Consider the following 72,089-nt stretch of genomic DNA (forward strand, 5'->3'; position numbering starts at 1 on the left):
GTGACAACTTTGGCAAAGACATGGCAAACAGTCAAACATGTTATATAGATAGGAACAGATTTACCACTGCTGATACAAGATAACGATGAACTTAACGAAATGTTTAAAAATCTGCTGATGCATCGTTTAACTGATATTGTTCTTACATTTAGTTTGTTATTAAATAATTTTGTGCTATGTCAAGAGGCAAGGACGAGTCGAAGGCTACAGAACAGTACATGTTGGTGTTTGGGGTAGTACATTTGTAATTTACAGTATCAGCGAGTGGAGGGTTGATTTAAACTGCTGTTACAAATAACATACTGGTCAATGATTTTTTTTTTTTTTTTTTTTTTTTTTTTTTAAATTTGTAAACTGCTTTGGGGTGACTTAGGTTGCGATAAAGTGGTATATAAGAACCTCAATCTGTTATTATCATTATAATTTTTGCTTGATTGAAATTGACTGGAGGTAAGATTACTACATGTACAGTTAGGAGGGAACAGAAATACTGAACGATCCTCTTTGTAACACCATATCACTTGGACATTTAAATATGGTCACTTCAAGGTTTTGACAGCTGAAAAGGTCAGAAAAACACATTTCTCAAAATGTCACGTTCCTGTTAATATCATGTTTTTCAGCTGACAAATGAGAAGTGATATAAAACAAACTCTATTGTATTACCCTAATTTAGTGGTGATAACAATTATACTGAAGAGTACCTATAGCTGTCACCCAATCAATGATGATAAGCTTACCATCTGCTATTAGAAAGTTAAATACCCTGGCCAAATTAGGACTTCAAAATTCACCTCTTCACCTCTGCATTTTAGACTATTTGCACAGACGTCATGTACATAAATGTACCACCCTTTATTTATTCATTGATGTGCACATTGAGATGATTATCCTCTTGCTTAATGTATAATGGTGGGTGTAAGCCATTTTTGTTTCACAATTATAACTAATACCTTTATCCATATGTTGTTAAGCCCTTTAGAGTAATTTTACAAATTATATAGGGCGCTATATAAATGTTGTATATCATCATCATCATCATCATCATCATCATCATCATCATCATCATCAACCAAATGACAAGTGATGTATGCATTATCCCAACACTGTATTAACATGTACGAAATTTTAGCCAATTAGCCAAAATATTGTGTTTAAGAGATATCTTTGTAACATAACGCATCAATTAATTTTGAAACGACGAATCGACGTCTCGAAAAATACCCCATAAGTTGCAATTGTTATGCAAAGTATAAATAAGTAGCTAACTAGAGAAAAGGGAAATCTCATAAAATTTATATCTTCATGCATCATACCAAGAATGAGGGGGTTTGAGAATTGATTTGGCAGAAACTCTTGTTATTGTAAGATATTTTTTTGTAATGTGAGTATTTCATAAATATTATTGTTTAAAAAAATATACAGATATATAGATTTTGAGGCGGACATAGTCTTTCTTCATTCAATTCTTAACTTTTTAAATAGAGGTAAATGTTGTCTGATAAAAGATGTTTTACGCGTGTCTTGACTTGTAACGTTACAATAAATTACGTAAATTAAATTTTACCTAATAATTAATTGATGTTCACACTTCACAGTACAAATAACTTGACGACTTAGCAGATGAAATCGTTGGTAGGCTAGCTAATGGCACGGACTTAGATAGACTGGTAATTATGGAACCGTAGCTCAATATTCATTTTGAAATTCGAGATTATCTAATCTAATCTTGAAATTTTAGTTGGATTAAGCTAAAATTTCTGAAACACAATCGGACATATACGGATCCTTCCGGAATATTCGTACAAACGTTTTGCTGCTTTTCAATCTTTTCAAGCGCTTTCTCAACACTGAGTAAAACAAGCATGGCGAGTTCCAGTAGTGGTGAAACTTCCAAATTACAGACTTTTAAATGCTTAGGTTTAAATTCATGGCTGTACAATCAGTGTAAAAATATGGGATTAAGTAAGCCCACTCCGATCCAAGTGAACTGTGTCCCACCAATTCTAAATGGTAAGTATATTGGATAGGGTTCTACGTACCAGATATCGCGTCGAAAACCTACTCCAACAGTGTTAGAGGTTTACACGGCGAAATACTTTTGACAGGCGTCGACAAAAATCATATCCGATAGAAAAAAAGGCCGACCAGCGGCCTCTAATGTTATAGGAGTAGTCGAAAACCCTATATACAGTACAGTCAATGTGACAGTTAATGTACAGCACGGGTTCGTTACAAATGGCTGAAATACACATAATATGCTTATACTGATATGGGTCACAACACACCTGTGATCCATATCATTACAGCATAAGCATTCTGACTTTATATATATATATATATATATATATATATATATGTATTTTAAAAATTTGTAACGAACCCCTGTGGTTACAATAGACCGAGTGAGAGTACTTTAGTAAATTAGTGTTCACACACATACATGATGGGCACAGCGGCGCATATGGTTATAATCCTGCATTTGGGTAACAGTTTGTGTAACATTTTTGTTACTGAAATGGGGAATAAACATGCAAGGTTATTTTAAAAACAAGTTACTTACAAAACCTGTACTTATTTGGCACATGTCTGGAAACATCCTATTCCGGTCACAACATCCCCGTCTCAAAAAGCAATGTTGTGAGGAGGTCTTTTTTCCAAACATCCGTGCAACTTTTGATGACGATGTTGTAATGTTGCACTAACTTTGACTAAGGTTACTATACTAACTTTACAGTTATTGTGGTAATCTGTTATGTGGCTCCCGTTTGAGATCAGACAGCGCTACGACACGAAAAGTGAAAAAGTCGGATTACTATCCTTAATGATCTGGAATGTCCTATCAACAGAGTCCTTCGGATCGGGGAAGGTCCAGAGAGGTCGGCCAATGCAAGCACTCCTGACAGTAAGGTGCGTCCCGTAATATTCTGGAAGCTCAGCCAAATTTGGTCTCGTCGGATTACAATCGTGACTATGTTGTGACAGATTCTGCTGTATTGATTCAAAATCACAACAATGTCCTTTGTTGTCAGGATCTTGCCGAATGCGTAGGGTCACTGTCTGATCTCTTTTGAATCGCATTCAGGAGAATCGGGACGCTGTCAGGACAGATTCGGTCGTGTTTTATTATGCGGAAGATACAAATCGGATCAGATTCGGATTCAGAACGGGAAAATCAGACAGGAATATTTGGCTGCAAACTTCTGAATCGGGACGCTTCCTGAACAATATCTGATTGTTGACGTGATTAAATATATGTTTTTACAAATTTGAATTTCTTGCCATGAATCACTGCAGGATCTTTTCAGATCAGACTTTTGACAAATTTTAATCGGGAATGGTCCTATCAAGGATGTCAGTAAAAATCCTGGTGATAAATTATACTCCATTTCTTGATTTTTAGGACAAGACTGTATTGGCTGTGCTAAGACTGGTAGTGGTAAAACAGCAGCCTTTGCTCTGCCTATACTCCAGAAACTGTCGGAGGATCCATATGGGATTTATGCTCTAGTTCTCACTCCAACCCGGTATGTATATTATAATCCTCCCATGTATGAAATCTGGAAATCGAACATCCTCACTACTCCAGGGGTTATGCTCACTTATACTCTCTGCACCCTTGGAATATGTCATAGCAAAATTAAAGTCTTGGAGCTTATATAATTTAGCTGTTTGATTGTTTGAACTTTCCTAGGTAAAAAATATATGACTAATTGTTAGGTTTAAATTTATACCTGTCATTTTTGAAGATTACAGAGGAGTGACACGCAATAGTAATTTTACAATAATGCAACTGCAAGATTCTAAGCATGATATACCTGGGTACATAAAAAGATCAAACTAGTCTTATTGTCTCATCCACAACGTGGTACACAAAGCCTTCCATATATTGTCATGTTCAACGGGTGCAGATAACGTAAGTGTGAGTAACCCCTGAAGTATAGAGGATGTATCTGGAACACTGATGACTTTAGTTTTCTGCCCTCAACCAGGAACACATACATGTATATATATATATATACCATGCATCTCCTCATTGATGTGAATAGCAGAGCATCATCATTTTTGACATCTTCAGTTTCTAAACTTAATACCAAAGGTATATTTTTTTTTTATTATGCAGTGATTTTCTGCCTTCTTTCTACAGGGGCCTGTGCCTTGTGACTTAAGGAAAATATCACCCACAAAAAGCATATTGTTTGGAAAATACAGATCTTAGCAGAAATAACCTAGGGGAATTTGAAGGGCCTTAATAAGGCCCCAAATTCACCCCAAAAAAACCCTGTATGAAATCAAACCTGGGACAAAAGGTTTATGTACTTTGTCAAGAATGGCTGTGACACTAAAAATACTCGGCAGGAATTCGTTCCTGGAGGGATGTATATGTCATCCTGGTAAAATACAGACCACTTGCTACAATCCACCAGGCAGAGTTTAGCTGATTTGGTTGAGTGACAAAGTATATAAACCTCTTGTCCCAGGTTTGATTCAAAACGTTTTTTTTAGGATGACTTTCGGGCCTTATAAAGACATCATCAACAAGAGATGTATATGTTGGCAAGGGTTTTTCCTCTCCTATTAATACCTGTTGATTGATTGACTGACTACCAAGTAGTTCAGTTATCCAGCAGACGATATTACACCTGTTGATTGATTAACTGACTACCGAGTAGTTCAGTTATCCAGCAGACGATATTACACCTGTTGATTGATTAACTGACTACCGAGTAGTTCAGTTATCCAGCAGACGATATTACACCTGTTGATTGATTGACTGACTACCGAGTAGTTCAGTTATCCAGCAGACGATATTACACCTGTTGATTGATTGACTGACTACCGAGTAGTTCAGTTATCCAGCAGACGATATTACACCTGTTGATTGATTGACTGACTACCGAGTAGTTCAGTTATCCAGCAGACGATATTACACCTGTTGATTGATTGACTGACTACCGAGTAGTTCAGTTATCCAGCAGACGATATTACACCTGTTGATTGATTGACTGACTACCGAGTAGTTCAGTTATCCAGCAGACGATATTACACCTGTTGATTGATTGACTGACTACCGAGTAGTTCAGTTATCCAGCAGACGATATTACACCTGTTGATTGATTGACTGACTACCGAGTAGTTCAGTTATCCAGCAGACGATATTACACCTGTTGATTGATTGACTGACTACCGAGTAGTTCAGTTATCCAGCAGACGATATTACACCTGTTGATTGATTGACTGACTACCGAGTAGTTCAGTTATCCAGCAGACGATATTACACCTGTTGATTGATTGACTGACTACCGAGTAGTTCAGTTATCCAGCAGACGATATTACACCTGTTGATTGATTGACTGACTACCGAGTAGTTCAGTTATCCAGCAGACGATATTACACCTGTTGATTGATTGACTGACTACCGAGTAGTTCAGTTATCCAGCAGACGATATTACACCTGTTGATTGATTGACTGACTACCGAGTAGTTCAGTTATCCAGCAGACGATATTACACCTGTTGATTGATTGACTGACTACCGAGTAGTTCAGTTATCCAGCAGACGATATTACACCTGTTGATTGATTGACTGACTACCGAGTAGTTCAGTTATCCAGCAGACGATATTACACCTGTTGATTGATTGACTGACTACCGAGTAGTTCAGTTATCCAGCAGACGATATTACACCTGTTGATTGATTGACTGACTACCGAGTAGTTCAGTTATCCAGCAGACGATATTACACCTGTTGATTGATTGACTGACTACCGAGTAGTTCAGTTATCCAGCAGACGATATTACACCTGTTGATTGATTAACTGACTACCGAGTAGTTCAGTTATCCAGCAGACGATATTACACCTGTTGATTGATTAACTGACTACCGAGTAGTTCAGTTATCCAGCAGACGATATTACACCTGTTGATTGATTGACTGACTACCAAGTAGTTCAGTTATCCAGCAGACGATATTACACCTGTTTACTGGTGCTGTTTTTATAGGGAGCTGGCGTTCCAGATTGCAGAGCAGTTCAAAGTCTTGGGGAAACCAATTGGAATCCGGGTATCAGTCATAACAGGAGGATTAGGTAAAGAAATTCAGAAATCAAATAATTAACATTGTTAATAACTTGATAAGCCTTTAGTACTATATATGTTTTACGTAATGAACTGTTGCATTGCTTATAGGAAACATAGATTAAATTCATGCGGTTGAGCAGTCGTCTGATTTTATGATAACTTTTGCTCATGCAAGATAATGTTTGTGAATTTCAGATAAAGATGTGATATTTTAATACATACATGTACTTTAATTGTACAATATATTTGTCTGAGCTCAAGAATAGAAAAAGATATATATGTTAACTCCGACGGTAATCTACCGATTGTTTTCAACTTCTCAAATGCAGTTTACAATCATGTGAACATTTTGTAAATCTAGTTAACTTATATATGTACAGTACATATGTATATATATATGTAAACAAAATATTTCAGCATGCAGTGTTACTACACTGGTGTAGATTTTTCAATGGATAATAATTAAAATTTTCGTAATCGGTCTTGGTTATCAAGCACTACATACATATTTGCTCAACCATTGTTGCTGAAATATTTCATAGTTCTATTCTGGATTCTGTTAGAAAACTGTATCAAATTTGAGAAAAAGGCTATGTTTTCATCTGACCCAGTCACAGTATATCGGGTAGATTAAGTATGTACCTGGACAGAGTTGACTTGACCATGTGATGTCCTTTGACAGATATGATGCAGCAAGGTCTGGACTTGGCGGTCAAACCTCACATAGTCATCTCCACGCCTGGTCGTCTGTCGGACCACATCCAGAGCTGTGACACTTTCAGTCTCAAGAAAATCAAATTTCTGGTAAGTGGCACTTCTATAATGCATTCTTTATTTCTTATCGAGTCAGTAGTTGTTTACTTAAAAAAACCCACCTTAAGTTGTTTATAAAGTCATTTTATTTTGAAACATTTTGGATTTTGTAACCATTCTGGTGGGTAAAACATTTTATATCTTCAAAAAGGATCAAATTTCAAAGTTATCAGTTAATAGAAAACCGGAAGCATTACAAATATTTTATCACAATTTGATAAGGTGACATCCCTTCTCAGGCTTCTGTTACTATTCAGGATATCGGAAAATGATTTAATTTTTCACTTGAAAAGAAATATGATTTATTTTTTAATTTTTAAACTGTTTAATATGTTACTTAATTTAAGCATGTCTTAATGTTCAATATGCTACATTTAAGGTTCTAGACGAAGCCGACAGACTGATAGAAGATGATTTCGGAGAACAACTTGAAGCCATATTTAAAGCGATACCTAAGAAACGACAGACTCTTTTGTTCAGTGCTACCATGACCAAAACCTTGGAAAGTCTGCAGGAAATAGGCATGAACAAGCCGTTCTTCTGGCAGCAGAAGTCAGAGTAAGTCAGAGTTATCTTTCCTCAGTTTCTGTCAACCTTGACATCAGGATTTTCCTATATTTATGCCCCCTGCCACATTTAGAAGACATGTTTATAGGGTCCGGTATAGGGACCCATTCCAAATTGAAAAATGGCAGATCCTACATTTTCCAAATTTCAGTCTTTGCTTTCCCAATTGGATTAAAAAGCATGTTTATACAAGTTTCCAGGTGTATGTGTAATGTTCAAAGTATTACAATCCATCGAAGGAGCATTCCAAATAATCTGACAAAAACCCTGGTAGATGGGGCAGTAAAAGTTTGCCTTTTCCATTGTTGGTTGGTCTGTTAGTACGTACCTAAGACACCTTGGTTAGACTTTAACACTAGGAGTCCAACTGTCATCAAGCTTCATTTATGTCTATATGGATACAGTGTGAGGCGTATTATACATAAACACATCAAATGTAGGTCACGTTGACCTGTATTTCGGGCTTCATTGAGTATGGTTAGACTTTGTGTTCAGGTCCATTTGCACCAAAACAGCAGCAGGAACATTTCCTGTATACACACATTTTATAAACATTTTTTAAACAAGCAGCGTAACCCCCAGCTCCCCAGTTCATCAAAGCACAAAGTACTATATATTAAAGAATAAACCTGAGATTTGGGCCGCATTTCAGCCTCTATATGGACACCTGGCTAAATGTCAGTCGTTTTGATTACCGGTACCTGGTATTAGATATTACTTAAAATGTTCCTTCTACCCTTTTAGCCTTTTTCAGTGGGTACTTAGTGTTGAGCACCACCTTTGACTTATTTTAGAGTTAATTTATTAAAAATGATCAATAAATAAATTATCTTTATTTTAGGTTGTATACATTTGTCAACAACAAACACAAGCTCTTCACTGTAGAACAAATGTTGATCTATGTGGTGGTGGAAAATCTGGGGTGGGAGTGGAGTTGGGGGTGGGGGAAGGACCACCATGTCATAGGACACCACCCCAGGGGATCGAACCAAAACTCGTGGGAGAGTGAAATGTCTGTAGCTCATGCTAGATTGCACACAGTAGAAATGACTGCGTGAGTGATCACGACTATGAGGCACCCTAAAAAATGTTTATAAATATGCATTATGATCTCTCGTATTTGAAGAATAGGGGGCCTATTGCTTGTGTGTTGCCCTGGTGTCAGTGTCTGCATAAGTATCTGTATTTGTTAGATTATGTTCTGATGTCACAATAGCAACAGTAGATATTTTTGTTTGAAATTTGAATGTTTGAAAATAGAAATACATAAAGACTTATATAAAAGAGAAAACCTGCAGGAGTCGATGCCCTGGATATTTACATTGCAAAGCCTACACTTAAATACCAATTTTGCAATTGCCATCCAGCATTATAAATGAGCATATTTGCAAAATTCATCGAGTCACTGCTATGTTCTTACCCATACAGTTTCGATGACTTTCTGCCAGCTTGGTCACTGGTGACATTAGTGATGTGGGAGTTACTTCCCCTTGTTGACCGCTGTGGTGAACAAGGTGTCTTAAACCTGGCTGAGCCGGTAAGCCCCCTGGTCGCTGTTCATAAAAGGCCCCTGTTTTCTAATCTGGATGGCTTGTCACACTTGTTGGTTACTCTCGCTGTCCACCATCTAAGCCTGCTCTCAGTCAACTTGAAAGAAACATAACTTGACAGGGGAATTTACTCTAATCCAGAAAAACAACCTTTTTGTTGGGCACTTCATCTTTTACCTAGAAGGGAGAAAAGTCCAAGGGAAAAAGTCTGAGTGGAACTTTATTCACGATTATAACTAATGCACTGCTGCCCTAGCTTTACCTTAAATTACTTTTTGTTTTTCATATATGATAACTATATAAAACTATTTTGCTAAAACGAAAAGTTCTAAAACTTGTTTGCTGAAACACATATTGCATAAGAGACTGAAGTACCTGTAATAAGACTAACACCATTGTAACATCACCGATTTGAATGTGACAACACTAGTTTTACTGTTACTAGAACCTTGTGCAAAGCTTATTCATTTTTGCTCTTTTCTTGACTTAATTCAGATGACAATTAATGCAACAGCAAGAATATTTTAGTCTTTTAGATGATATTTCACAAATGAAACAATAATAAAAGAAATAAGTATTTGTTAAAATTCAGAAAATTCCCAATTTGGTTGACCGAGACATTTTTCTCGATTCTAAAGCCATGAACCCAATTCCAGAAAGAGTGAAAAAAAGCCCTGTCATGAAATAATGCTAAGAGCATAAAATAACTAAAACTTTAAGTAATTAACAACACCATTTGCTAAAACCTTCATTGCTTAATTAATTTTACCATAATGGTATAATTTTGAAAGGATTATTTAACAAGAAGCCAATATTGTTGTCCTGTTTTCAAAGCAAAACTTCATTATTTTTTTAATACATGTATTTGGATTGTTCTTCAATAGCTATGATATTATTAAATATGTTAAATTGGTAATGTTATATTGTAACTACTTGCGTATTTCAACATAGTAATATTATTAGCCCATAATGATGCCTGATGCACTGAAAAAAGAGTTCCAACAGGGGAGGTAAATAGCTCCCTATTTCTGAAACCCTGCGGTCCGGGGGAGGTGCACAAAACTCTTCTTCTGATACCCAGGGGTCTTGGGAAGGTGCACATAACTCTATTCCAGGTACTTTTGGGTCCATGGAAGCGCAAAGAAACTCTTGTTTTTGATAACCTGGGGTCTGGAGGAGCTGCACATTGTTTTCGATATCCTGGGGTCTGGCGGAGCTGCACATTGTTTGATATCCTGGGGTCTGGCGGAGCTGCACATTGTTTGATATCCTGGGGTCTGGGGGAGCTGCACATTGTTTTTGATAACCTGGGGTCTGGAGGAGCTGCACATTGTTTTTGATAACCTGGGGTCTGGAGGAGCTGCACATTGTTTTCGATATCCTGGGGTCTGGCGGAGCTGCACATAACTTATATTTCTGATACATATACCATTTGGTCCATTTGGCAGATTAACTCTGTGTCATAACCTTATATAATATACTGTAATTATACCACACCCTGAGGTCCATTCCCATTTTATTTTATTTTATCAATTAATATAACACTTGTTACACTCAAGACTTTTGACACATAGCTCATTTTTCTTTTCTTTTATCAATTGATACAACACTTGTTACACTCAAGACTTTTGACACATAGCTCATTTTTCTTTTCTTTTATCAATTGATACAACACTTGTTACACTCAAGAGTTTTGACACATAGCTCATTAAATTAACAGTCTATCTGTTGCAAGAGAATTATTTGATTCATTAAAATTACAGTCTATCTGTTGCAAGAGAATTATTTGATTTGATTATCATGTCATTACATGCATTTTTATTGAATTTTCAATGATCCCTGTCCCACTGCACTGCCGTTTTTCCAATATACACAGTAACCTCCCCTAAAATTCCATTTGGATATTACTGTAGCACATTTTGGGCTGGTACACTTACATTTTCCATTTAGCTCATAGTCATGGTATAAAAATCTGAAGTCCAGGGCTCGAATCCTGATCTGGCCTGGTAGAATATATATATATGTATACTCATGAACAGAACAGGTTTGTTGATTCTTTTTTGTTTATTTCATCTCCATTTTGCTTTCATAAAAGTCCTGCAAGGCAGAATTTTCTTTTCAAAAAATGATAACCTAAATTCTGAAATGACTATAAATGCCAAAGGTCAAGAAAGAGCCCAGACTCTTTGTTGCATCTCCAATGCAAAAGAGTTCCAATTTCTGGCAAAAAAGTTGCTTAATTGTTATCTTTTTGACAAAAATGTGTCTGTCATACATGTAGTTTCACAAAGTTATTCACAAAAACATCTCTGCTACGGGGGATTTAATCCACTTACTTCTGGATTATAAAACAAGGAGCTTGTCTTGTTCATTGTGTTATCGGTGATGGTATTTATAGTGTTGCTGCTCCTGTCACTCACAATTATTTCGAAAAAAAAAACAGGCCCACAACCTATTTTTGTCTTTCCTTGTACGAATAAAGAAGAAACAACATAAATTTTACAGGAAATAATTATATAACATGACAGTGTCTCAGTGTCTGTCAACAATAGATAAGTGGGGGCACTCTCTTCTGTTACTGTAGTTAGGTATCTATCTGTAAACAAGCAAAGAATTGATAGTTTTGATTTTGGACGAGAGTTTCAGCATTCTTAGGTCCATACACTACAAAAAGTATTTTCTTAAGTATGAATTTCCAGTGTTAAATTTTTAGTGCATATTTGTCACAATGGGAGAATTTAAGTTTTATGGTGACTGATTTTATGTTACGTCTATATATCTTTATATAAAAGCCATAAAAAGTTGATATCTGTGTTTTCAGTAGCTCTTAGTCTACCAACCTTGATTTTAGTGCCTATCCTGCAAGATTCTTTTATCTGTTTTAAACATGCATGGTTGAAGCCAGAAAATCTCCATATAATCTTATGTTGAATAAATATTTTCTAACATAAAAAAAACACAAAAAAACTACGTATGCCTGCCTTTACATGTCTGCTTCATGTATACATACTTACTTACAATACTTTTTCCGCAGGCGTACCATAAACATAACATATATATTTGTTATGTGCCGATAATAATACTCATTACAAATAAATATCAGAATGGATGCTGTCCAGGGTATTTAACTAAATATATGATATATATATGTATGTTTTTAAAAAAAAAGTGTGACTGGCCACTTTAATGCTTCAATGAACTCACAGCGAGAAGTTTAACTTTTTATACGACCGTCAAATTTGATGGTAGTAATATGGTATGTCGTTGTCCGGCCGCCCGGCGTAAACTTTGTTTGTCCGTCAATCTCCTCCTACATTTTTCGACAGATCTATTTGAAACTTGGTATACATTATAATCATGATATGAAGTTGTGTCTCCCTTAAAAGAATTTGATCCGACAATTTTTCCACAAGTTATTGGCCTTTGTTCATTTCAGTATTTGAATTTTGTACGGAGATCTCCTCCTACATTTTTTGACCGATCTCTTTGAAACTTGGTAAACATGATAATCATGATATGAAGTTGTGTCTCCTGTAAAAAAAAAATGTTCATTTCAGTATTTGATTTTTGTCTGGAAATCTCCTCCTACATTTTTCAACCGATCTGTTTGAAACTTTGTATACATGATAATCATGATATGAAGTTGTGTCTCTCGTAAAAGAATTTTGATTCGACAATTTTTCCAAAAGTTATTGCCCTTTGTTCATTTCAGTATTTGAATTTTGTCCAGAGATCTTCTCCTACATTTTTCGACCGATCTCTTTGAAACTTGCATTGGTATACATGATAATCATGATATGAAGTTGTGTCTCCCGTAAAAGAATTTTGATTCAACTATTTTTCCAAAACTTATTGTTGAAAATATCAATCACGGGGTTGCAGTGTGTGAACCTGCAATGTTGAAATTTTGTAACTTTGAAGCCGTTCATGTGCAATGAGTCAGTAAAATATAACTCACTACAAGCAAACCTTGTGCTAATGGTTTATGGAAATATTCACAAGGCATCATTGAAAAAAAAAGAATTGCTTTTTAAACATTTTTTGGCACTATATCATATGTATAACTTGATAAGTGTTTTATCACACTAATGTTAAATTTTCCATTTGCATAATTGTAACATGCACATCAATGATAATTGACCAAAGAAAATTAACCAAAATTCTGCAAAGGTATGAATGAGGGTAATAGCTTCAAAAACTATCCACCAGGAGTATTATAAGCACTCTTTCAGACATTTTGTTTTAGCAGTCACGGTAGCAGTTTTATCATGTGTTCATTGTATACTGTAAAAGCAGTAATTCTCACATGTGGAATTATATCAAGGAATGGACATTTTTCACATCAGCAATCATCTTGAATCTATATATATATACAAAACACTATTATCTGTATAATTGATATACATGTATATATATATTCTGATGTGGAAGATTCATGCTAATTTATTTAACACGAAAAAATGGAGCATTTCCACTTCACATTTAGATCCCCTTTACAGTGGTAGGCATTCTTACAGTGGTAGACATTCTTACAGTGGTAGATGCTCTTACAGTGGTAGACATTCTGGTAGACATTCTTACAGTGGTAGACATTCTTACAGTGGTAGACATTCTTACAGTGGTGTGGTAGACATTCTTACAGTGGCAGATATTCTTACAGTGGTAGACATTCCTACAGTGGTAGACATTCCTATAGTGGTAGACATTTTTACAGTGGTAGACATTCTTACAGTGGTGTGGTAGACATTCTTACAGTGGCAGATATTCTTACAGTGGTAGACATTCCTACAGTGGTAGACATTCTTACAGTGGTAGACATTCTTACAGTGGTGTGGCAGACATTCTTACAGTGGTAGATATTCTTACAGTTGTAGACATTCATACAGTGGTAGACATTCTTACAGTGGTAGACATTCTTACAGTGGTGTGGCAGACATTCTTACAGTGGTAGATATTCTTACAGTGGTAAGGTAGACATTCTTACAGTGTTAGATATTCTTACAGTGGTAGACATTCCTACAGTGGTAGACATTCTTATAGTGGTAGACATTCCTAAAGTGGTAGACATTCTTACAGTGGTAGACATTCCTATAGTGGTAGACATTTTTACAGTGGTAGACATTCTTACAGTGGTGTGGTAGACATTCTTACAGTGGTAGACATTCTTACAGTGGTGTGGTAGACATTCTTACAGTGGCAGATATTCTTACAGTGGTAGACATTCCTACAGTGGTAGACATTCCTATAGTGGTAGACATTCTTACAGTGGCAGACATGCTTACAGTGGTAGACATTCCTACACTGGTAGACATTCCTATAGTGGTAGACATTCCTACAGTGGTAGACATTCCTATAGTGGTAGACATTTTTACAGTGGTAGACATTCTTACAGTGGTGTGGTAGACATTCTTACAGTGGTACATATTCTTACAGTGGTAGACATTCATACAGTGGTAGACATTCTTCCAGTGGTAGACATTCCGATAGTGGTAGACATTCTTACAGTGGTGTGGTAGACATTCTTACAGTGGTAGATATTCTTACAGTTGTAGACATTCATACAGTGGTAGACATTCTTACAGTGGTAGACATTCCTACAGTGGTAGACATTCCTATAGTGGTAGACATTCTTACAGTGGTAGACATGCTTACAGTGGTAGACATTCCTACACTGGTAGACATTCCTATAGTGGTAGACATTCCTACAGTGGTAGACATTCCTATAGTGGTAGACATTCTTACAGTGGTAGACCTGCTTACAGTGGTAGACATTCCTACACTGGTAGACATTCCTATAGTGGTAGACATTCCTATAGTGGTAGACATTCTTACAGTGGTAGACATGCTTACAGTGGTAGACATTCCTACACTGGTAGACATTCCTATAGTGGTAGACATTCCTATAGTGGTAGACATTCCGACAGTGGTAGACATTCCTATAGTGGTAGACATTTTTACAGTGGTAGACATTCTTACAGTGGTGTGGTAGACATTCTTACAGTGGTAGACATTCTTACAGTGGTAGACATTCCTATAGTGGTAGACATTCTTACAGTGGTAGACATGCTTACAGTGGTAGACATTCCTACACTGGTAGACATTCCTATAGTGGTAGACATTCCTACAGTGGTAGACATTCTTACAGTGGTAGACATTCCTATAGTGGTAGACATTCTTACAGTGGTAGACATTCCTACAGTGGTAGACATTCTTACAGTGGTAGACATTCCTACAGTGGTAGACATTCTTACAGTGGTAGACATTCCTACAGTGGTAGACATTCTTACAGTGGTAGACATTCCTACAGTGGTAGACATTCTTACAGTGGTAGACATTCCTACAGTGGTAGACATTCTTACAGTGGTAGACATTCCTATAGTGGTAGACATTCTTACAGTGGTAGACATTCCTACAGTGGTAGACATTCTTACAGTGGTAGACATTCTTACAGTGGTAGACATTCTTATAGTGGTAGACATTCCTACAGTGGTAGACATTCTTATAGTGGTAGACATACTTACAGTGGTAGACATTCCTATAGTGGTAGACATTCTTACAGTGGTAGACATTCTTACAGTGGTAGACATTCTTATAGTGGTAGACATTCCTACAGTGGTAGACATTCTTATAGTGGTAGACATACTTACAGTGGTAGACATTCCTATAGTGGTAGACATTCTTACAGTGGTAGACATTCTTACAGTGGTAGACATTCTTATAGTGGTAGACATTCCTACAGTGGTAGACATTCTTATAGTGGTAGACATTCCTACAGTGGTAGACATTCTTACAGTTGTAGACATTCTTACAGTAATATAAATTATACATAAAATGGCACATAAATCAAAATAATTACAGGATATTAACGCTTTGACATCCATAAATGCATCTTCGCTAGCCTAGAGTTCGTTTCGTATACACTCCACTAACCCTTGGCAGATATAGCCGTGTTTACTGAGCCTTCTAATTTTCGTGCGGTGCCAATCGCGAGCATCCAATGAAATCGCATATTACATATAGCGCTGTTGACGAAGGAAAACAGTAATGGCCACGCCCTGTACGGAAGCACGTTGTTGTTTATGTCAAGAGTGTTTTGTCCCCAAAAAATAGGCGCACGATCTTTGGGGAAACTTTTGGAGTTTTAAATCAATTGGTGGAAATCCTTGACTACGTGCCACATGTAAATGATGACCTGGGAAAATATGTGTGCTGCCTTTGGATTGTTTCCATATTGCTCTGTCATTTATACTCTGCCTCAACATACACATGCTTTTGTCAACACGCCAATGGAGTGTGTATGTAAAGTTTATTCTGATTAGTTAAAAGTTTTTTGGGAGAAGAACGATAACTCGGTATATCCACTAGGTGGCAGTGGAGGGAATTATGAAAACACGGCTATGTCCGCCAAGGGTAAGTGGAGTGTATACGAAGTGAACTCTTGGCTAGCGAAGATGCCATAAATGTTATTTTTATAAGCATTTAGAATGTTTTCTTTCGTTAAGAGCCCACAGAAGGAGTAAAGTTGAGAGACTCCTGCAATAACACATACAGTGATACCTGTCTAAACTGAAACCTTGTGAGGCTCAGTACCTAGTGTGAGGCATACCCATAATGGTCAGATATGTCAGAGTAATCATTCTTCCGGGTGTTGGTTGAGATACATCTAATTTATACGATTTGATGGTAAAAACTAGATACACTGGCAAAAGACGTCCTTGCGACTTGAGACGCTTCAATCTGTTCTCGGGTGCTGTTGGAAGGAGGGTGGCATTTATTTCGAGATATATTAATTACTCTTTACACGGCAGGATAGGTCATAACAAACCAAATGTAGCCGGGTCCCTGTGACTGAACTTTACCTTCAAAATAACAATAGCCGCAGGTAACAGGGTTATCCCACGTTTAATTAATTATAAACTATATGTATATATCTGTATCTGTTTAACCAACTTTTTAGATAAATATCAATGTTCTGTATACCATGCTATCAGTTCTGAGTTTCTGCCGCCTCTGACATCAGACTAAGACAGTTTGACAGATAGACGTCTGGTTTGGGACCAGAGCACACTAATTACTATTTTTATGAAAACTTAAAATTGTCCGAAACCGTTTGGTATCGGAGAGATTTAATTGAGATGCTGACAACAAAAATCTACTATGGCACAAAACATACCTCACATACATCGATACATGGATTATTTATTGATCCAAATCTGCTCTTATTATTACCAACAGCTGCTGAATTCTGCCAGCAGAGTCCTCGAATTGGAATCGTTCAAAAAAATTCCCACCTGAGCGATCGCCATTTTCTAGATCATGGAAGTGACTTATTAACAAAAAAGAGGTGATCCGTAATCTTCTAAACAAAGAATACAATTTTTTATGTTCGGTCCGGATCAGTACGGTTTGTTGATTAGTCAATTCCATGACCTACAAAATGGCGTTCACTCAGGTGGGACATTTTTTGAACGATTGAAATTCGTAACACGCCGTCCTGACATGTATTGGACATACACATCAGAACGATTATCACTTACAAAATCTGGCCTTAATTCATTGCTAATATAATATGGTATTTCATGTAACAAACAGGCATATTTACGATATTAAAAAAAANTATCATTGACTAACATTTTAATCATAAGAATAAGAGAAATGTTATTCTTAGACTGATCCGACATTATTCAAATAACACGGCTTTATTAGTTTAGTTAAGGACTTAAATATATCTTGTGGGTGGTAAGTACAGGTGTAATTGAGTGGTTCGGTTATCCAAACGACTACTACTAGTTCCGTCCCGTGAAAGCGGCTGCGTAGTTTGTTCGTTTGATCCGCCGCTATCGGCCAGGTATCAGTTTATCGGTCGATAGCGGGGAGGTATAATTAAGCAGTTTATCGGCCGATAGCGGCCGATAACCTCGTTCCGTTCGGGAAGCGGCTGTACTAGCAGCGTTAGGCCCAATCGGTAACACCGGTCCTATCGGTAGGCTTGCGTTTGCACCGGTTCGTCCTGCGGTCGTATAGCGGCTCGTCTCCGTTCGGGAAGCGTGCGTCCTGCATTCATGCCACAAAAAGTGGATACTTGGGCGTAATTCTAACTGTATCACATTAATATTAAATTTTCCATTTGCATAATTGTAACATGCACAGCAATGATTATTGACCAAAGAAAATTAACCAAAATTCTGCAAAAGTCTGAGTGAGGGTAATAGCTTCAAAAACCAGGGTTATGGCACGCTTTCAGACATTTTGTTATAGCAGTCACGGTAGCAGTTTTATCATCTGTTCATTGTATACTGTAAATCATCTTGCATCTATATATATACAAAACACTATTATCTGTATAATTGATACATATATATGATGTGGAAGATTCATGCTAATTTATTTAACACGAAAAAATGTGAGCATTTCCACTTCACATTTAGATCCCCTTTACAGTCGTAGACATTCTTACAGTAATATAAATTATACATAAAATGGCACATAAATCAAAATAATTACAGGATATTAACGCTTTGACATTCATAAATGCATCTTCACTAGCCAAGTGTTCGTTTCGTATACACTCCACTTACCCTTGGCAGATATAGCCGTGTTTACTGAGCCTTCTAATTTTCGTGCGGTGCCAATCGCGAGCATCCAATGAAATCGCGTATTACATATAGCGCTGTTGACGATGGAAAACAGTAATGGCCACGCCCTGTACGGACGCACGTTGTAGTTTATGTCAAGAGTGTTTTGTCCCTAAAAAATAGGCGCACGATCTTTGGGGAAACTTTTGGAGTTTTAAATCAATTGGTGGAAGTCCTTGACTACGTGCCACATGTAAATGATGACCTGGGAAAATATGTGTGCTGCCTTTGGATTGTTTCCATATTGCTCTGTCATTTATACTATGCGGGGCCTCAACATACACATGCTTTTGTCAACACGCCGATTGAGTGTGTATGTAAAGTTTATTCTGATTAGTTAAAAGTTTTTTGGGAAAAGAGCGATAACTCGGTATATCCGCTAGGTGGCAGTGGAGGGAATTATGAAAACACGGCTATGTCCGCCAAGGGTAAGTGGAGTGTATACGAAGCGAACACTTGGCTAGCGAAGATGCCATAAATGTTATTTCTATAAGCATTTAGAATGTTTTCTTTCGTTAGAGCCCACAGAAGGAGTAAAGTTGAGAGACTCCTGCAATAACACATACAGTGATACCTGTCTAAACTGAAACCTTGTGAGGCTCAGTACCTAGTGTGAGGCATACCCATAATGGTCAGATTAGACAGGATTTGGAATACACAGTTGCCAGGAATGTGATTCTTCCTCTTTTCAGAAGATTTCCTCGTTTTTCCTATTTTCCGATGATTTTAAAAGTTCCTGATTTACTATGACTTTAAAAAAAATAATCAAAGTTTTAGTTGGTGAGGCGTGTTCCTTCCTTTTCACTTGGGTTTCCTACTTTTTATCCAATCCCCATTCACATCCGGGAGTTGCTATTTGATAATTATTTTGAGAATTGAAAACACAGCATTGTGTTTGATAAAGCACTGTAGGAAAACTCAGAGGGGTCACACATTAGACAAACCTCATCGTATTACATGATTTGATAAAAAATCACACTGTGTGACGTTTTTTCACAAATAGTAGCGGAGGTCCTTTTAATAATATCAGATGATTCTGTAGCCCTGTGAAGCTAGTTTAATTGAAACTTGGGAACACCACAATAGATGAAGGTGTGTACTTTGGTTGTGTAGTTCAATGTTGATTTACGTTCAATATCAAACTGTATTATAATGTGAACATTGTACATACATAGGTATATAGAGGCGACATACCTGTGGTAGAGCATTCAATATCAGTGTACCTGTATTTTACATATAAATAAATGTAGTACCTCAACAGACCATACGTTTACACATTAATCAATTGTGTAAAAGTTTTATAAGTTGATAGAATAAACAGTGGTGATTCAGCTGCTACTGAGAATAGAACCATGTAGCCACCTAGCCCTGTACCTGTACTAGCCTGTTCAGAGGAGTATAGAATTTAGTGATGTGTCAATAAGGATATTATAAAACTGCCATATATATATACATCCGGCCTATTGAGGGACCTATAGTAGGACTAAGTGCACGTGTTAAAAGGAAAAAAAGATAGCTATAAATATACCATACTGATTGATCATACGGGTACTGGAAACGACTGTACATGTAGTTGCTTGTGTCGGCGAGGCTAATATGACTATACTTTACCTAGCTACAGAGGGTTCAGAACTATGGCTGACAAATGTATCTACCTTCTGAGAGTGTTGGACTTCATGTGGCCTTAAGGATAACATAACTATCCTATAATCCTACCTTGTGCCTGCTAAGTGAAGATACAGGACTGTGTGGTCAAGGATCATATACCTATCGACTGAGGGTGTATGTAGGACTATATATCTGTGAGGATTACATATATAGCTACCATATATTACATCTACCGACTGCGAGTGTAGGACTCTTTTTGTGTCCATAAGGAAACATACAATATAACTGGAGGTTACAGGACTTTATGTGGTCGAAAGAATAACACAACTTGAGGATACCTATATATATAGGACTTGAGTTTCTGTAAGAATAGAGTAGCTGTATATCGTCCCTATCTTTTGACGGTGTAGGACTTGTTGGCCAGAAGGATATTAGCTAACATATGTTGTACAATAACATATATACCTATTGAAGGTGTAGGACTATATGCAATCGTAAGGATAACATAGCTAACGTATATATCTTAGCTACCTGTGGAGAGTGTAAGACTTTATATTGCCCTGATGATAACAAAGTAAACGTATATCGTACCAACCAGTTGAGGGTGTAAGACTTTATGTTTCCCCGAAGATAACATACCTTTCCTACAGTGTACCTACCTATTAATGGTATAAGACGACTGGTATGTGTCTGCTGTTCCTGATTGTGAGGCGGTGGACGGACTGGGATGACACCCCTGTTTTACCATTACAGGACACTACTGGTAGATGGCCTGGACCAGAACTACTGCCTGATGGCTGCCGACGTCAAGGACGCCTACCTGATGCACATCCTCGACAAATTCACCGAGGAGAACCCGAGGAGTTCCGTTATAATTTTCACCAACACATGCAAGTATGTATTAATAGCTTATAAAAAGGGTTTTTTCCACAAAGTTTGCAAGTATAGAGCCAGTATTTTGATTTGAGTTTTGCTGTCGTAATTTTTATGAGATGATTACCTTTTGAATTCTTTTCTTGTACATATTGTTGATATCTAAGGATTGAAATACATATCCTATGATATTTATAATGACATAAAAACCTGTTGCCTATATATTCCATGATGTATGGTAGAAATGTGTATATTAACACTAAAAAAAATTCTAAGGATTGAAATACATATCCTATGATATTTATAATGACATAAAAACCTGTTGCAGATATATTCCATGATGTATGTTAGATATGTGTATATATTAACACTAAAAAAAACCAAGTTGACAACGTTTTCTTAATGAAATTTATTAATTAACCCTTATGCCGCCATTCACTCATGTGTATATATACACACCACTGCTGTGTATACAATTTGTGGTATACCTCCCACTGCCAAATAAACAACAGCTATATTAATCAAAATTAATTATCTGATTAAACCAACAATAACTTTTTATCTTTATAGAATCCAAGAAAATATATATAAAGTGTTTTGTTCAGGAAGACTTCTTCTTTTCATATCAAAAGTAATTTTGGATATACCGCTTACTTTTCCCGAACTACAGGTTAGAAAAGCTGAATTTTATGTGTATTTTGTATGTAAAAAAGATGATTTACATCTAATAAACAGTTCATTTATTACCATCACCTGAAAAACAATTCCAAGTTTCATGATCAAAAGTACTTAGTATTCTGTCGTAAGAGTCGTCCGTATATTGACGTCAAAACGAAGAGAGAGAAAAATGAATAGGGTCGCCGTCACCTGGAATATCTTTGTTCAAATCGGGCCGTCCCGTGAATTGGGCATTTATGGAGGTATGCTGTGTTGTAGTCGTCTTCAGGAATGTCCACGTCTTTATATAATTGATCAAAGACAATATCTTGTACGATTTCTGCGTCACATAGTAAATCTTCAGTCCCGATTCCCTAAAAGTCATTGTCAAATATATCGCTGATAATCTACAGTCGTTCGATTTGTCTTATGTCAGTTTGTCGTCCGCCATTTTTCCGCGCTGTCAACAAAACCTTGAATCTATGCTCTCGCGGTCATGGTGGCTTAGTTTATAAATAAACTGTGGGTATCACATAGTCAGCCAATGAAATTAAGGTATAAACGAATACGTCATCATTTCTAAGTAAAGCTAGCAGTGATTTTCTCACCGCAGTTCCGTACTTAAAAAGGCAACCCCGGAATCGACATATGCCGCGATCGGCAGTGGAAGGCATGTTTTGCGGAACGACATAATTGCCGCGCTTGGCAGTCGGAAATGGGTTTATAAAAATGACATATGCTGCACTTGGCGGGATAAGGGTTAAGAAAGCCACTTGCAATAATTTTACCCATGTCCTATGCTTTTAGCATTTTGAGTTGTTAGTATAGGTTTATTTAGAGGCTGTAAAATAGAAATTAGAATTCATTGTGACCGTGGTCTTTCTCACCAATGCCATTTTAGATACATGTTTATTTAATATGAAAACTTGCAGCCATTTCATGATAACTTTTCATTCACACAGCTTTAGTGATAAGTCTAGACGTTGTCAAAATGGCATTATTTTGAACTCTACACAGCATTGAATTATAAACCTAGAGGTGGTCAAATTGAGATTACTTCAGTTACACAGTGTTGTATGGTAAATCTAGAGGCTGTCTTATTAAAACATCAAAGTGATGTTTTGTATTGCTTCATGGTTTCAAATTGCGTTCCTGGAACACAACTTTTAGAGATGTAAAATTAAACCTTTGATAGAAAAAACACTGACATAATGTTAATGTTGGGTCAATAAAGCTGGAGGAGTTATTTATATAGCCTTGTATTGTAGATTTTGATTTACACAATGCTAGTTGATAAAACTGAAGTAGGTCAGAATGAAATAACCCCAGTAAACACAGCATTGTATAAGTTCTGAGGTTGTCTGAATAAGGTAACTTTTGATCTCATGGTGCTTATAATTTGATAATTTTAAAGGAGATCTGAATGAGGTTACTTTGGCTTATAGCATTTGTATGATAAACTCAGAGGTTGTCTAAATGAGGTTACGTTTTGGTTTAGAGAGTTATAAATAGTTGGTAAACCTAGAGGGGGTCTGAATGAGGTAATCTTGAATTTGCACAGAGGTAAAGAGAACAAAACATCACCGACACACCTCTCGGCTTGTGAGGAGGCACGTTTTCTTGATTTGTGTAACAATAAAGTCAAACACTAGAATAGAAGGACATGTTAGTTAGGAAGATACATAAATGGGTTCACGTTGAATATCTATTTCACGAGCAGGTTCATAATACATTTTGATTTTAAAATACAATCCATTGTAGCCATTTTTGCAGGAACAATTAAGGTAATGTATCTTTGGTTAGTATTTCTGTCGGGAGACAAAGGTCAATTGAAAGATGTATTTGAGAATGTTTGATGGTTTCCCGTTGAATTCCGTATATATTTTACAGTTGTGAAAGGTATGCATTGATTAGGTTGCCTTTAGCTCAGCGGTACAGCATCGGGCTGGAGAGCCAAGGGTCGCGGGTTTGAGCCCCACTAACAGCACTTTAATCTTTATCACTATTCCTTGTCCTACTACACAAGTATGACAGAATATTTTTCATGAGTGTAAAGCAGAGTTGGTATAGGTATATTCTGCTATACAAGTGAAATATACTTGCATGCTAGTTATTCTTTACATTGCTATCTATCCTGTTTTAGATATTACTTAATTGTGTTTGTAGGTACACACAGATTCTAGGAATGATCTGCACCAGTCTAGGCCTCAACTGTGTAATTCTACATGCCATGTGCAAACAGAAGGAGCGGCTGGCCGCCCTGGCAAAGTTCAAGTCTAACCAGGTCAAAATCCTCATTGCAACTGATGTGGCCAGCAGGTAGGTCAAAGTTCAAGTCTAGCTAGGTCAAAGTTCAAGTCTAACCAGGTCAACATCCTCATTGCAACTGATTTGGCCAGGAGGTTCGTCAAAGTTCAAGTCTATAGCTAGGTCAAAGGTCAAATTTTCCCTGGTCAACATGCTCATTGCTACCAATGTAGCCTGCAGGTAGGTGCAAGTTCAAGTCTAGCTAGGTCAAAGGTCAAATTTAACCTGGTCAACATCCTTAACTATATTATTGCCGATATGGTGAGGAATTAGGTCAAAGTTCAATTTTGACCAAAACATCATCTTCAATGTTACTCGATGTGGCTAGCAAGTAGGTCAGAGTTCAAGTTAGCCAGGTCAAAGTTCAAGTCAAACTAGATCTAAATCCTTATGCTTACATATGTGCTACAAGAGTAAGTAGGTCAGAGTTTTAGTCTAACTGGCTGCTGATGTGGCAAGTAGGTAGGTCAGAGTTCAAGTCTAAGTTGGTTAATGGCCTCATTGCTGCTGACATGGCAAGCATGCAGGTCAAAGTTTAAGCCTAAGCTTTGTCAACACTTGCAAAGCTGCTGATGTAACTTGTAGGCAGGTATGAGTTACTTTGCCATCATTATGGTGATATGCATTTTGTTACTAAGCACATCACATTTTTACGTCACCTGAGGCAAAGCCTTTTGTCCGGCCTCGTGCGTTGTCTGGTGTCCGTCCGTAAACAATTTACATTTTCGACTTCTTCTCCAAAACCCCTGAACCAATTTCAATGAAATTTTGCAGAAATCTTCTATGGCGGATGTCAACCAAAATTGAGGGGTGGGGCCCAAAAGGGCCAAATTGACTGAAATTTCAAAAATCTTCTTCTCAAGACCCAGATATGGTAGAATCAAATACCCTTCATAGATGGAAGGGTCTTAAGGTGTTTTATTAAACTTGTGAATTTCATGACCCTTGGGTCTCATGTTTCCCCATGGGGAGGGGGTTAACTTTCCTATTGTTTATATAGGGAAATCACATTTTGTGGCTAAAAGACTGATTGATGCCTTATTAAAAAGCCAATAAACTGCTCTCCATTTCATTTGAAGTTTTTTTAATGAGTTTCTGAGCAAGTGAAACATGTTTTTCACATGGTACAGCCAAATGTAAAGATATTCTGATCATATTAAAACTTTTATTTGCATCATTGTCTCTATTTTGGTTTACAGAGGTTTGGACATTCCAACAGTAGACCTAATCATCAACCATAACGTGCCGTCCCGACCGAAAGACTATGTACACCGAGTCGGTCGAACAGCCAGGGCAGGTAAGTGATCATCAACCATAACGTTCTGTCCTGACCCAAAGACTATGTACAATGGGTTGGTCCAACAGTCTGGGCTGGTATGTGTGTAGCTGTGATATCTCACAGTGTTTCATAACGTGCCGTCCCGACCCAAAGACTATGTACACCGAGTCGGTCGAACAGCCAGGGCAGGTAAGTGATCATCAACCATAACGTGCCGTCCTGACCCAAAGACTATGTACACTGGGTCGGTCGAACAGCCAGGGCAGGTAAGTGATCATCAACCATAACGTGCAGTCCAGACCGAAAGACTATGTACAATGGGTTGGTCGAACAGTCTGGGCTGGTATGTGTGTAGCTGTGATATCTCACAGTGTTAAATAACGTGCCGTCCCGACCCAAAGACTACCTACACCTGGTCGGTCGAACAGCCAGGGCAGGTATAACTGTTACGATGTGTGCAGCTGTGATATCTCGATGTTTATTTCCTATAAACAGAATAAAATTTACTCATGCAAGTCAAATGTTTGAAATTGTTTAGTTTGTAGAATTCAAAAACTGTAGATGTTCTTTGTCCTGTTGAGTTCACAGAACTAGGTTTTGGGATAAATAATGCACACTGCTGCAAAAATTTGATATTGAAGTCAATTCCATTTGTCTTTTACGTTGAAGAGTGCTGTCAAAGTTAAAACCATATTTCTCTATACTTGCTATATTGTTAAATTTAACCTTTTAATAGCTTTTTTTGTGTTCTGTGTAATATTTCTACTACTACTACTGACCAAAGTAATGATTGACTCTCTTACTTCTGTGAAGTTCATTGCGTGTAGAATTGATTATCAGTAAACAATATGGTAACCTTTAACCTTTTACCTTTCTATGTATTATGTACAGTACACAATATAGTAACCTTTAACTTTTCACCTTTCAATGTAATATGTACAGTAAACAATTTGGTAACCTTTCCCCTTTCTATGTAATATGTACAGTAACCTATATAGTAACCTTTAACCTTTTACCTTTCTATGTAATATGTACAGTAAACAATATGGTAACCTTTAACCTTTCACCTTTCTATGTAATATGTACAGTAAACAATTTGGTAACCTTTCACCTTTCTATGTAATATGTACAGTACACAATATAGTAACCTTTAACTTTTCACCTTTCTATGTAATATGTACAGTAAACAATATAGTAACCTTTAACCTTTCACCTTTCTATGTAATATGTACAGTAAACTATATAGTAACCTTTAACCTTTTACCTTTCTATGTAATATGTACAGTACACAATATGGTAACCTTTAACCTTTTACCTTTCTATGTAATATGTACAGTAAACAATATGGCAACCTTTAACCTTTCACCTTTCTATGTAATATGTACAGTAAACAATATGGTAACCTTTAACCTTTCACCTTTCTATGTATTATGTACAGTACACAATATGTATTATGTTTAGTAAACAGTATTCTCATTTGTCTGTTTTCTCCAGGTAGGGGAGGCATGTCTATAACCTTGGTGACACAGTTTGACATTAAGTTGATCCACGCCATTGAGGAGTTTACAAGTATGTGCAAATTGTTTAATATGGAAGATTTATTTTTGAAATTACTTGCTCAGTTCTTATATTTTATTCTACACTAGCATACAGTAAAACCCTGCTAACTCAAACTTTTTATGTGATTTACAGTTGGTATTGCCATGCCAAAATATGGTTTACACACCAAGTGAATTAACTCTAACGCTGAAACATTGATGTCAAACATCAGATCTGTGTTATCACAAGGAGGCAAATACATCAACATACCCTGCCTCCAGCACACAACACACAACACATGCACACATTCATAATACACATTGAGGCACCTCCATAAAAGACCTTAGCTGTTGATAGGAGGTTAACCTTTCCACCCCTAGGTAACTTTAGTAGGCTCTACCATACATTGATTTGGATGAGTTCATTATGGTCTACAGTGGTAAAAGGGTGGAACCCTGTAAAACTAAACCAAACCCATGAGAAGCTGCAATAATCTGGTCTATGTAAATCCAAATCTATAGTATAAAACAGTTTATTTTCATCTGTCCAATGACCAGTCGGTACGCATACGTAACATGTACTGAGTAGCTACATTGTACTAGTATTTTTACCTGTACACATTTTGTAAAGTAAAGGAGATAACTGCCGGGTAAACGTCAGTCTACCGCGACCGCAAAATTACCCCCGCACGATATTACATGAGGACATCACACACACATACAATGTACCAATATCAGCTACCAAAGTTGTCGTTCCTTACACTAACAACGAAACCACACGCGAGGGGGAAATTTACACTGACGATTCCAACTCGTAATAAGAGTAAATTAACCCCGCACGTAATATTCCACGTTTACAGTAGCCAGTATAGATACTTGAAAAAAACACCAACACCTGTATACAATATATATGTTTTAGATTCCAAAACTAGTCTATAACAGTTACTTGTACAGTAGCTATATGTCTATTAGTGTAGACTACTATGAGTGTAGACTACTATTGGTGTAGACTACTATTAGCACTATTAGTGTAGACTACTATTAGTGTTGACTACTATTAGAACTATTAGTGTAGACTACTATTAGTACTATTAGTGTTGACTACTATTAGAACTATTAGTGTAGACTACTATTAGTGTTGACTACTATTAGAACTATTAGTGTAGACTGCTATTAGTACTATTAGTGTAGACTACCATTAGTATTATTAGTGTAGACTACTATTAGTGTAGACTATTAGTGTAGACTACTATTAGTGTTGACTACTATTAGAACTATTAGTGTAGACTACTATTAGAACTATAAGTGTAGACTACTATTAGTACTATTAGTGTAGACTACTATTAGTATAGACTATTAGCGTAGACTACTATTAGTGTTGACTACTATTAGAACTAATAGTGTAGACTACTATTAGTACTATTAGTGTTGACTACTAATAGTACTATTAGTGTTGACTACTATTAGAACCATTAGTGTAGACTACTATTAGTGTTGACTACTATTAGAGCTATTAGTGTAGACTACTATTAGTACTATTAGTGTTGACTACTAATAGTACTATTAGTGTTGACTACTATTAGAACTATTAGTGTAGACTGCTATTAGTACTATTAGTGTTGACTACTATTAGAACAATTAGTGTAGACTACAATTAGAACTATTAGTGTAGACTACTATTAGTACTATTAGTGTAGACTACTTATAGTGTAGACTATTAGTGTAGACTACTATTAGTGTTGACTACTATTAGAGCTATTAGTGTAGACTACTATTAGTACTATTAGTGTTGACTACTATAAGAACTATTAGTGTAGACTACTATTAGTACTATTAGTGTTGACTACTAATAGTACTATTAGTGTTGACTACTATTAGAACTATTAGGGTAGACTACTATTAATGTAGACTACTATTAGTACTATTAGTGTAGACTACTATTAGTACTATTAGTGTAGACTACTATTAGCGTTGACTACTATTAGAACTATTAGTGTAGACTACTATTAGTGTTGACTACTATTAGTACTATTAGTGTTGACTACTATTAGAACAATTAGTGTAGACTACAATTAGAACTATTAGTGTAGACTACTATTAGTACTAGTAGTGTTGACTACTATTAGTACTATTAGTGTTGACTACTATTAGTTCTATTAGTGTTGACTACTATTAGAACTATTAGTGTTGACTACTATTAGTACTATTAGTGTTGACTACTATTAGTACTATTAGTGTAGACTACTATTATTACTATTAGTGTAGACTACTATTAGTACTATTAGTGTAGACTACTTATAGTGTAGACTATTAGTGTAGACTACTATTAGTGTTGACTACTATTAGAACTATTAATGTAGACTACTATTAGTGTTGACTACTATTAGAACTAATAGTGTAGACTACTATTAGTACTATTAGTGTTGACTACTATTAGAACTATTAGTGTAGACTACTATTAGTACTATTAGTGTAGACTACTATTAGTAGAAGAATTCTGTTTTGTTACATCGTTTGATAAGAATTAAAATGCGAGGCTATGTCTAGAGATATATGTTTGATTAAATCTATAGAGAAAATAAGGTTTTACCATGGAGAAGTATGTTGTTTGGTTATAGCTGTGGAGAGATAAATCGTTACTGTATAACGGGAAATTTTTGGCCAGTCAAACTTTCACACTTAATCAGAATAATCCACATTTCATTACAATGCATATTATGTTGTCTGCTATATTCGCTGTAATGATAAATTGGCCCTCATTACAGCAGGCAAAAAAAAGCAAAAATTAAACTGCAGCGAAAATTCCCCAGTATACAGTAATATTTAGATATGTCCTTAGTAAAAACAACGATGTTTGATTATGTCTGCAGAGCAGAAGATGACAGAGTACAAGGCTGAAGAGAAGAAGGCCTTACAAATACTTGTGGAGGTGGCCACAGCCCGCAGGGAGGCTGAGATTGTAAGTACAGCCGAATCCTTAATGAATCCATCGCTGTGACTCTTCATAGATTTACTATTTACAGCGGTAAATTCTCAGATTTAATGCTAGTTTGTGACAGTATACCAAATGTTCCAAACATGCTCTATTCAAAATTACTTTGCCAATTACCAATACTTTACCAAATATAATGTACTGCTATAAATTGCTAATCATTATTCATGTGTACATAGATATAATGTGTAATTTTGACAATCAAATAACTTATTGTATTTAACTTAGCCAAGACAAGTTGAGAGTTGGACAAAGTGAAATTCCACACAGTGTGTGTCAAAGAAGTTAAACCTGACACATAATACATTAATAACTGCCAATCGGGACACTATTGTCCTGTCAAATATCCGCTCATGCGTCGGTAAAATCCATAATCGCAAAATGGTGTGCTATGTACTTAATATTCACTGCCGTCATATATTTACCATCATAACATAGGGCAAACAAACAAAAATACCAGAAAAAACATGAGTCAAACTGCGATACAAATTTCACTGCATCCATGCAGTCATTATTTACTAAATAATTATGTTCATCAAGTTTGTTTCACTTGCCTTTAAAACAGAAATTAGATGAAAAAGACTTTGGAGAAAGGCACGCAATTAACAAGAGGAAAAGATTGATATTGGAAGGGAAAGTGAGTATATGTTATTTTACTGACATAACCATTATAGCAAGTTGTCTAGTGGACAGCACATCCTCTCTGTCCATGTGGATTCTATTGACAAAACTATTATACAGAGTTGTTTAGTTGACATCTACTCTGTCCATATTGATTAAATTGACACAACTATTATAGCCAGTTTTTTTGACATAACCATTCCATCAATTTACCAAGTGAACAACACATCCTCTGTCCATGTGGATTCTATTGACAAAACTATTATAGCGAGTTGTCTACTCTGTCCGTATGGATTAAATTGTCATAACCATTACACAGAGTTGTCGGGTGGACAACACATACATCTCTCTTTCCATGTGGTGAGAACTTCCATATTTCTATGTTGCAGCACAATAAATGATACACAGTTCTTTCAGTGTGGACAAAAAATCCACACCATTTTTGTGGATATAACAATAAATAAGGCAAAACAGTAATATTTGGTGTTTCGAGTAACCCTACCTACCCTAATTTTTTGTGCCTACCCTAATTTCTTTACGGCAGTTTTCAAAGGGGCACTGTTAAAGTCAAGAGCACTCCTATATAAACCACATAATCTTTTTTTAATAAAACTTGTTACCTATATATAGCTACCTACCTACCTTAATTGTTTCCAACTTATTACAGGAAACACATATTTTTTGTTTGGACTAAGTGTTAATTCATTGTGACCTAATTTTTGTTTCGTCCTTGGCACATGAAAGTAAAAAAAATCTGCCAATCTCTACCATTTCGTGATTTACTGAACTCTTCATTATGTGTATGGTTTAATTTTATTGAAACAATTTTATATTTTATGTTACAGGATCCAGAGAAAGAAGAAAAGGAGAAACAGAAATATTTGAAACAGAAACACAAAGCGTGGAAGAAACAACGAACGAAAAAGACGAAGACATGATCTTTTTGTTAATGTTATATAATTGTTTTATTTTGTTGTTGTCCAGGAACAGCTAGATTTGATTAAAGTTGCCATCACAAGTTAAAAACCACCAATGAAATCATCCAAATAATGCCTTCCGACACCATGACATTTTCAGGTCAATATGAGTTTGAGTTAAACTCAGCAGCCCTCTGTCAGTGGCTATAAGAAGCAATTGTGTGTTTGTCAGTACACACCAGACTATTGTGAACATAGCTGACACAAAACTATTCATAATGAAATATTTACATTATAGCTGATTTAATTGCTTTAGGAAGGTTGCTGGTGGTTCTTTACTTGCTGTGTACCAGGATGTGTGTCGGCATAATTGTTTTAGTGAAACTTGATGTTGGTTCTTTAGTTGTGATGTCAGCATTAAGCCAAATGTTTTCAACATTATCATTTGATGTTGCACATTCTATCTCTAAAATCTTTCAACACTGTAGACCATAATGGACTCATCCATATCAGTACATGGTAGAGTCTACTAAAGTTACATAGGGGTGAAAGGGTTAATGTCTGTCAGAATTGAAACCTTCATTATTACAATCAGTTATTTGAAGGGTTTGACTCTTAATTAATTTTCATTAAATACGTTTTATAATCAAAATCGTTATGGCGTCAACAAGTCGTGTTCAAAAAGAACACGCCCACAAAAGGAACGGTTGTTTCTGCGTGTCACTCACTGTATTTGGCTCGTCTATTGGTCGATAGAACGTTTGAGGTCGGTGTCGTCCTTGATGTCAAAAGCAGTGTACAACATTGTATCTTTTTCGGAGACTTGCAGACAAGATGGTCAGAGAAAGAACTGTGTAACCATTACTTTAGCTTACAAAAGATGGAAATCTTTTCAATTTGCCTACATCATCTGTTATTGCATAACAACTGGTTGTAGATGTAAAAGCGTTAAGGAGCCTCCCTATCATTTCCAAGTTAATGACTGTCCATGCATAAGTGTTTGCTAAATAGCATTAATATTAGCATGTCTATTGTTATGGTAATTTGTCTTTATCTATCAGGACTAACTATTCCAAGGTGAAATGATTGAGACAGGTGGAAGGCTATCATTGAGAGAGCTCATCACCCACGAAACAAACAAAAATATGTGATATATGGCAAACTGTTCACTGTAATGAAATTAACTTACGGGATTACCTCCCCTTACCCACTGACTTGATTTCTATCACCATATAGCACATTAGCACATACGACCAAACTTTTCAGTGGGAATTGATGAGGATACCAAGAAATCTTTCCATATTATGTTATTTTGTTTTGTTTTGTTGGGGTTTTTATTGTGGGGGGAGGGGTGGGGGGTGGNTCTTTCTAAGGTAAAATAAGAAACATTTGACCCCATTTTGTATCTGCTTTTTCATGTTTTTTGTCGTTCATTGTAACATGTGCAATAAACAGGACTAGGATGATTATAGTGCTTACTTGTCATGTTTTACGATTTGTGGACACATTGTCTTACAATTAAGAGGACAGTTCTTGCATGTGGGAAATTATTACATTTCTCATTAAAATAACAGCAGAATCAAATGAATAAAAACGGAAAAAAAAATTGCAAGAAAATGTTAAAAGATTTTGTTTTCAGGCTCCTTCCTTTCGTTATTTACAGTTACCTTTATATGCCACTCATGTATATGTTGTATAGTCGAGTGATTCAAAATGGACACTTGATTGATATTGACGGTCTCCTTGATATGTTGAATCTTGTCATTGAAATTAAGCTTGACCGACAATATTTTCTCAAAGAAACTAAGAAAGGACAAGAGTAAAAACAAACTTTCAAGAGTAATTATATTAAATTTGATCAAAGTCAATCTGATTAAAATCATCTGTTACATGGCTCATTTCCTGCAGGATACTACTTCCTTAATAATTGAAGAAAAAAAAGATGATCATTTGGGAAGTTGTTACATTTTTTGGTTAAAGTTACACTCTTTGAAATTTTAACAAAGACACTAAAAGTTACATAGTATGAAAAAATATGGGACATCTACACGGAACCTTATAGGGTTTTCCAATCGCTTATCTCAACAGGCTCCACCTGGAACGTTGGAGGTGCAAGTAAAGGAACCATGTCTATAACACTGGAATCCTTTCTTTGAAGAACACTCATGGCATATAATGAGATTGTAACCTCCCTGACATTTCCCCGTCACCTAATTAGTCTTTGGTCCAACACGTTAAATCTAGTAGGGAATTACGGGAGTTGGAGGAAACCTCGCGTGCCACGAGAAAAACGCGGTGACACCGAAAAGGGAAAGCAAGGACTACTGACTTCCCAACGTTTGGCCACTTTATACATATTATTGCAATGTTGCAAGGAGTTCATCCACTGATGATATGACCTTGACATTAATTGCCCCTTGAGAAAATGGCGTTAAACTGCAGTCTAGCAATACCTTTATTGCCCTTGTTGATTATTTACTGTTTAAAATTCATATCACGGATAGAAAAAAAAAGGATAGAAAAGTCACCCAGATTTATTTCGTATTAATTCTTGACTCGTTGGCGCTTACAACTACGTTTCAAACTGTTAAAGTATCAGATTTCTTTACGACCGTTGACCCCACGTCATCGAGGGATAGATCAGAGTGACGTCATTACAAGTTTTTGTAGTGATCAAATAATATATGACGAACGTAAAATACTTCCTAATAAATGTCATTTAATTAAATGCCTTCAACTGTCTGGACTGATGTATTAAACTGTTAGTTTAATGCAAATGTGAAATGTTACAATAACTCCAATCTAACGCGCAAGGACATTGTTGATAAATATTACAGGACTTTACTCCACGCTCACAAACCTAGTCAATCTTCCCACGCCTACAGGAATGTGCCCTATTTTGTTTGTCTTGGGCTTGACCTCATCAGGTCAGATAGGGGAGGGAGGAGGGGGAGGCATAACATGTCATGACCATTATATCAATAACACTGGAAAAACATATATATATATCCCCCACCCGTTCTGCACAATGATAAATATAGGGGATACTAGTAAATGATTGACGACACCGTAACTATAGTCCCCCTTCTCCCCCGTGGGTATAGTTGCTGACATGCCACACCACACCAGCGTTGATTTATCGCTTACGACGAGAACATGCATATATACAATTTGTATGTATCTGCACAAAGACGATCTCATTTTGCAGGCTCAGAGTACAAGTAAGGTTGTTATCAGACTTAAAATCAGTCGGTATATACCCGGCCACCGTAGAGTGATATTACATCAAACACTGCTTCAAAATGACAAATAACCACGGCACATTTTGACAAATTCTACTATCATGATAAACAAGGGTTTGGATAATAAAATAGATCCGTATAGCCCTGTTAGTAATCAGGTATTTGATTCTTATTTCCAAATTTTGCCACATCTCTTCCCCTCAAAATCAAAAGGTTGTTCCCATATTGACCAGGACACCACTATAGCATAGTCTACTCTTTGTATGTAGGGTATGTGGGTAGTGATCCGATCTGACATACAAATCATACGCCAATACTATTACCTGTGTACTTAAGGACATGAAAACTTTGCGACTTCTTTAAATGTCACAAATACACCACTAAACACGCATGCACCGGTTTTGTGTAAGAAAACCCGATTGTGATCAGCGTCATATGCGGGAATACTAATTCTGCAGAGTGTATTCCGTCTTTTCGTATTGCAGAGTTATCTGCACTTGTGAGCCGGTATTGATTGTTAAGTCATTTGTTTGTGAGATTAACGTCATCATTTTTTGAGAAAACGACGTAATTTGCTCACACAAACCAATGACGTAACAATCAATACCTGCTCACAAGAGAGGATAACTCTGCAATACGCAAAGACGGATCAAACGGTTTGTGAGCCTTACTCTCTTAAGCATAAATGATATTACAAGAAAGAAAGAAAAAAAATTCTAACATTACATGAAAATATTACGTCGACATCGTTTTTAATTAATAAAAAGCCTGCAGTCATTAATCTACCATAACTTTGCCTCGTTGGTTTTATTAATACCCGTATATCCTATCGGTAATTACGGTCCCCGATGTTGATCCAGTATGATCATACAGAGTTCACTGAACGTTGGCCAACGTTTTATCTGGGATAACAAATACATTGTACGTCTATGGACATGCAAGTCTAGTATTTTGATTTTAACAAAGTGACCTTCTGGTTATAGCTAGAAACATATTCTTAATCATCATTGAGAAGTAGCGATAATAAACAATTAATCATTAATGTTCTACAGCGTTCAGTCTGTTTCTCGGACAGAAATATAAACCAATCTGGCAGAGTGCAAAGTTTTGTTATAATACATCGTGTACCATTTAAAGAGATATGGCGGGTTGCTAAAGCTATGTTACGCTATAGTGTGCGCATCCAACCGTGCACTGTTATGACGCGTCCTCAGGTATGTTTTTATACAGGTACATGTAGCAATATCGGAATCCCGTGTCTAAGAATAGATTATTGTAAACAGACCACATAATTGGTAATTCGGCAATATTTGTTGGTGTTTAAGCACTTGATTTAATTACTATGGCCAGTTGGAGGGTAAAACAATTCAATTCATTTGTTGAAATGCTTCGATAGAAGTATGTCGCACTAAATAGTAAAGAAATTATTACTAACAAAACTGATAAATCAATAGGTATGTTATTAAAATGTAAACAAAATCTTCCATCGATTTAAAAAAAACCACCACACCATTGCCTTATTAAGGAAAATGATAACATGCCTAAATATTTAAAACAAAAAATAACTGAAGGAGGATTCGAACCTGCACCGTTTATTTTCTAGTCACAAGTAAACTGCGTTACACATTCGGCTACAAAGAACATATAGATATTAGCAATTACAAACTAATTAAACCCGAGAAACACCGGTCGCAGTTTAGAGAAACTTGATCACCCCTGTTTTTCATTATTTTTAGCACTTTCCCAAAGGAGGACCACTTTTCCGTAATACGATTTGTTTTTGCATATTACATCACGGTCACAAAAAGTTTATTCAAAAGTTGGTCCTCGGATGGGAAAGTTTTGAAAGTATTTTTTAATTTCGGGAAACCCCATTACTTTCATAGATATAGTGTATATGGCTATATTTGCTGTATCATATTAGCAATACCTAATTTCTCAGCAGTTTAAAAATTCATATTCAATTGGTTGTGTATCTTTTGTATGCATTTTGGCTACACGAAATGTTTTACTGCTTAATTTTTTTCTCCGTTTTCATAAATGCCGAATTAAGGAATTACGGGCAGTTTTCCGCCATACCTCTTTCGAGATCGAAAAAAAGAAATCCCTTACTTGTATACCGTCCCTGTGGATCATGTTGTAAGTAAAGGTCGATGTCAATAAGAGCAAGTTCCCCGGGAAAGTAAGCTTTTTCTGCTCCATAGATGACACCCGGCAGTCAAATCATAGCAATGCCACGTCCTCAAATTGAGAACCGGATAGGTGATAACGAAACTACAGTAAGGCTCACTAAGGATTTTGGTCATAAACGTAGATAAATAGAAACTCCCCTTAACTTGAGGGTGCGACAGAGAAATCTCCAACCTGAGGGATAATATTTTTTTATTGTCTAACAAAAATATTACCCCGATGGTAAGAGATTTCTCCAATATGGCTGCCACGCCAAACTGTAAATCAAATTCAAAAATGTATTCCGTTAGCATTTAACAATCCCTGTCACAAAAAATCCTCCTCCAATAGTTCTCAAACCTATTTGAGGTACATGCACACTAAGTTTCAGAAAAAATATTCAATAACTGATGAAAAAACTCACTTTTTATATGTTCATTTCCCAAGCTGAATACATTTGTCGAGAAAAATGTAAGAACATGCTTCAAATAGCCTTCCCTGCCTTCGGAGTTTACATGTCGTCGTTGACTTGCTTTTAAAGAACATGTTTTAGTATCAATATATTCTGTAAAGATGCATCATGCTGACCCATCTACAACTTATCGATGACAATCTTCTGAGATTCCTTCGTTAAAGATAATATTTTCGGTCGCCCTACGGTATACCAGGAAATTTCACTGCAGTTTACATTCCCACTGTTTCGTCCTTCGTTTCGAGGGCGAATTTATCATTACAAGGAGCGTAAGTACACAACACAATATGCATAGTAATTTAATGTTAAGGGCGAAATTAACACTGGGCAAATATGGATCATTCTAGCTAAGGGCGAGCGTTTCACAGGGCGAACATTTCCTGATATACAATACCTAGTTTTTACCCGTCAAGTTCATTGTGAATCATGATTTAAGATCGTTGGTGATCCATAACATACATAATTTCTTTACTTTAAATTCAGACATCATGTCAAATGCCAGATTCGGTGCAGGATCTGCAGAAATATTTTGAGCTGGACAAAAAACCGTTTCGGAGAATCATTGCGAACTGAGGGAGTCGAAATATGCAAGAATGTTCAGGAAAGTATCGATTGTTACAAATTAGCGAAGTAATGTTGCGATGTCTGTTTCACACCATTAAGAAATGAGAATGAGTTGATTGGGTGATGAAAACTAACGTCTTATCCTGTGTACAAGTGAACAAAATAAGCTCAAAACGAAAATATAGAAGACGATACACAGTATTTATACAAATAAGTAATGCTTAAAAAAACACATAGAAATACACATGGATACAATGCACTCAATCACATGCAATTTCTTTATTACAATTGTACCTTGGAATTTCCGAACAATCGGTTACATATTCACATCACATGTAAGCATTTATGGATTAAAACACAGATACAGGCACTCGTACAGGTACATGTAAGCTCATTACATGTAGCAAACGGAACGGATAGTCATATCACTTATAGTTATGATGCAATGTACATATTGTTTTAGAAGATCTGTTGATCAAAACCTTATTCAGATATAATTCCTAACCGAAGACAGAAGCTAATGATTTTCGGACAGGTTGCAATTCGAACGATTCTGTTTGGGTCGCTAGTAATGTTCTGAGTACAGTTATTCGAATAATCTTCAAATCAAGTATGACACGGTATATAATTATCTTGGTGCAAATGACGCAGATCTTTGCCTATCAACACATAAATAACGACCTTTGTCCTGACGTATTGACCCCTTTTCGACATGCCTGAACTATTTGATCACCCTGGTAAAATACTAGCAGCTTCCTACAGACTCGGATAGTGAGAATTTCTCATTAGCTCACCAGAGGTTCTGGGTTCGACTCCAAAAAATAGCGGAGGCATTGAAAATATAAAGACCTCTGTTACATTATGATAAAAGAAATACTCGTTAAAGATGTCAAATTCATTAAAAGACTAGGAGAGATCCATATGAATTCCGCCGTGTCTATACCATGGTCTATTGCTTATATGTGAAATATTCATGAACTCTAATCGTCACTTAATATTGTAGCATACCTACATAATAACATCACTTAATATTCGGACAAAATAATAATCACGTCATATTTGAATACTTTTATCAGCACCTGATGTTCGAAAACACATATCACAAAATATTCAAGCACAATTACCAATGATATTCAAGTGACGTTAAAATCACGTGATACTGGCGTAAATGTTGTTACCACTACATATTCGAACGCACTTTCTCTAAAAATATCGAACACTCCAATTCTCACATAACTTTAAAAACAATTATTATCATATAATATTTCGAGAACACTTATCAATAAACTAGCAAATGTATCATCACTTGAAATTCAATATTAGTGGGCTCATTTCCACACTAAATATTATACCAAACAAATTACCACATAATATTCGAACATATCACCACTTAATATTTGAGAACATGACATCGATATCACTTGATATTCGAGCATTTTTTCACCACTTAATATTCAAGCACATTTATCACATACTATTTGATAACATTTTGTAATCTCTTAATATTTGAGAATACTTTTGCCATTACTAAATGTCGGGAATACTTTTGTCATCACTTAATATTCGGGAATACTTTTGTCATTACTCAATATTCGAGAATAATTTAGCAATCACTTAATATTCTGGAATACTTTTTTCATCACTTAATATTCAAGCACATTTATCACATACTATTTGATAACATTTTGTAATCTCTTAATATTTAAGGATACTTTTGCCATTACTTAATATTCGGGAATACTTTTGTCATCACTAAATATTCGGGAATACTTTTTGTCATCACTAAATATCCGGGAATACTTTTGTCATCACTTAATATTCGGGAATACTTTTGTCATCACTTAATATTCGGGAATACTTTTGTCATCACTTAATATTCGGGAATACTGTTGTCATCACTTAAAATTCGAGAATGCTGCATTTGCTGCAAATGATATATTTGAAAAGGTTTTGCAACAAGAGGAACAACATGAAATTATTTGCCTGTCCCCAGCATCCTTACATTCTCTAAAACATAGACGAGATATTTGAAATGTAAATGTAAAGGTGATACAGTATTCCCCATTATTGTTGCAGCAATACATATGATTTTAATGCCAGTGGAATATTAAGGGTGTTTAATTTTTCCTGCACGTTCCTGCCACCCATCTGTTTCCGAATCACCTTTCTGCAACATGTGCTAAGCCGTAACGGATTCTGTTGACTTTGAACTAGCATCTGGATAACGTTGTCTCCTTGATTGTTTGTGTTCGTGTGATTTTTCAGCCAATTTTCATTTGAGAGGTCATACCCGGCGTCTAGCAATAACACTATTGACCCGATGTCTTTATGATGAACAAGACTAGCTAACGGAGTGCCTTTCCCGATGACGGCTTTGTTGTTAAGAACACAACCTCCCTTAATAATCAGGTCAACAAGTTTCGGATCACCATGAACGCATGCATAATGTAGCGCGGAACATTGTAGATAATCTTTCCTGTTGACATCTGCTCCATTTTTCAGGAGTAATTTCACCAAGTTATAATTTCTTCCAATTGCTGCGCGAAGCAGTGGCGTCACACACTCTTTATCGACACTGTTGGTATCCGCACCCTTTTTTATCAACAACTTTACCACCTGGTACTGGTCGCCCATGATGGCCCAATGAAGGGCACTCCGGCCCATACACGGGTCGGTAAAGTTAACTGGCGTTCCTTCCTCTAGAAGATACTGGACTATTTCGGCGTGACCTGTAAAGACAGCACGAAGATAACAAGATGTGTAATCAGACATTGGCGTACGAGGAGATAAGTAGTAGTGTGCATATTTGAGGATCGAGGTTTTGATTTCTGACGGAATTTGTTCAACGAAGTCATTAAATTGAGCGATATTATCAGCAAAAAGTGTTAATTTCACCGATCTTTTAGAAATGCTATATTGCGTTTTTGGGGCATCGAACACCCTATTTTCCCCTTTACTTACACATATCGGTTATGGAAACTTTTAAATAGTAAAGTAGTGGATTGTTCTTGAGCTCACTAGATCTAATACCAGAGTCTAAGTTTCTTAAAAAGTATTCAATTTGTTTTCGTTTGAAAAATATAACATGGAATGCCTATCATGAACTTGCTTTATTTTGGACCAAACAAGCGACACTTTAGTTGTGTACGTAATGCGACTAACAATATTTTTGCAATATAAACTTATTTTCTTACATACAGACTCAAAAGGTGCGCAACATTTGCATAAAGACGGTTCCATTTATTTCATATCAACCTTAATAAATATTTTTTTGAATAATTATTATTTATTTATTTGTTTTGATACGTCTAAGAAAACATGCAAGTATGTAACCTAAGCAGGCAGCTGTCCCCAGAACGGTAGCTCCTTCCCAGCGAGCCGGACAATGCAGCACGGAGTTCTTGTCCAGACCATATTCCACCAATTCCCTGACCTTGACCTTGTCACCAGAGAAAATTGCGTCGAACAACAGTGTATCATTTCCTTTCAAGCTCATGCTGATTATTTTTCCTGTTTGAAAATAGATTAAGGAAAAATATAAATCATAGAGAATGTCACCTAATTCCTTCATCCCTATTCCCACAGTTCTTGAATAAAACTACGTTTTACAACTGTTAGAAAATCATTACGTTACTAACGTTACATTTCCTGTGGTTATTCATTAAGTTGATCACCCGTAAATCTCTGTACGGCCATTTTACTGACGACCCGAACTAGTTTCCTATGGAGTGATAAGATTTGTATGATGAAGAGCATTCCTTAAGAGATGCCAATATTTAATTATTCATGATGTACCTTTAATAGTCTCGATTTTCGTGTCATTTTGTGAGATTGTTCATGCTATAAAACATTTGAATAATAACAAAGCTTGTNCCAAGCGAGAATAACAATTTTAACCGCGTCGGCTCACAAGTAAGTGTACGCAACAATATTAAACGCCAAATTAACATATGTTCAGTTAATTGTACCTATCTTCAAATAGTTGAAGATAGGTTCAATTAATTGAATATAGGTTCAATTAATTGAATATAGGTACAAGTAATTGCAGATAGGTTAAATTCAATTGTACCTATCTTTAAATGATTAAGGAAAGGTACATTGTACCTAACTCTCATTAAATTGAACATATCTTCAATTAATTGTACCTATCAATTATTTGAAGATAGGTGCAATCATTTGAATATATGTTAATTGGGCGTTCCCTATACAAGTAAGGACTAAAAATACACGAATATGTAAGTTAGTCTGTACATGTACATTACACGAGTAGTTAGTATGTCTTGTCTGAAGCACGAAATGCGTGGATATAAATATAATCTATATCTGTGTCTTGAGATTTGTTTGTTGACCTTCGATCGTGCGATAGGTGGTAGGAAAGACTTTATATCAACCCGCTGGAAAAACGACACAAAATAGTCCTCCTCCCTCCAACACACACACACACACACACACACACCCTCACACACCAACACCTACAGTACACGTGCAGACATGCCCAACGAATTCACAGTTGATCGATCGTTTCCGTCGAGAGCGTTGCCTTTACACAATGTAGGCAAAAATGCACATGTATCTGCATAGCGACTGCACACACAGCGATCGTATGCAGCGAGCAGGTGTATACATTCCTGCTATGTTAATAGGAGATACTATACAGGACTCCGAGCACCGTGTAACAAATATGTAGGGGATGTGGGTAGTGGTCGTTAAAACTCCTGCTATCAAATATGTATGCGTGAAACACTGTACTCTGAGTAAAGCCTTGACAAATTGACTGTACATACATATGTGCATGGATGCTAATTCGACAATGTGTCTACCGCAGGAATCTGCAGGGTCTAAATTTCATTTTAAGGAATATATTTTATTAAGCCAAAATAAATGCGTCGCCTTTTTAGATATAAGACCGTTCAATATTTGATCTAAACTTAAGTAACTAGTATATCTTAATACTTTTTTGCAAGTTTTATCCACCACTGGTGATCATTTAAGATTTACACATTGTTTCGACAAATCACTCACAATTCAGAAATCCAATTTGCTTCTTGTCAAAGATCATGCAATAATTGAACAAAACTTAAATAACTATGCTATCTTAATCTTTTTTGCAAGATATATCGTTCACTGTTGAATAATTGCGATTTACTTCATTATTTCAACATATCACAATTCAGAAATCCAATTTTCTTCTTTTCTAGATTAAGTAGACCACCTATATTTAGCTAGAGAATTGATTAAACATGCTGGATTTGATAGTCTGATCACAAATGTCATTAAGGTCGTATGTATATTATCCTTTCACAGCACAGCCACAAATCTTTGTTGCATTGACGAAGCGTTCATTCTGCTATCACATGTTAGACAGACTGATGACTGCACAGGCCGAGTAAGAACACCTAGGTACTATATACAAGTATGTGTATATGATGCTGTGCGGCCATTGACCCACAAGCATGTGAAAGTGATGCTGGCCAAAAAGATGGGCTGGATGATATTGATTATACAAACATTCCAATCCAGCATTTTTTAATTTCACTTAAGTCACCTAACGTCGCTGTAGATAAACAAAAATATGGTATTTGTCATTGGCATTGAGATGTTGAAATTTGAAACTAAATCTTGCAGGAATGTTTGACATGCAGCATTTAAAAATCTTTAGAACTCTATACTAACCTTCACTGATCACTGAATCTCAAGCACTTGATACTTTTTTTTACTCATGAGAGCTCAAATCTCAAAGAAAATACAGTAACAAATAAAGCATTAACTTGGCCGCGAGATTTGTTTTTGTTTAAGCTGCCTTAGTTCAAGTTTAGCAGCTGAGTCATATGCAACATCAAGTGCATGTATCTCAATTTGCATCCGCAAAAAATAACAATAGTAAATGGTAATGTAAGTAGATGTTTCCGTGATATTAAATATTATACAAACCTTTAAAAGTAATAGTCAACTCTCAATCCTCAGAAAGACACCTATTCTCGCTGACAGCTGATAACATAATCTGCTAGCCCGGTATTTTACCGTACAGATATAGCCATGACCCAATTTATCGCCGAAGATTTCATTTTAAAATTAGCATAGTCCTGTTAGGTCAGCGCTGGTACTCCGAATCTCCCTGTGTTTGGTCATACGTACAATCGTAAACGTAAACATCGCACGAAAACAAAACCGGGATGTGTAAAGCCAGGATCCACACATATCCTGTTTAGCATAGCAGAGTCGGATGCGCTCATCAGCTGACAGCAGCCTGTGTTTATATTCGTGACCGAATTATTTTGAACGACTTATCTCCCTTCCCTCTAAAAGCTTATTTGAATTGGCTATGCACTTATAATTACAAGCCACCTCGAATAGACTTACTTAAAAGTTTAGTTTGATACCCGAGATATCTGAAGCTTTGAAGATATTTACATAGTTTATCATTTAATTGTTTACGTGATATTGACTACATATGTAATTAAAGATTCAGAAATAACCTGTCGTTAAGTTTTCCATATATAAAACACCTGTTTGTGTATCTGTGATTGGACCTACATACTGCTTCGCATTATAGCACTGACACTTTTACATCATGTTAGATCTGATGAAGCATTCATTTTTATAGTATTTTTTAGGTTTTACCAAAGATTAAATAGTTTTCAGTATTTTTTGTTTTTCTTCACAGCGATCTATTTGTTTCATACAATATTTGATATTGGAAAAATACAGCGTTTTTTGTTATTTTCCAATATCAAATAATAAGTTCATTAAAAAATGAAATTTCTTCAAATGTTGTTTTTCTTTATAAAATTATAATTAATACCTTTCCGGAAGAAAATTTCGACCGATTGTAAATTGGGCTTACATGTTGTAGTTAGTCAAATAATAATTACCTGCGTTGCTTTTTTTTATGTGGGAAATTTAAAAAGTAAAAATATATATATATATATAAAGCATATGAATTATTTTCAAATTATCAAGATTGTGATCATTAATCTGTAGTTTACCGAGATCATAAAATATATAAATAAAAAACCTATTTCCGATGTAGCGCATCTGGTTACTCGCAAATACGTGTCTGCTTTTTGAAGTAGAATATTTAAGAGGCTTGAAATTAAACAGCTTTTGTGAGATATCCATAAGACACACCAATGTACTTGCACTATTTCGACGACGGCATGCTATCTTTAAACGATTATTACTAATATGTGGGTCAAAACGTTATCAACACTGGGTGCGGCAACGGCTCCATGATTAAATACGCTTGCATATATGCCAAAATAATATTGCATAACTATATATCATTCTAAACTCCGAATTAATATTTTTCACTGAAAAAAAAAAGATTTTTACATACCCAAACGAAAAGTTGATTGTTTATGTAATAAATAATTTTGGATTGCTATTCTTTTGCATGTGCAGAAACCAGTTGTATGATATACAAAATACAATTTTTAAAATGCTATAATAGTTTTGCATATATATTGTGGTCCACGCCATACTATATTTACTAACGAAACAGGAAATTTTATTTAATGTTATAAACTAGAAGTGAGACAGATGTCGTTAACTGTATTACACTTGTATAAAAGGAGTAGCTTTTTTTATAAAAGAATGTGTTTGCAAAAAATGTAATGTTATTATATGATACTAAAATTTACAATAGCCCTATCTTGGAACGTAATCATGTACAGTATTCGCCTGATTTTCAATATCCAATTCCGTCTTTGCGTATTGCAGAGTTATCTTCTCTTGGGAGCAGGTATTGATTGTTACGTCACTTGTTTGTGAGAGTAACGTCATCAATTTTTGAGAAAACGACGTAATTTTCTCACACAAACCAATGTCGTAACAATCAATACCTGCTCTCAAGAGTAGATAACTCTGCAATACGCAAAGACGGAAGGACTGGATATCTCTTACTTGTAATGCAACTCTTGAATTGTGTATGTATGTACATTGTAATTTGGCATAAGATATTGATTGACATTAAAAAAATAAATCTACATGAACTTCTCGTTTTTCGTTAATATGTTTTACGGCACGGCCGTTAGTGAGGGCGGAGCCAGGTTGTACTGTAAATGTTTCGGAATATCGGTACTGTAAACTTTCAAGCATTGAGTGATGTGTTGAATGACTAAATCAGACCTACATGTATAGCTATACAGTGTATATTACAGTTAAGTTTCCTTTCTTGATTTCTTTTTGGCTGACAAGATGTTTGATATCTTGAAGTTTTCCGCCTAGGCGTATGATGACATGACATTAATGTGAGAATGCGAAAGGTTCATTAGACTCTATATAAGTATTTAAATTTGCACCTCTTGAATCCATTGCAAAAATCAAGTGCAGCATATTCTACAAAGACATTGAAATAAAACATATTAGGATGGATATTGTTAATCATGTATAATAGCATAGGTATCTGATATCCATGAAAAGATATACATATATATATATATATATATATCTTCACGAATAAGCCCTTTGGATTACTTCAAACTTAACTTCAATGATTTATAAATATTGCATCCAGAGAGAATTTATGCAAAGTATTTTACAATTTTTGTGCTTTTTATGTGTAAAAATTAATTTGTTCAATGCTATAAAAACTGGATTTATATGAAGTTTCTATTAAAATAAGAAGCATATGCGAAATCACAATTTTTGTCATTTTTCAATACCCATCATTGCAGCCAAGAGAGTCAATAGATCTATATATCATATATATATTGTGGATGAATACATTTGTTTCAGTAACTAACTGACTATATGCTTTATATGTCTCTGCTTTATGTATAGTTTTAGCAATAGAGAAAATGTATTGTTTCCTCAATTAGAATTTGAATCATAAAATTGTATAGTTTGTTTTTTTAAATCGTGCAGATTTGTAAAACAGCAGATTTTCTTTTATTAATAAAAAATAGCTGTGAGATAGTAATCAAAAATGAAAATGTTACAGTATGGATTCAATTTTTTTCTTCAGTCTATTTTTTTGATGCAAAATATCAATAAAAAAAATCTTATGAAAATACTTGTATGTTTTTTATCCTATCATTTTGCGTCACTGAGATAAACTCCCTTTTTGTTGACAACCAGCACGTTGTTTTGTTGATATTCCGTTTTCTAAATATATATATATACCACTGCAATCTCTACCCAGAGTTGTCGTCGGGAGTGCAAGGACCGTAACTCTGCGTGATAGTCTCGTTCAACCAGACTCTTGTTGTCTGCGCAAGCGTCTGATTGAACGAGACTACACTGCCGATACAATAATATTTCGACCATTCAGAACTAGAGCAATGTAGCCGGTAACGTTATGTCAAGAGAATTTACATCTTTAACCAAATCAAATATTTAAGTATCCTATAGTTAGATATAAGTTTTAAATCTTACAAAAATGTAACGTTTGTTCGAGATTCGGCAAACGAGAACTTGTTTCGAGATCAAGATGGCGGAGACTACAGCGCGTGCGACTGGCGGCCATGTTAAGACAAGTTTTTCAGTTCCATAGGTATTGTGAATAATCTTTATTTTTCTTACATACGTGTTACCTATAGGGAGAGCTTCGCTCTCACGGGCCCTTCGGGCCCGTGAGAGAGCTCCGCCCTCTATTATATATGGAGGTTATAAAAATATCAGTAACATATCGTTTTCGTATTATTTACGGAAAACAATACTTTATGTATGATACCAAAATCAGTTTCAAAAAGAAATCTCCTCAAATTATGCAACTAAATTTAAAGCAGTGTGAGTAGTTTTCATAAAGATAAATAAATGAGTAAATAAATGATAATGATTCAAGCCTTTTTACGTCAGGTGTGGCACAAATGAAATATGTTCATAAATATTGTTTACATGGGTTGAGAGAGCTAAAATCACTTGCTATAGAAACTTTGAGGCAAGAATATACATTTCAAGACAAGATTTGTGCGGTCATTGCACTGAAAGGATAATATGCATACACCGAAGGAGGTATTGGCCTTTCACGATCTGAATGACATTTGTGATCAGACTATAAAATCCAGCATGTTTAATTAATTCTACATATAGGTGGTCTACTGTATCTGGAAAAGAAGTACATGGCGATGAGCGATTCATGCTATGTATGTATTTACAATCTGAATACTTTTAATCATATAATTAATAATATGTTCTAAATATACGCCATTGACGGAATACCCTTCCAACAATCTGAGACATCCGAGAAATTGATTTAAAGCTAGCTATTCAAGTGCTATTTGACATGTGCAAAAAGGGCAAAGTTAACAAATTAAAGAAAAGAAAATGTTATTTAAATCGGGAAAATGCTTGTAAGATCGCCACAACGCCGCCACCCCACAGCACTATTGTCATCACTGGGGATTGAAATTCAATGGCAGACTGGAAGATCCAACTAATGCCTACCGAATAAGAAGAGAATCAGCGGAGAGGGAATACAGTTTAGACCCAGACAAATGTTTTGTAATAGTTTATGAATTTCCTAATCTATTATAAGGCTTTAGTACATGTTTTTGTTATAAAAATGACGTTTACATCATCAGCTTTGCATACAATTCAATGAGGATATAAGCATATGTGAAAAAGTGTTAACTTTGAGAGTAGGAGGAGAGTCGAGTGGGCCAGTAGGGTCAGAGTGGTGGTACGAACGTTGGAGTGACAACATGTGAGCAGTGAAAGTGTTGCGGTGAACGTATGGACATGTACCTGTATATATGTTTATAGATGTAAATAAACTGTAAGTAGAAATCAGTGCATTGTCTCATAATTATGACATCAAAGACAAACCAGTGGCTCCGTCACACATATATATGGGAACTCCACATTATGCTACCACTCGCCAGCACTCCTGACAACATGGATGAAAACATGACCTCTAAAAGATGGTCCTGCAAGTTAAAATATGTAATCTTCAAGTCAAGACTCTCTGACCGCCTAAGATTCCATCATGGCCTGAAATATGGAAACATAAGCCATGAGAATCGCAATGACTACTGAAAGGAAAGATGTGAGCAACAGGTACTGATGTCTTTTCAAGCAAACCAGGAACACGTCACTTTTTCTTGACAAGGAGATACATTGTTAGTAAGTTAGCAGACACGATACCGCTGTCGATCAAAACAATTAAAGGAATCAAAATAGTTCACCTTATTTGAAGGTGATCGGGTAATTAAGACATTAGATTATTCCTTAAATTAAAAAAAATAAAAATGCCTGATTTTTTAATAAATTGTTATTTTATGCATCACTGATCACTGAGGCGCCGATCCCAGTGGCAAAAGATACACATGCTAACAAAACAAGTTTATTATTTGAACATAACCTCTGTCTTGAATGCGAGAACATATCATGTTGATTCAGACGAAAGGAAATGTGAGCACAAAAGTTTGGAGGTTGTCTCCCTTAGAGCAGTTTATCCATAGATCACACAGAGTTCTCTATTTGAAGCAAAGCCTTTTTTCAAATAAATTTAACGATAATTATAACATGTCAAATTACAACCACTACATTCGCAAATGTGCAGATAATATCACATGCAAAAAGTGAGGATGACACAGATACACTGATTGACAAAATCATGTGGCAAAATCACAATAGTTCTAGCAGCAATCTTTATTGTGTCTGTCATATAGTTTGTCCACCTCCAGATGGCCGCCACTGGTGTAAAACATAGTGATTTAATAAAATTGGTAAAATCAATTCACAATTGTTGTATCCAATTACACAGATGAGGCACTTAGCAACATATATGAGTTTGTGTTCAATAACCTTTAATGGGAACTAATGCGTTTTTTTCTGAAAACATGTCACAAGTAATTTTTTGTTAGGATGCTATAAAAATGTGATAAAACACACTGTAAAACATGAGGGATATTAATTTAAGGTTTGGTATGGGAATGTTTGTTATTCTGTATCATACTGTTGCTTTTCATTGTTTATAGTGCTATTTCAGTAACAATCTTTTGTAAAGACATATTGGCCGTACTAGAAGCTTCTGTATGTTATACAGTGTATTTTATTACTATATTACATGTACTTTTCCATAACATGTCTTAGAATGATAGCACCCTTTGTGTAATGATTTTGTTTTGTTTTTTATAACGACTCATTCTATTCTTTTGTAATTACGTGTTAATATTAGAATAGCTGTGTGAGATACTTAGTCTGTTAGCCTTTATCTGAATTATATCCTTCTTTATCACATATACCCATGTCAAATGTTTTGCACATTGACGTTTGTAATATGACCTGTCAGCCCTGTGATTGGTTGTAAGTTTCAATTATTTCAATTGTGACGTCACGCCTAGGACAAGCACATGACGGCACAGACTTACGCAGTGGAGTCAAAATGGCGGCTTTTTACATTTCAAGGTTGAATGAAAATTGTCGTTTCACACGAATAAAGGCCAAAAATCTTGTTATATGATGAACAGGACCTTTCACTCGTTTTCATTCCATGTCAGATATAAATTCTAAGACTCGATTCATAAATCTCATATGAAATGGAAACTCATGTAAGATCCTATATGTAATACTTAATTAGTGTTTATAAGGTAGGAACACTTAACAGTCTTGGAGCATACATTTTCATTCAACAAATATGTAACACTAACATTGATTTCTTCACACAACTATTAAAAGTTATTGAATCAAAAAGGAAAAAAACCCATAAAGATGTCGTTAGATTTTATGAATATTGACATCAAGTAGAGAATATGCGATAGTATTAACAATAATCCAGTTACTGTCTTCTCTGAATTTCCTAAAAGCCTATTCATTTTTGCAATTTTATATTCAGAAGACTGATCATACTTAAAGTGGAAAGAAGACAGAGACATTCATATCTCAAAATATATAAAGAATTTCTAATAATATACATATTTCTTATACAATTTTTTTTCTAGTATAGAAGCCAACAATACATAGATTGGGAAACGTGTTGATCTTATTCAAAGTTTGTGTTTGATCAATTTTAAATATCCTGTTGGCAGTTGTGAAAAAAACATAAAATAAAGTTTATACTAACATTGAAACGAAAACTCACTCTTACAAATACTGCATCTTTTCTTGAACCTAAAACACCCTAAATCAACTTGAAACATTTGTATATATTTACATTTGCGCTGCAACCCACTATATGAGCATTACCAGCAGAAATGTATTTCATTTCAGTATGAAAGTACAAACTCCTGTGACGTAATTCGTGGTTTACTTCAAATATCAACCTTGTTCAATGAGAGTCTTCTGGCTTTGCTTCGGATAACATGGAGAATGCCCCTATATCAAATGCTCAAATGACTACGGTTAGTTATTGGCGCCAATTTTATTTCAATAGGGCTGTTCCGCCAATGTCGTTAAAAGTTGGACTCATGTACAAAACGCAGGAAATAAATAAATCATTTAGGAACAAATAAATCAAATTAAACAATTGTTTAATAGTAAAAATGTAAGAATATGGTTTGAACGACGTTTCTTTCTAGTGTCCATGCCGGTATGAACGCAAATAGGTTACATCCATATCAATAACGAAGCCCTATGCAATATGGATGTAACCGATTTGCGTTCATACCGGCATGAAACTTTACAAATCACCGTTCAATCCCTATATTTCTGACTGGTGAGAAACAACAACCAAGATGTTTCAGTCTGGGTTTGACAGTATAACAATATTTGACATAAGACCGTATAACAGTTTAATCAATAAAATCATATTTGACATACATGAACATTGTAATACTTTATTACCCTATACTCTTTTTTAATGTACTCACAATGTACTATATTACATGCATCATGTTGACAGTACATGCGTTGCCATTATAAACATATCCGTATAACAATGTTGACGGTATAATCATATTTGACATGCTTGCAATATTGCAATGTTCACAGTTTTACCGTATTTAACACATTACCATGTGGACAATAAAGTTGTATTTGACATAATACCAAGTTGACATTATAACAATATTTGACATACCACCATTCTGTCAGTATTGTCATGTTCACAGTATTACCCTATTCAACAAATTACCACGTGGACAATATAGTTATATTTGACATAATACCAAGTTGACATTATAACAATATTTGACATATTTCCATGTTGTCAGTATTTCCATGTTCAAAGTATTACCGTATTTAACATATTACCATGTGGACAATATAGTTATATTGGACATAATACCATGTTGACATTATAACAATATTTGATATATTACCATTCTGTCAGTATTGTCATGTTCACAGAATTACCGTATTTAACACATTACCGTATGGACAATATAGTTATATTGGACATAATACCAAGTTGACATTATAACAATATTTGACATACTACCATTCTGTCAGTATTGTCATGTTCACAGAATGACCGTATTTAACACATTACCATGTGGACAATATAGTTATATTGGACATAATACCATGTTGACATTACAACAATATTTGACATATTACCATGTTGTCAGTATTGCCATGTTCACAGTTTTACCGTATTTAACACATTACCATGTGGACAATACAGATATATTTAACATAATACCAAGTTGACATTATAACAATATTTGACATATTACCATGTTGTCAGTATTGCCATGTTCACAGTATTACCGTATTTAACATATTACCTTTGGACAATATAGTTATATTTGACATAATACCAAGTTGACATTATAACAATATTTGACATATTTCCATGTTGTCAGTATTGCCATGTTCACAGTATTACCGTGTTTGACATATTTCCATGTTGTCAGTATTGCCATAACTGACATACTTGTCATATTGCCATGTTCACAGTATTACCGTATTTGCAATATTACCATGTTGACTGTGTTTCGTTATTGGCATACTAGCCATACTGTCATGGTGACACTATTACCGTATTTAACACATTATCATGTTGACATTATTATCGTATTTGATTTATTACCATATCGACAGTATCACAATATTTGACATGCTTGCATTATTGCCATAGTGACAGTATTTCCGTATTTAGAACACTATCAATTGACAGTATTATCAAGTGTATAATATTATCATGTTGACATTATTACCGTATTTGACATACTGTCATATCGACAGTATCACAATATTTGACATACTTGCCTTATTGTCATAGTGACAGTATTACCGTATTTAGCACACTATCGATTGACAGTATTATCATATGTTTATATATCCTTTTTGACAGTAATACCGTTTTTGATATACATTTAAAACCATGTTGACAGTATTGCCATATCTAACATATTATCACGTTTTCAGTAATATTATATTTTTCATATTATCATGTTGACAGTATTACCATATATAACATGTTTGCCATGGTGTAACGTATTTTATGTATAGCTGTCGTTTACCCAATAACACACGATTTTACTGCATAATCAAAATCAATTTGACTTCGCTACAAATACCTGACAAGACAATTTTGAAAAATCAATTACTGCTTACGAGTCATCAGCAGTGCCACGGAACCATCATACTGAAGTTGACTTCACTTTTACGTCTTGTTTCGACCAGTGTGTTGACCCCTACACAACAGGGGATTTATAAAGGAAACCCTAAAGTACTAGCGTGGACGTAACTCCCTGTAGAATCAGATTTGTTCTTCAGTGCAACATCCTAGAGGGCGTTAAAGAGAAAGCTTTGGTCTGCTATTCTCATTACTTAACGAATTTTGAGTTTTTCAGCCATTTTTTTGTCAAAACTTTTTTTTCCTACTCTCACTTCACACCTTCGAATGTGACGTCATGATACATCATTATTTATTCCTGCATGTATGATGTGATATTTCAAAGAAGGCATTCAAATAGGTGTTTTTTACATAAATTAAATACAATGCTTCCCTACCTTGAGAGTTGAGACTTTTCCTACTTACCTTCATAGTAGGGGCTTATTATTTTTCTCCCACATTATTCAATACTGTTTTTTTTAGAGAAATGATTTTCAGCATTTGCCAACTGTTTTTAGCCTGATTTGCACATTACCTCTACTGTGGAAATCTGATTGTTACTTCATATTCTGTTGTTTCTGTCATACTCTATGGAGTGACAGGGGATTGACCAACGCAATGGGTTATTGTTTTTTTTTTGTATTACCCGAAGGTCTGCCGAGGGTAATGCAACCAAATAACCGTCCCGAGGGTTGGATATTTCTCTGTAGTAGTAGTCACATTTGTAAACAAAAGCATAGTTGGCGTGTAAATATCGTCATTCACTTTTTATGACGTCGCTATAGCCATTTACATATTGTTACGTCATAATTTAGCGTGTGCAATTCTGTAAGAGGCTATGACTCACTGGGAGGTGAAAAGCTAATCTTTTAAAGCAAACATGGGTGACGAACAGGTTGGAGAAAAAAGTCCTGCCTTGGGACTATAAGATCATAACAACGCGAAAATGGAAACATTTCTGCGAAGTGTGTGAATACGGAAACACGTTTACATAACCATTAGAGGATTAACTTGAGATAGATACATACTTTCCATGATATGACGGAAAATATAACGAGTGTCACATATGGCAAAGGACGTGGTTTTCTATATGGACCCACCTTCTTGCCTTATGTATAAAAGTGAATGTAAGCCTTTGTTTTTGTTTCACAATCTTAACTAATACTTTTATCCATATGCTCTAAAGCGCTTTAGAATAATTTCACAAATTGTATAGGGCGCTATATAAATGTTGTATATTATTATTATTATTATTATTATGCGGCAACATTCAACACCGATAGACTGTTCACGACGTACTTGCCTAAACTAGCAGCGTCGCTTTGTCTTCGTTGTTGTTGTACTTTTTGAAACAGAAATAGTTGCTGCAGTTATTGTTTGTGACGATATACATGATAAGTGACCAACGTCCGTTTACTTACGCAACTACAAATATCACCAAAGCTTTGTCTAGGAAACTTAATACAACAAAAATATGTCGATTTCATCAGGAAATGGCTGAAAGATGACATAGTTACTGAATGACTTCATTTGCTGTCACATTTGACGTTAGTTTTGCTGCACTATTGACGTAAACGTTACGTTTTACGTAAAGCTGTCGCGAACAAATTACGCATATAATACGTAGTTTGTGTGCGATCAAAGCAATAATACTGAATGTATAAAGCAAGCATTGCAATATCGCTGCATCCAATATTCAACCTGATTTTGAGTTTTTAAAGACATTCTCGGCAACGTATTGTCCGACATCACTAGTGCAAGTAGCTAATTTTATAATTTCTGATTATGAAACGATATTCAATGTCAACCATCTTTGAAATAGCTTCAGACTTTAACATGGGGTTATTGATGTATTTTTTGTTCCAAAACTACCATTCAAAGTGTGTTTCCACAGTTTGAAAAATCTATATAGTTCCCACTTTCTGTATGAATAAGCTATTATCCGGCCAAACATGTGACGATACAACTAGCAGGATCTAATCGATAGCATTAAACAATACCTCTGGGCCACTAGACAATGGGCCGTACTTTGGATAGGTATATAGTAAGTTAGACATTTGGCAATCACTACTTTCGACCATTGATCCTTTACTAAACATTGACGCGAGTAAATATTAAAATCGTTAGAATATATAATGTACCGCAAAGTGACAAAGGTATAGAATGGCACTTTGAATTTTAAAACAATTTTATTGTTAGACTATATTAAATACAATAACGCGATACATATCACGCGACTACAACATAACTGTATTTCACTCGATAGTGACTTATTTCTAAATATACTATTCCATGACTCCCCGGTGTACATTGGTATAATTCGGATGAAGAATGCTTCTATTTCTTACATTTAGAAAGAATATTTAAGAAAAATAATTGAAAACGTTTCCTATGGTGTAGGTTGTTTCTGCACAAAATATAATAATCTCTCAAGTCGAGTGCAAACGTAAAACTTCAAGTTCAGATAGGTTTGATATCTGTATCAAATTCTCCGCTGTCTCTCCCTACATAATAATGAAAATTATTCTTATATACCGCTTTATCACAGTATAAATAAAGTATAAACTTCATTTATTTTACAAAAATTATGAAACAAGTTATTTCAACTTATTTAAATCACCCTTGTTGGCCTGGATGTTGGCGCGCGAGGGTCTTATTGTGGGCGGAAACCGGAGTACCCGGAGAAAACCCATGTGTTCTGGCAGGTTACCCAATACCTTTTCACGTCCGATCGGGGAATCGAACCCCGGCCGATTTGGTAAAAGACAAGTGCGCTCTCCACCGCCCAACCCGACCACCCTATCACACTCTAGGTCGTAGGTCGTCTCAAAGCGGTACAATATTTCTCTCGTTCCCCCTCTATTTAATTTACTTGTTTATCTCCCCTTCTTATTTGTTTCTTCACTTTGTTATTGTATCGTGGTTAAACTCCCCGCAACAGCTAGGCTCATATGAGGACGGGTGCTTAGGGAGAAAGTGGAGGAAGAAAGAGCAGGGAATAGATAAAATGAATATAAGATATAGATTCAAAGTATTATGATGTACGGTAGTCTAGTGTCAGGATGCCGCCTGGCCCGTGACCGAAGGGTTGCGGGTTCGAGTCACGTCACGTCACGGCACTGTGTTGTATCCTTGAACAAGATACTTTACTCCGCTTGTTCCATCTACTCAGCTGTAAATGAGTACGTGTTTAGGCAGTGCCGGTATTGTTGAATGCTAGCTGTGAGCGCCAAAATGGCAGCACCGGTTGTATGCTCCCCAGGGAGTTGAGAAAGATAATGGCTGGTTGCAAAGGCCCTATAACCACGGATAATAATTTGTGAATCGCGTTGAAACGACATAGGACTTAGGTTGTGATAAAGCGGTATATCAGAACCACGAATTATTATTATTTTAAATTCGTCTTTGTTCCCAAAGCAGGAGAGAGAAAAAAACCAGAAAGTGAACGATTCTGCAAGGGAACCCACATGCGACGCCTTTTACGATATTATATAAACGTTGGAATACAGCTGGCCTATTTAATCCCCGAACGTTCAGGGGAAATTCATTTCCTGATCATACCAAATTAATGCATTACATAATTCTTTATAACAATGCCATGCTATTCATTTATCTCAGGTACATGATTACCGAGTTGGCATAAAAAGGTGTTATCTCATAACTGACCCATTTCACTGTGCCATACTGCATTGTCATACATATGGTATTACGCACGTGTAATCAAACCTTAAGGTGCTGCGATTGGTCAAAACTATAGGAACATATTCATACGCCACTACATGTACTACTTTTATTGAACATATACCACATGATACATTTACTGTTATTTTAAATGAATTTAAAATGTTTATTTTGTCATTATTATTTTCATTACATTTCCAAATGTTCTTTAAAAAATATGGAACTACTTTGCACTGAGCGGAAAGACAATACTATGATCGGAGTACTTTGGATATAACTAAATAGACTCAGCTGAGAACACATATTTGTGTTTGAAGATTTTTGTTTCAAATTATGAATGTTATGTGATAAATATAATCTTACTTTCGTGTCAATGTCATATTGAATTTATTAAACTCGTTCAAAAATTTGATATGAAAATCGCCTAAAGGTTCGCGTCATATCAAATTATTGAACTCATTTAATAAGTTCAATATGACATGGACACGAATATATAAGCTCATCTATATATCAACTTGGATGAATCCTATTGCCTCTATACATACAATCGATGTCATCAAAATATTAATAAAACAAGCCTTTGGTCAGACAGTAGCAAGCAAAGTGAATGACCACATCAAAAAGCATCCAAAAAGATATCGGTGCATGTGACTTACGGTATTTTTTGTCTCCTTGGAATCCGAATTAAGTAAATGAAAAATGAACGAAAACAAAACGTGGGTAAACTATCATATTATATATTCAGTCAGATAAAATGTGCATGAAATGTTCATAAGTACTTTAGTCTGCATTATTTTTATCTTTTTTCAAAGTTTTACTTAAACCAATTAGTGATGAAACTTAAATTATCATCTTTTATTATCTTTCACAATACTAGACTACCCTTTTATTATCTGTCATCAAGCTTGGTTGATCTTGTATTATATGTCAGCATACTAGAGTAACTGATATCATCAGTCACCAGACCGCAGTAATGTTCTGCTATCTGTAACAATACTTGATTAATCTTGTATAATCTGTCACCATACTAGATACATTTTTTTTATAAATCTATCACAATACTAAAGTAATCTTTTATTAATCTGTCACCATACTAGAGTAATCTTTTATTAATCTGTCACCATAGTAGAGTTATCTTCTATTAATCTCTCATCATACTAGAGTTAACTCTATTAATCTTTCACCATACTAGAGTAATGTTTTATTAATCGTTCACCATACTACAGTAATGTTTTATTAATCTTTCACCATACTAGTTATTTTTTATTAATCTGTCACCATACTAGAGTAATGTTTTATTAATCTTTCAACATACTAGAGTTATATTTTATTAATCTGTCACCATACTAGAGAAATGTTTTATTAATTGTTCACCATACCAGAGTAATCTTTTATTAATCTGTCACCATACTAGAGTTAACTTCTATTAATCTTTCATCATACTTGAGTAATGTTTTATTAATCGTTCACCATACTAGAGTAATGTTTTATTAATCGTTCACCATACCAGAGTAATGTTTTATTAATCTGCCACCATATTAGAATAATGTTTTATTAATCTGTCACCATACTAGAGTAATGTTTTATTAATCTTTCACCATACTAGAGTTATATTTTATTAATCTTTCACCATACTAGAGTAATGTTTTATTAATCGTTCACCATACTACAGTAATGTTTTATTAATCTTTCACCATACTAGTTATTTTTTATTAATCTGTCACCATACTAGAGTAATGTTTTATTAATCTTTCACCATACCAGAGTAATGTTTTATTAATCTGCCACCATATTAGAATAATGTTTTATTAATCTGTCACCATACTAGAGTTATGTTTTATTAATCGTTCACCTTACCAGAGTAATGTTTTATTAATCTGTCACCATACTAGAGTTGTCTTTTATTAATCTTTCACCATACTAGAGTTATCTTTTATTAATCTGTCACCATACTAGAGTAATGTTTTATTAATCGTTCACCATACTAGAGTTATCTGTAATTGTCCGCCCTACTACAGATTATTCTCCAATATTCATCTGTCAACATTCTAAAGCAATATAATTTTATTTCTTGAGTTTAAGGCCAAATTGCATATTATGTTTATATTATGTTGGCATACATCAGAATTGACTTAAGCACTCCTAAATATTCATGAATACATTGAAAGCAGTAAAGCAATACCATTTGCCTTCGGGATTGAGACTTTGTTAAATTGACTCATTTTACCAGACATTTTTCAGCGATTCACTATTGAAAAGTCAATAACCTTCAATCGGTTGAAACTAATTACTACCGATAATGATACCATTATTTTGTTTTATAAAGATACATGTCTGAAATACATAACAGATAACATTTTCTATGTAAGAGATTTACTCAATTAAACAAATTCTTGCCAAATACATAGTCAGGAATTGCATGATTAAGGAACACTTTGATATACAGATTTTCTCAACAGAGGAACTTCTAATCTGAATTCTGTATTATTTGACCTATTTTTTTCAGTATGTAATATCCTTCCGTTCTAAACACGTAACAATTAACAATATAGTTGTACGAGTAATCATCAGTATTGTGAAGATAAAGTGGAGTACTGCTAGTCGATATTTATAGATCTATCCTACTGATGTTGACAGGGTTTGGAAATCAATCCAGTGACCGCCAGCTGTAAATAACGTACACTCTTTATAAGTATGTTCCTGTTGATTGCTCGATAACACCTTCATCGCAAATATTAATTAGTTCGCGAAAATGTATATGATAAGAAACAAAAGCAAAAAAAACGCGAACACTTTTTGATAAATAAGATGAAAACAAAGAACGATGGATGAATGGAATTATGGATAGAATTTGCGAATTTGTATGCTCACAAATTGTTCATTGTCGCGAAAATGGATAGTGTCGAAAATGCAATGAGTCACAGTATAACATCCTACTTTGTCACTGTATTGTAACCAAGTTACTTGTGTCGGTGACATTTTAATTAAGACAAATGTTTCAATAATATTTTTGTTAAAGTGTTGTGGAAACACTGTCTTAGAACTTGGTTAAGATGATCATCAACACCTACAAATACAAGATCAATAAAAATAAAAATAAAACCCCAACGAAACCCAAGAAGCCACCCAAACAAACCCAGAATGACAACAAATAATAATGATCTTTTCATTACTTTGAAATTAGCTGTAAATAGTCCCATCTTTGAATATAACAGATCGATAAGTGAAAAAACTAATCAAATTATTTTCTTTGTTTCTTTTCCCCCATGTTATGTTACTGTCTTGCCTAACGAAGATAAGGAAACGATCGCTGTTTGTGTTTCTAAAAACAAAATTGCTAAATAATTATGTTCTTCTTATTCTGATAAAAAAATTCTTTCAGTACCAATTGTCCTGAAATACAGGTTATATCGATATAGTTAGCGAGTACATGTACTGGTTTGATGTTTAAGATTGATTTGTTTTTGATGTTGAGAGCAGAGATAATGACAATTCATGTCATCTACACAGTAAACAATATTGAAGCCATGGATTGACAAACGCAAATTATTTACTCTAACAGAAAATTGTCATGAATTCATGAATATATATAACAAAATATCGATTTCAAACTCAGCGGCACCCTGGTAGTGTTAATGGTATAGTGTAAAACCAAGGCGACACGAGAGAACCGCCAGGTAAAGCGATCGATGGAAAACTCAGGTGCGATACGGATAAAGTTCAATAGATCTAGCTGCTGGGCAGATTCCTAGCTTACCATCGTCCACGCTCCCCTGGCGACCAGACCAAGCGACCTGCTTACCAGTCAATCTGTTCACATTTACACCTGTACAGGTACGAGGTTGTATCTCACGTCTGCCACTGCAAACTTACGTACGTGAATGATTATTTAGAACATTTGTTTAACTTCTATCGTTTTATAATATAGCTCATCAAAATTTTTCACCTGTGATTTTTGAATCTACAACTACTGAAGCCCGAAAGGTAAGAACATCTTCTTTCTACTTATTTCATTCATGATTTTGAAGTTTTTGTGTGAAGTTTTCCCTACACATGTCCCATTGGGGTTATTCAGTTATCACTGATCGTAAATAGTGTGTCCTTGACGTTGAGCGGCGATGGCTTTAGTCATTGCTGCGAGCGAGGGTGTTATTAAGAGTTTCTTGTATGCAGCAAACTTTTAAACTCAATTATTAATGGACGGTAATAAAAGTACTCCACCGAATCGTTAGTAATGTTTAGAAGAAAAAGTGATCAATTATTTAAATTCACAGCTAACTTGTTACCATTACCATACATATATGTTTTTACTACAGTGTAATAATCATTTCAACTAAAGTGATCGTTGATGAATGTTGGAAAATAGCCTTTATTTCAGCAGATTATTTCCAAGAAGGCTTTTGCATGAATATTGAGATATAACAAATGGCATAAACTGTTGTTCATTAGCGAATAAACAAACACTTATATCCATTGACATTGCTGTCCGTATTAGCAAATTAGACTCAGAATTAAAGAAGCTTGTATTTCCCGCTTGTATCATCACCCATTAATTGTGATGTAATAACCTTTGTGACGTCATCATTGTTTCTTGATTGCATCAACATCCATTGATTGTGATTTAATAACCTTTGTGACGTCATTATTGTTTCTTGATTGCATCAACATCCAATGATTGTGACGTTATAACCTATGTGACGTCATCATTATAACGTTAGAGATCATAAAGCAATACTTTTGAAAAGGTTATTCTTAATATAACTATGTAACGATAACGCAGTTCATGAAGTTATTTACAGTTTAAGTTGTACATAGAAAAAATACAGTAAGGGAACGTAAATGAAGAAATACTGCTTTAAATAAATAACACTGATTTGGTTATTAAGATATCGTGATGTTTAATTGTAATCAAAGAACTATAACATGAACGTTTTTGCAGTTCAACTGATTTGCATGATGCTTTCTTCGTCACTTCCGTTCATCAAGTTATGCAAATGCACATTCAAATCTTTGGCTGGAGCGGTCAAGGGCAAATTTAAAACGTAGATGATCGAAAGTATTTTTTTATTAACTCAACACTCATGTTACTGGCAATAAAGTGATGAATTCTCAGAGCTTTAACGTTTTCTGAATTCAGCAGAATTGCATGATATCGACAACGAGGTTTTGTGATTAGTTCAAATTTTTGAACTGTGTAAAGAAACGAGCTTGAGATAATTGTTTTCTTCAAAACATAAGCATTTTATTTACCTATGATTATATCGCAACGGTATCGAGTGCTGGATATCGTCGTTTTGCGAACATAGAGATAGGCCGTTTAAAAATTGGTTGACAGTGAATGTTTGTTAGTTTATTCTCCAAAATTAAAAATCAATCAGCAAAACAAAACAAACAAAAAACACACTTAGCTGTATTTACAGCTCTGTAACCAAAACTCATTTTTTATAATATTTCTCATATGATTGTTTTAGGTAAGTGTTAAATTAAGTCTTGCTCTTCGTGGAACTAACCACCTATTAAGTGTATGAAGTAAAACGTACTATTACGGAACAACATAACGGATGGTATGCCTGTAATGGAGGAGAACGGCGCCATACTTCAAACCATCCCATACTGTAACCAGACAAAGTTACAGATGTGTGACTGTGCTACTGTATAATGCAAGAAGTGAAATTAAATTATTAAGGATTTTAAACAACTCCAGATATTTTATGATCAGTCTAAAACATCATTTCATCACATGTTTTTTCAATAAATTATCAGACATGTCTGCTCCTTGCATTGCCATGCCTTATACCAAAGAAAAAGAACGCTAACAAAAACAAAAGGCTAACTACATAACTAATATAATGAGGCTAATAATTAAGAGAATGATTGAGTTCCTTGTTAACAATTTCAGTTTTGAGTTAAGTGGCAAGTATTTCCTGCAGACTGTAGGCATTCATTTTGGAACAAACTGTGCCCCTCCTGTTGTGGACTTGTTTTTGTTTTCATGTAAGACTGAAATTATTGAAAACCTTACAAGCTTAAGGGCTGGTACTAAAATCCTTGCCAAGTCCTTCACTTTCACTTTCAAATATATCGATGACGTGCTGACTCTTTAAATAACTAGAATTCTACTGACCATGTCGATCGTATATACCCTCCTGAAGTTTCAAAATAAAGGGCACTTGCAGTTTCTCCTACATCAGCCGCTTCCTTCGATCTTAACTTACAACATGACCAACAGAGATGACAAACAACTCAGCTGTGCGGTGGACGTGACGATTTAGATTTTCCTAGCGTGAACTTTCCCATTCTTGGCTGTAACGTTCCTGCTACCCCAACTTAGAGTGTTGACATCGCAGTTGATGCGGTATTATAGAGCTTGCTCCGAATGTCATGATTTTTAAGATATATGCCGACTGCTCACAGACAAACTTACAACACAGAGTTCCAAGAGATACAGGTTGACGAAGATTATGGGATAGTTTACGGTCATCATCATGACCTCATTGGAAAATATGTTAATTTCTTGTGTGATATGAGACCAGACGTTTGATTGTGTATATCAAGGAGGCTTGGTGTTTTGTTGGCACTGCTCTGATTCGTTGTTCATATATTGTCCTTGTTTGATCGATTTTGAGTGCGATTGATAGTTTCTCCAACATATTTTTTTTTTCATGTGGTTTACAAAAGACAGCACAAAACACAACTTGCATACAACCTTGCTCTCGTACTATGGATATTTAAGGAGAATTTTCGACTTACCATCCGAGATGTGCATTACACAAGTAGTACCTGTATATTTGTGACCGTAAAATTGCGGTCTGGATTTAATACACATCTCGGGCGGTAATCGAATTAGGTACAAGATATGGGTGCATATATGGATAAATACACAAGACTTGGTAAATAAGCTAGAAGTTAGAAAATAGTCTCCATTTTTGTAGATACTTGATTATTGACATGGTAACATATTATTTACATAGAAACAACACGTTTACGCTGTAATTTCTTTTTTTACTTAACAGCTTCTTGTGTAAATACTGACACATTGTTTACGTAATTATTGTTTTAGTAAATACACATGCTATACTTATGTGTTAATTTTGAAGCACTTCCCCTTCAAATATACCTCTCTAGCTGTCAGAGATGGTCTGATCATGGCTCAGTCCGTTATTTATCAGGGGATCAAAAATCTGCATAATCCCCAGCGCTTAAATGGGATTAACATGTAATAATCCTTTTATGAGCCTTGTAGGATTATGACACGCATTTTTGATATAATGCCCGTGCTTTGAACCTATATATACCCTGTAAATCTTATGGAACCAACTTTGGTGAGGAGAAAGACACCCCAGAAGATGAATTAAGCACTCTATAGATCTACATGATGTAACCGTTCCGTCCTTTTCTTGCAGAGAGTTTCTACATTTCTCCTATATCACATATTCTTCTCGACTTCTTTACTCTCCACGTCGTAATCTATATTCCTAAACTGTATATGTGTTACCTGCATTTATTTATATAATTTCTGTATATATGTTATATGTTGATTCTTGAATCAAAGTGCATCTGCAGTGATTATCGTTTCTGCAGGTAACTGCTATGATATAAGGCTATCCTTACGACAACCGACAACCAACCCTTTACTGTTGACAATCCGCACGCGGGTTCGACGTTTCGAAGAAAACAATTGGATATTGTCACTTTTTTCATTTACATTATATCTTATTACTAGTTTATTACATGTATTTGATAATAACTATGGAAACAATTAAATAATTACAATGTCAACAAGTAATAACTATGTTAACCATTAAGTAATTACAATATAAACAAGTAATGACTAGGTGAACAATTAAGTAGTTACAATGTAAACAAGTAATGAGTATGTTAACAATTAAGTAATTACAATACAAACAGGTAATACTTATGTTAACAATTATGTGATTACAATAGAAACAAGTAATAACTATGTTAACAATTAAGTAATTACAATACAAACAAAGAAGTTACTATATAAACAATTAAGTAGTAACAATATAAACAAACAGTAATATTGTTAAACCAGTTATTGCAATGTTAACAATTAAGTAATTACAATATAAACAAGAAGTTACTATATAAACAATTAAGAAGTTACAATATAAACAAACAGTTATATTGTTAAACCAGTTATTACAATGTTAACAATTAAGTAACTACAATACAAACAAGTAATACTTATGTTAACTATTAAGTAATTACGCCATCACAAAACAAACAACATTAAAAAGGGTGGCATGTAAGGGTGGGTTTTTCAATAAGGCAAATTTGGCATAAATTCTAAAAAGATGCTGCCACAAAATGGCGCCGTTGAAAATGTTCTTAAAGATGAAGAAAGAGGCCTACAGCCAATCAGATTGTAGCGTGGGATGTTAGCCAATCAGAAACCTCAAAACAATGGAGGCACCAAGAAGAGGGGAGCAGCACCCTAAGGGGGCTATGTCCGTAGCAACCTTTTAACAATACTTGTCAAACAGTCTAATGGAGGGTTTATGTGTCGCGAAATAAAATCACCTATGTATATAGCTTGCATATATTGTAAAACCAGCTATTGCAATGTTAACAATTATGTGATTACAATATAACCAAGTAATAACTATGTTAACAATTAAGTGATTACAATATAAACAAGTTATGACTATGTTAACAATTATGTGATTACAATACAAACAAGTAATAACTATGTTAACAATTATGTGATTACAATACAAACAAGAAGTTACTATATAAACAATTAAGTAGTTACAATATAGACAAACAGTTATAATGTAAACCAGTTATTACTATGTTAACAATTAATAACTATGTGAACAAGTACTTACTTCGGAAAAAAATACGTAGTTACTTTTTTTAATTAGTTACTATATAAACAAGTTGCTAACAATGAGTTTAGATGTAAACTATTAGGCACTACCACGTAACCTATTAGAAACCCAATAAACCAGTTCGTTTATTGATTGTCCATGTATCTGATCAATAATGCAAAAATCTCTCAGATCGTTCGGCAATTGATCCATTACGATTAATTTCGTGGTAAAGACAAAGTATTTACTGTCGGGTAACGACAAATTAACTAATGATAAACCACCACATCTGAAGGGCTGTTGTCAGAAGAATTTTATGGATTGGTTCAGATTACTGTCAATGTCTTGGTATGGCGAATGATATTTCTTTGCATTCGCGACGATTTACGTTATGTAAAACACTTTCTGATGGTGTAAGACCATGGGCTGCACTTTCAGCATCTGGATCTGTTGCCTAATGTTTCGGAATACATATATGCTCATGTCTGACTTAAATTAATCTAATTCATAGATTCTATTGCTACCTAGATTAAGCCACTCCCCAGGGTTGTTACCCTGAAGCGACTCACACAAGTATGACATTCTGAATAGCTACTTAATTGAATACCAGTGAGCGATATAAAATTCATCTAGATGCAATTATCACGGTCCGAACAGGAACGATGAGTAATTTACAAAACGTAATGTTATTTATTCTACCGATACATAACCATCGAACAAGTTACAAGGCAAATGTGACAGACTGGTTAACGTTTTAATAGCCACACCATAAGTATTCTGTAGCAGCCTTTGACTGACTTGTATTGAGCGTTATCAGATTAAGGGTTCTCGAACCACAGCAAAAAAAACCACACTGCACTAGTAACTTATTTTCCGGGATGAATATAGCTTTGACTTATCTTTTCCGAAAAGAAAACCATACATTTTTTGATTTTCTGAAAATAAACTCAAACAAAAATACAAAGAAACGAGAAATCGATACGATAATAATAAAATTGAAAACAAAACAAAACAAAAGGATGTTCCGAGTTCAATTTAATTCTCAAAGCCTAACGATAATGAAATTGATAATGAAAGTGAATCTCATTGGCTATCGTATAAAAGTTTTGAAAATATTTTGTTCCTCTTTCATGAACGTTAAACATCAAAACAAATTAGTATCCGAAAATAATTACTGAAAATACGAATTGACGAAGCACGTAGTTAAAAGTCTTGTAAGTTAATACAGAAAACAAAAGATACATTAAGCTGCAACATACTGTTCTTTTACTGGAACATATGGCATTTTCGACCACTTAGCACTCATCATTGCAAAAAATGGTCAAAAGAATGAAAATTGTATGCACCTAAAGGAGTTTGCACAATTTGGTTTTTTAACATTTTGGCCCCTACCATCACCGATCAGTCCTTGAAGGACGAAACAGCTATGTGATTAGTGTAATTTACTTTTGGGTAACTGTATCTATTACCAAATGTTATAGGTGCAGTCATCTGTGCATGTTACATTCCTCATTAATCTACAGTATAATTTTCAGAAAAATATTTTGAAATTCAGTAAATGGGAAAGGTGAATAAAACACCCCTTATGCTTTAACAGGTTAACGAATTCAACAGCCGGTGCCATGGTAAATTAATCCTGTATGGTTAGACCAAACGCTAACAACTGTTAGTCTGCCACCAAATTCAAACCCCGGTATACAGTGTGACATATAGCATTCACCAAACATATGAACTAAGGCAGTATCTTATCGTAAATAAAATCTTCCTCTTCATTTTTATCGGATGTCTTTTGTCATATTGTTTACGGCCTTTAAACATTCGAGCGAATTTATGGAGCATTTGGATTTTATGATAAAACGGTTGATGGTACCAAAATGAAAATGGAAAATGCTGATAGGCTTAAAAGCGGCAGAAATATATCTGCGTAGCAACTTTAAATTGTGAATCATGATGTATTTTTGCGGATGGTTTAATGCATAGATTCATTGAGATGATAACGCTGTATGCGTTTTAAGTCCTGGAAACTTTTGTCATGGCTAGAAATGTTAACTGTTAATGTTACGGCTCTGTGTGGTCTATTGAAAATTGGTCGGTGGCATTAAATTATTGATAGTACTTACTGCTTTTTACTGTTATAAACGTGTCGTAATATGAAGATGTCCTTAATGTGTCTGTTCACTGAAGTTCGCCTGCTACAAACACGGTGATTTTATTGTAAAATCTCCGTCAGGCTCGGTCGTGTTTGTGAAATTGTACAACCTGGGCCAAGCTTTATCTCTTTCTTTTTGTGTAAAATTGTACTAGCTCGGGCAAGCTTTGTCCTTTTCGTAAAATTGTTTGTAAAATTGTGGTAGCTTTAGCAAGCTATGCCTGTTTGTAAAATTATACTAGCTCGGGCAAACTATGCCTGTTTGTAAAATTAAACAAGCTCGTAAAAGCGATGCCAGTTTGTAAAATTATACTAGCTCTGGCAAGCGATGCCAGTTTGTAAAGTTAAACTAGCTCGGAAAAGCGATGCCAGTTTGTAAAATTGTGGTAGCTTTAGCAAGCTATGCTTATTTGTAAAATAATACTAGCTCGGGCAAGCGATGCCAGTTTGTAAAATTATACTAGCTCGGAAAAGCGATGCCAGTTTGTAAATTATACTAGCTCGGGCAAGCGATGCCAGTTTATAAAATTATACTAGCTCGGGCAAGCGATGCCAATTTGTAAAATTGTACTAGCTGGGGCAAGCTATGCCTGTTTGTAAAATTATACTAGCTCGGACAAGCTATGCCAGTTTGTAAAATTATACTAGCTCGGGAAAGCGATGCCAGTTTGTAAATTATACTAGCTCGGGCAAGCGATGCCACTTTATAAAATTATACTAGCTCGGGCAAGCGATGCCAGTTTGTAAAATTATACTAGCTCGGTCATTGTAACTCGGACAAGCTTTGTCCTGTTTGTAAAATTGTACTAGGTCGGGTAAGCTTTGTCCTGTTTGTAAAATTGAATTGACTTGGGCAAGATTTGTCCTGGTGATAAAAATGTACTTCATTGTAACTCGGACAAGCATTGTCCTGGTTGTAAAATTGTACTAGTTCGGTCAAGCTTTGTCCTGTTTGTTAAATTTTACTAGGTCGGTCAAGATTTGTCCCGTTTGTAAAGTTATACTAGGTCGGTCAAGTTTTGTCCTGCTTGTAAAATTGTACTAGGTCGGGTAAGCTTTGTCCTGTTTGTAAAATTTTACTAGGTCGGTCAAGCTTTGTCCCGTTTGTAAAGTTGTACTAGGTCGGTCAAGCTTTGTCCTGTTTGTAAAATAGTACTAGGTCGGGTAAGCTTTGTCAAGTTTGGTAAATTGTACTAGGTCGGTCAAGCTTTGTCACGTTTGTAAAATTGTACTAGCTGGGGCAAGCTGTGCCTGTTTGTAAAATTATACTAGCTCGGACAAGCGATGCCAGTTTGTAAAAATATACTAGCTCGGGCAAGCGATGCCAGTTTGTAAAATTGTACTAGGTCGGTCAAGGTTTGTCCTGTTTGTAAAATTGTACTAGGTCGGTCAAACTTTGTCACATTTGTAAAATTGCACTAGGTCGGGTAAGCTTTGTCCTGTTTGTAAAATTGTACTAGGTCGGTCAAGCTTTGTCACGTTTGTAAAATTGTACTAGATCGGTCAAGCTTTGTCCTGTTTGTAAAATTGTACTAGGTCGGTCAAGCTTTGTTCTGTTTGTAAAATTGTACTAGGCCGGTCAATCTTTGTCCTGTTTGTAAAATTGTACTAGGTTGGTCAAGCTTTGTCACGTTTGTGATTACGTCATCACATCATTGTCTAATTTGTTATGTGTCTTACCAGATCTAAAACGTCATCTGGAGATATCAGACAAAAGACAATATGTAAAGGATATTAACAGCGTTGAGAGGGATAAAGTTAACAATGCAAGGCACATACGCTTTGTTTGATAAATTGTGCTATGTCGTCTTTCAGCTTTTAAGAAGCCGAACAGTTATAACTATACTTGTCGTTTTAATGTTTTATGTGGTGTGAGGCGAAGCTGTTAGTTAACGCTGTGTGGGTGTTAAAGACAATGTTTATAGTCATTTCTGTATTTGTACTCTACAACGTGAAAATTACGGGATGATTGAAATCAGTCATAATGCCTGTTGGGCATTAGATCAATGGCTATATTCTCTTCAAATTTCTTCTCCGTACGACTCCTTCATCTGGCCAAGATACGAGTGCTACCTGTACTGATCTGCCATGATCTGCCACCATTAGTTTATGTATTAATTAATATATGTTGATATACCCATATACGCCATGGGCAGTTCCCATGGAAGATCCTTCTGGGAAGTGAGGACTGACTGTCAGGATCGCTATCATTTGTGGCTGAAGACATATAAATTTATCAAAGCATCACTGTATCGCTTTGTCATTAGCTAATGTATATGTATAGATACAGAGAATATATACAATAACAGTACTATAAATTTATATATATCATATAGGCATTTTCAAGTTATTCGCCAGACCTAATTTCAGAACAGATACTCTTTTTAATCAGAAATTGTGAACAGTTTTACATCGTCTTTATTCAAAGACATTGCTTCAATTACTTAGAAAATGATTTTTGTCTAGGAACGGTATTTATATGGACTAATCATAAATGTTTGATCACAACGAAAAAACAATCATTTAACATACCTTGCCAATTGTATCAGTTGTATGGGTTGCTCAGTAGTCTAGTGGTATGACGCCGGGCTCGTGACTGAAGGGTTGCGGGTACGAGTGTCGGCACGGCACGGCACGGCACGGCACGGCACTGTGTTGTGTCTTTGAACAAGATACCTTTCTCCGCTTGTTCCAGTCTACTCAGCTGTAAATGAGCAAGTGGTTGGGCAGTCCTAGAATTGTTGAATGCTAATTGTGAGCGCCGAAATGGCGGCACCGGCTGTATGCTCCCTATGCATGGAGTTAAGAAAGATATTGGCTGGTTGCGAAGGCCCTATGACCACGGATGATAATTTGTGAACCGCTTTGAGACGACCTGTGAATTAGGTTGTGATCAAGCGGTATATGAGAACCTCGAATTATTATTATGTATCAGACATTCATATCAATTTATATCCGACTACGGTAGAAAAAGAGCAAAGAAAACATGTCAGAATCGTTTTTACGATTTAAGGCAAAATATCCATCTTTCTCTTTTTATTTCTAAACATGTCTGTATGTTTTGTCTCCGTGAAAAATCCTTCTTGGCTGGGATTTATATCTCTCTATATAATGGATGTTTGAAAAGTTCTGTGAACATTGATTTTACCGGTTACCATTTTTATCTGTTTTCACAAATAAAATTCAAACAGAAGAAGGAAGACCAATGCATACTAAGCTAGGTGCATTTCAGGAAAAAAGTAAATTTTCAATCCCCTTTGATTAGCTGGTGGGCGTATCCAAGCATCTTATGCTATCCTCCCAAACGAAAGAGGTTGCTTACAGGGTATCTGAAAAATGGGTGATTGGTTTGAATTTGTCTTCTGTAAATCTTGTTTAAATCGGAATTATATAAGTATGAAGAACCTCAGGACATTTTCCCAAATTTTTGGTTGTTTTTTTAAGTTGAAGTTCAAGATTTGTTTAAAATATTACTAACATCCAATTAGCAAAAAGAGAGAAAGATGTAAGTAAAGAGTGAATCGTCCAATTCCCAATTGGAAGCTGATTGGCGGGATATTATATCGATTAAGCACGCAGGCGCAATCGTATAATCAATAGTGTATGATGATTTACTCACAATCATTATTATTATTATATGCATGAACATTTCAAATTGGTCGGATCCTATACACGTGACCAGTCCTCCAAAAGTCATGTTGATTGGTTACTGTAACTTAAAACCAGACTAAATTTCACACTGAGGCATGCGTACAAAAATCAGAACCTTGAGTTTTGTTTTATTTTATTGTTGAAGCATATAATAAAACAGTTATGGGCCTTTGTGCTGGTAAAAATGATGTGATATGAACCTGAAAAAGTGACGAGGTGAAAGTTTTAGTCTGTTCTGTGTCGCAACGTCCAGCGTATTATATACATAAAATATTTCACAATAGGTAGTCAGTTAAAAGTCACATTTCCAAGCCGCGTTTAATGGCATTTTGTTGAGCCAGTTAATATCACAAGGTCTAATCCGTTTAATGTAACACTGCCGATCCAGTTAATATCACAATGTCGAATCCGTTTAATGTTACACTGCCGAGTTAGTAAATTATATCAC

General features: G+C 35.3%; 3 protein-coding genes across 3 annotated transcripts in view; 2 read left to right on the top strand and 1 right to left on the bottom strand.

Moving 5' to 3' along the window:
- The first annotated feature begins 1,835 nt into the window (after window positions 1–1,835).
- On the top strand, window positions 1,836–32,785 carry LOC110454242 (probable ATP-dependent RNA helicase DDX49). The gene is made up of 12 exons (XM_021503657.1): window positions 1,836–2,013; window positions 3,404–3,527; window positions 6,003–6,088; window positions 6,763–6,884; window positions 7,273–7,451; window positions 21,007–21,147; window positions 23,950–24,102; window positions 25,290–25,387; window positions 26,864–26,938; window positions 29,778–29,866; window positions 30,465–30,536; window positions 31,366–32,785. Exons 1-12 carry the CDS (start codon window positions 1,866–1,868, stop codon window positions 31,456–31,458), a joined length of 1,380 nt encoding a protein of 459 aa, XP_021359332.1. The 5' UTR covers window positions 1,836–1,865; the 3' UTR covers window positions 31,459–32,785.
- Window positions 32,786–39,509: 6,724 nt separating this feature from the next.
- On the bottom strand, window positions 39,510–44,140 carry LOC110454250 (serine/threonine-protein phosphatase 6 regulatory ankyrin repeat subunit C-like). Its single transcript, XM_021503675.1, has 3 exons — window positions 43,816–44,140; window positions 41,218–41,394; window positions 39,510–40,613 (listed from the first exon to the last, which is right to left on the bottom strand). The coding sequence occupies exons 2-3, from the start codon at window positions 41,378–41,380 to the stop codon at window positions 39,949–39,951; spliced, it is 828 nt and encodes a 275-aa protein (XP_021359350.1). The 5' UTR covers window positions 41,381–41,394; window positions 43,816–44,140; the 3' UTR covers window positions 39,510–39,948.
- Window positions 44,141–60,847: 16,707 nt separating this feature from the next.
- LOC110454265 (TWiK family of potassium channels protein 18-like) overlaps window positions 60,848–72,089 on the top strand; it is a 41,293-nt gene continuing 30,051 nt past the window's right edge. Inside the window, exon 1 of the mRNA XM_021503691.1 lies at window positions 60,848–60,991. The gene's annotated coding sequence lies outside the window, so the exon portion shown is untranslated. The remainder of the gene's footprint in view (window positions 60,992–72,089) is intronic.

Source organism: Mizuhopecten yessoensis, unplaced genomic scaffold, assembly GCF_002113885.1.
Source record: "Mizuhopecten yessoensis strain PY_sf001 unplaced genomic scaffold, ASM211388v2 scaffold7725, whole genome shotgun sequence".
Taxonomy (NCBI): Eukaryota; Metazoa; Mollusca; class Bivalvia; order Pectinida; family Pectinidae; genus Mizuhopecten; species Mizuhopecten yessoensis.

Coding starts and splice junctions, on each gene's coding strand:
- LOC110454250 (XM_021503675.1), bottom strand. CDS start 41,380: ATGAGCTTGAAAGGAAATGATACACTGTTGTTCGACGCAATTTTCTCT. Junction 40,614..41,217: donor GGGGACAGCTGCCTGCTTAG/GTTACATACTTG, acceptor CTGTCTTTACAG/GTCACGCCGAAATAGTCCAG.
- LOC110454242 (XM_021503657.1), top strand. CDS start 1,866: ATGGCGAGTTCCAGTAGTGGTGAAACTTCCAAATTACAGACTTTTAAA. Junction 25,388..26,863: donor CGGTCGAACAGCCAGGGCAG/GTAAGTGATCAT, acceptor TGTTTTCTCCAG/GTAGGGGAGGCATGTCTATA. Junction 26,939..29,777: donor CGCCATTGAGGAGTTTACAA/GTATGTGCAAAT, acceptor TTATGTCTGCAG/AGCAGAAGATGACAGAGTAC.